Genomic DNA, 72,089 nt, shown 5'->3' with positions numbered 1-72,089 from the left:
GGCCCTTGACTCATTAATGTTGGTGAAGCCCCAGGCTTTGATTGTTTCCATTGTCATTTGGATTCTGCACTACAGTGACTTATTCAAGTTCTATCTCCTGTTACAAAATGCTTCTTAAATTTCTCCCACATTAACCTGAAATACTCCATGGAACATTAGATGCAGTGATGTTATGTTTCTGCGCACAAACCTTGCTCAGGTCCAGTTGTTCATGCATTTGGGATTCAGCTGACCTTTATCTAATCTCTACAGTCCCTGACATCTCTTTTATGATTTGCTCAAACATTTTCTGTCTGACCTTTGGTCATTTTCGAGAGACACACTGCCATGACAAGTCTCTACATCCCATCTCTTGACTGGTCCTGGTATATGTTGACTGGGTGTGTTATTCTCTAGTGTTAGATATTCAATACAATACTAAATGCAGCAATTTTTGGAAAACATGTTGGCTCTGGGGGCAGCACGGTGGCAGTGGGTAGCGCTGCTGCCTCGCAGTTAGGAGACCCACGTTCACTTCCCGGGTCCTCCCTCCGTTGAGTTTGCATGTTCTCCCCGTGTCTGCTTGGGTTTTTTCCGGGTACTCCGGTTTCCTCACACAGTCCAAAGACATGCAGGTTAGGTGGATTGGCGATTCTAAATTGTCCCTAGTGTGTGCTTAGTGTGTGTGTGTCCTGCGGTGGGTTGGCACCCTGCCCGGGGTTTGTTCCCTGCCTTGCACCCTGTGTTGGCTGGGATTGGCTCCAGCAGACCCCCATGATCCTGGAGTTAGGATATAGTGGGTTGGATAATGGATGGATGGATGTTGGCTCTGAAAGAAGAAAAACATGATACACCACAAATTCTAGAAAGTATAAATTCTCATATTTTAGTACACTTGAGCAGATCTTAGGCCTCTTACCAAATCATCACCAAAGGATACGCTTTTCATGTTCATTTTGTGATCACTCCCTTGCATGATCCATCTTGTTTTCTAATCTATCTATCCACTTTACGTGGCAGCAAGAGAGAGCAGCACTGGGTACAAGATAAGAAACTTATAATTTTGAACGACTCAAAAGTCCACACTCACTTTCAACCAATTTCCATTTGTCAATCCACCCAACAGACAGTGAGAAGACATGAGAAGAACATGCAGACCTCATACTGACATCAACCAGGCATGACATTTTAGCCCAGGATCCATACAGCAGTAGTACTGCACCAGTGTGCCATTCCCATTAGTAAAAACCTTAACATGTTCTTGCTATGTTATCTAAGTCCAAACCAGAATCAAGAAAACTGTTAATATAAAAATATTGACTTGTTAGACATTAAATCTTGATATGCTGGCCTGTTGTCTGGTTGACATTATGCCACAAAAAAAATGAAGAACCACTTAGGCAAACAATCTGCACACAAGCAGAGACCAGACCGGGTTCAAACTTGTGACTCAGCAGCTGAGGGGCAGCAGTGCCAACCGCTTCACCATCATTCAGTACATCACAGGACTGTGGACAAATTCATCTGATGAGGAATACAGGAGCAGATACATAGATAGATAGATAGAAACTTTATTGATCCTGAAGAAATTTTCAGGGTTATAGCAACAAGTAAATAAAAGGCCCTAAGATACAATCTCACACATGTGCACAGGGGACAGTTTACAGGTTCAAATACTGATATTCGTCAGTCAGACCAGTGATTGGCGCTCTCACTTACTCCTCTCTCCTCTTGTTCCTCTGCACTTCACCCAACGACACAGTCCTTTAATGACATCACCACCAGTCCACCCACTGTTGACGTCACTTCCGGCCAACACTGATGACGTTGTTTCCCATACCCAGAATCCATCATACCGCCATGTCACCTCCTCCTTCTCTCCTCCGTATTTAAGCTCAGGTATTAATCTGTTAGCCAGTTCCATTTTGAACTCTGCCTGTAAAGACGTGCTTTCTTTATTTTTGCATATTTTACAGTATACGGGGTGGCCATGCCCAAACCTTTTTCAGGGTCTTTTGTCTGCTTTTTACTACAATACATATAACAAGAATGGTCATAATTTTAAGTATTCTAATGAGGTACAAGTAATCACATACAGTAAAAAGAAATATCTATAAGTATATTAATAAAGTGCAGATATTTACTAAGTGTGAAGAGATTGCACGTATGACTTGTCAGTTACCTTTTCACAGTAGAGGATGTCAGTCTTTGGCACAGTTTATTGCGCATAGCATCAGTATTTGTTAAGATGTCTGCTAGACCACCTAAGTACCATGCAGCACTCAGGACACAAGACCACCTCAGCTGAAGGGTGACGCATTAAAGAGCCACACGGCTAATGGTAGAAAAGCCCCTCACCTGACACTCCTTAGAGCAACACAGCTGTCTACGTCTGATGCTGCAGATGTACATCTTTGTAACTTCATACAGGAGATGATCGTCATTTTCCTGGATAGTAAGGAGCTTCTTCTATTCTTTCAGGGTACCACTGAGTCCAGCCTGACTCCCCAGATTGATCAAGCTTATTAATCAGTTTATTTAGTCTGTTGACATCACCTGCACTAATGCCATTTCCCCAACACTTTACCACACAGAAAATTACTCTGACCACTTCAGATTGGTGGAAAACTTGCAATAGTGGCCTGTATATGCCAAACAGCCTCAACCTCCTGAGGAAATTGAGGCAACTCTGACAAATCTTGTAGATGGTCTCTGTGCGGGTACTCTACTCAAGCCTGTCGTTCAGACGCAACACAAGATATCTGTATGTCCTCAGCACTGCCAAATCTTCAACATCAATGAGAACAAGAGGTAGGGAGGGCTTAACCCTCCTGGAGTCTAGAATTATTTCATTTGTCTTACTGATTTTGAGGTGCAGGTGGTTCAATTTGCACAATTCCACAAAGTCCTTTACTAGTCTTATGTTTTCATTCCCCTGCCCACCGCTAATACACCCAACTACAGCCATGTCATCAGAAAATATCTGCGGATGACTTGATTCGGTATAATATCTAAAGTCCTGAGGTGTGCAGGGTAAACAGAAAGGGAGCCGGTACAGCTTCCTATGGACCCCTGTGTTACTTGTGACTGGCATCAGACAAAAACCACCTTCACAGAATGTTATTCATGGTTATGTCCCTCCCTAAAGATGTCATTTTCCTCCATCATCTTTACGTCTTTTGGCTAGGGTGGCACATTGGTACAGACATTGGCAAAATGAATGGACTTTCTGGAAGATGGCTGGATGGACCAATGCAGCAACACTTTCTGCCTCAGTGCTATAATACAAATTGTGCTGAGTCAGATTTAGGAGAAGTGATCCATCAAGGAGCTGACTGCAAGTGTGTGTGAAGTAGCTACACGCCATGGTCTCTGCTGCCACCTAGTGCTTTTATAAAGTAATGTGCTCTGCTAACTTTGTAGGCTTTTATTCTCCCTGCCATTTCTTCATTTAATCAATTCTATAAAGCCAAATAACCATGCATTTATTCGTTTGATAATAGTAATAATACATTTTATTTATACAAGGCGCCTTTCTGAGAACTCAAGGACACTGTACATAAATAAAAGACACAATTATAAACAACTTAAAACATCACAGAGTCTAAAAAAAATTAAAAACAAACAAAACCACTGTAATCATAAAGAAAAGACCATTTTAAACAGATGTGTTTTAAATTTACATTTGAAGGATGAATATGAATCCATATTTCTAAGCTCGGCAGGTAATGAATTCCAGAGCTTGTGAACAGAACAGCTGAATGCTTAACTCCTCATGGAGGTTAGACGGGTGAGAGGGACGGTCAGATGGATGGAGGAAGAGGATCTAAGGTTACAGGAGGGAATGGCAACATGAAGGAGGTCAGACAGATATGGAGGGGTGAGGCTATGAATGGCCTTAAATGTTAATAACAGAATCTTAAAATCAGTTCGAAACTTAATCAGGAGCCAATGGAGCTGCTGCAAGACCGGAGTAATATGGTGAATAGATGAAATTTGAGTAATGATGCGTGCTGCAGAATTCTGGACTAACTGAAGCTTATGAAGAGATTTATTAGGGAGACCAAAGAGGAGTGAATTGCAGTAGTCCAGCTGAGAAGTAACAAGACTGTGAACAAGAATGGCAGTGGTATGAGGAGTGAGGGAGAGGCGAATGCGATTAATATTACATAAGTTGGAAGTAAGCAGATCGGGTATGTTATTAATGTGAGATTGGAAGGATAGAGTAGCTGATAGCTGTGTATGTGCCGTCAGCACCTGCATTCAGAGAAAGAAAAAAAAAAAGAAAAAACATAATGACTTTTGAAATTTATGCTGTGAAAATTGTTCATTAATAAGAATAGTAAGAATTTTTTGTTTATTTTATTCATTTGCTGGGAGCTTATTTTTACCTTGTCTAATGAGTCTTGTGTGGCCAGATGGGATTCTTACATGTCTGGGAACAACCTGTTAAAAACTTTATACTGAATACAAGTGAAATTTTCCACTGCAAAGGTTACACCGACAGGGTTTCCTCCTAAAATACCACTCTTCAATTTCTCCAGTCCGAACACTTTAAACTGCTGGGGTTTCAGGGAGAAAGTAAAAGATATGGAACAAAAGAGATGACACTGAGAGAAAATAAAGAGCTAAAATGACTGTTATCAATTGAGGAGCTCAGTAGTGTAAGATAACTTAAGCTTAATAATTCATTTGTACAGTGTAATTTTACAGTGTCTTTCATTCTGACTATTGCATCACTATATGACATAACAACAGCATATAGAGTTCAGAAAAGCATTATGGTCTATGGTGTTAAAACGCTGACACCATATTCAGGTATGGCATGTTTGGCATTTCCAATTAGACAGTAATGTTAACTTCCTTTAGTTATTCCTTTAGACCAGGGGTCCTCAATCACAGTCCTGGAGGGCCGCAGTGGCTGCAGGTTTTTATTCCAACTCGTTTCCTAATTAGAAAGCAGTCCGTGCTGAATGAAACTTGGTATTGAACTATTTAGCTTGTTAATGCTTGCATTCATCCTAGATCAATTTGAATTGCACTGTAGAGTTTCCTTCTGTGAGAACATCAGCCATGTGTTTTGTCGACCAGAATAGATTTAAACTTAATGGTCCTTCCAATTCCCCTCTTATTCATTTCTAAACATTTTTTATCACAGATACTTCACGATAAGCATGTGAGCTGGAGAGCTGCTGGTTTATTGGTTATCTACATCTCATTATCAACTAATGTCTGATTAAGAAAACAGGTGACAAAACTTAAAACTTAAATGCAGCTGTTAAAATCTAAAATAGGCAGTTAAGGGTTTTGAAAGGTAACAGGCAAGAGAAATAAAATTAGGCCCAAAAGACGTATTGCTTTAGTAGTAAATAAAAGGATTCTAATTAAGAAATTGGTTAAAGTGAAAACCTGCAGCCATAGCAGACCTCCAGGAATGTAACTGAGGACATCTGATCTACAAAGTAACTAAAATTTGTCTTTAATGAATAAAGGCACTAACAAGGCATAGAGTTAAACACCAACTATCATCATCAGTAAGGACTGAGTTCTAATTACGACACTGGCTGGAATGAAAACCCGTAGCTGCTGCGGCCCTCCAGGACCTGATTGAGGACCCCTGCTTTAGATGTTCAGTTAGAAGATGGATGCTGTGCAGCCTCATACATGCCTTTAGTGCTGTTGTCAGGCAGATTTGTTGAACCACATGTTTTGAGTACTGAAATCTGCATCTCCTTTGGCTTTTCATAATCAGCTCTCTTAATGGCAGTCCTAGCAGAGTGTGACACATCGCTTACTTCAAATGCATATTTTGCAGTTCATATTTTCACAATCTTAGTTGGCAGTTCTTTCAAGCTTACATCAACTCCAACACTATCATTTTTGTAAATTTTGTTGATTTTGTTAAAATCAAATAATATCCATCCATCCATTATCCAACCTGGTATATCCTAACCACAGGGTCACGGGGGTCTGCTGGAGTCAGTCCCAGCCAACACAGAGCGCAAGGCAGGAAACAAATCCCTGGGCTTGGTGCCAGCCCACCGCAGATCAAACAATATTCCATACAAATAGCTCAAGTTTTACAAAAAATGATTTGAAACAAATCAACCCTGACCCCTGAGAAAGAGAGCTAGGCCTGCAGAGTAAAACTTTAAGATAGTAAAAAAAAGTGAATAGATAAATTAATAAAAGAATAAAGATAAATGGAGTAAAAGATGGGAGAGGACCTGCTTCCTCAATTTAAAAGCTTATTCTAAAATGTAATTGATTAGATCCTGCCAGGTTTTGAAAAAGTTTTGTACAGATCCTCTAAGTGAGAATTTGATTTTTTCCAGTTTCAAATAGTATATAGCATCAGTTGATTGACTGATTTAGAATAGGAGAGTTAGGATTCTTCCAGTTGAGCAAGATAAGTCTACATGCCAGCAGTGAAGTAAAGGCAATTCCAGTTTGTTTGTCCATTTCCAGTTTAAGCCCCTCTCGGAGCCCACCAAACACCGCTGTTAGTGGATTAGGAGGGATTGTGACACCAAGGCTGTCTGATAGGCATTTAAAGATTTTCATCCAAAATGATGTTCATTTGGTGCACGGCGCCCAAAACGTGTGGCCCAGTGAGGCCAGAACTCGATTGTAACGTTCGCAGGTTGGATCTTACCAACTCCCTAACTTCAACACTATCATTGTGAGTGAACAACAGAGAGCACACACAGCACCTGTGACTCTGTATTGTTCACGTTTACCACTTGTCTATTGATGTCTTTGAATGCCAGCATATAATCTGAAGGCTTTTCCCTTTTGATGGGTTATTTCTATTTTTAAAACATGTAATGCGACACACATTTATATGTTTAATTGGAGTCTTTTTAGGAGACTTTTCAGCTGTACACGGTTTATTGTCATCAGAAGCTTGCTGTCTTTTCAGACCAGCTTGACGACTGCACCTGTGATCTTCACAGTTCAACATCAACGTCCCTACTTTGAGGCATTGGATTGGTTTAGAAATGTGACACTCAGCAAACCGTCTAATTATTTCTACCCAGTTTCAAGCACAATTCACTCATATTTGTCACATGTCTGGCTATGGCGAGACTACTGTCCACCAAATGAGGCCTGGGTTTTTCCTACCTTTTATATAGTGTGATGAAATAACGTACACAAAATGATTATAAAGTGTTGGGGAATAGCCCCCTATATTGCTTGTAGCAAAATTGGTCGAAATGCAGAATTAAATTAGACATATAAGACAATTGTTGATGATGGTAGGTGGCTATTTATACAGAAAATGGCTGCCGGACATGATTAAAGTGGAAATGATGTCATTGGGGAAGGACCAGAAGTGACGTCATCATCGGAGGCTGGAAGTGACGTCATCAAAGTTGGACCGGAAGTGACATCATCATCAGAGGCCAGAAGTGACATTATCAAAGTTGGCCCGGAAAGTGATGTTATCATCGGAGGCCGGAAAGTGACGTCATCAAAGTTGGACCGGATGTGACGTCATCACCCGAAACCGGAACTGACGTCTGGAATGAGGAAGTGGATTTGCCATTTTCTGAGATGTGGGTTATTGTTGGTATGTTTGGTTTATTGATCTTCTTTGCTTCTATAAGATTAGAAAGAGAGGCATCAGTACCATAAAACAACTCCCCATCTGTTAATAAATCGCTCACCTCTGTGTTTGTTGGCTGCCTCCTAAGCGCATGTGAGTGACAATAGATAGATACATACTGATAAAGAACAATATTAAATTAAAGAGTGATAACAATGAAGGTATAACAGACAGACAATAACTTTGTATAATGTTAACGTTTACCCCCCCGGGTGGAATTGAAGAGTCGCATAGTGAGGGGGAGGAACGATCTCCTCAGTCTGTCAGTGGAGCAGGACGGTGATAGCAGTCTGTCACTGAAGCTGCTCCTCTGTCTGGAGATGATAATGTTCAGTGTATGCAGTGGACTCTCCATGATTGGTAGGAGCCTGCTCAGTGCCCGTCGCTCTGCCACGGATGTCAAACTGTCCAGCTCCGTGTCTACAATAGAGCCTGCCTTTCTCACTGTTTGTCCAGGCATGAGGTGTCCTTCTTCTTTATACTGCCTCCTCAGTACACTACCACATAGAAGTGGGCGCTCACCACAACCATCTGATAGAACATCTGCAGCATCTTATTGCAGATGTTGAAGGATGCCAGCCTTCTAAGGAAGTATAGTCGGCTCTGTCCTTTCTTACACTGAGCATCAGTATTGGCAGTCCAGTCCAATTTATCATCCAGCTGCACTCCCAGGTATTTATAGGTCTGCACCCTCTGCACACAGTCACCTCTGATGATCACGGGGTCCATGAGGGGCCTGGGCCTCCTAAATCCTACCACCAACTCCTTGGTTTTGCTGGTGTTTAGTTGTAGGTGGTTTGAGTCACACCATTTAACAAAGTCCTTGGTTAGTTTCCTGTACTCCTCCTCTTGCCCATTCCTGATGCAGCCCACAATAGCTCCGAGTGAGTTGTGTTGGAAGTCTGATGTATATAGGCTGAACAGGACCGGCGGCGCTCCTTTTTTCACTTTTCACTACACCCTACTAAGGCCTATGCTTTACAATTCAAAATTCATTTTGAAAAATATTATATAATCCCAAAAATCCCAAAAATCTGATAGGTGACAAGTATCGTGTCTATAGTTGTACAACCTAGATGAATAAAGATCTAAGCTAATGTCCGCCCATTATGATTTACAGGAAAAAGACCAGTGGGAAGAACAAAGATCTGATGTTCATCTGTACAGTCTGCAGCACTTCATACTTCAAACGATACAAAATGGAAAGAAACTTCATAGGAAAATGAGCCTTCCATACTGCAGTGTTCTGACAATTTTAACATTACCATCCACATCTTTAACCTAAAGGAAAGTTTTATTTTAAACTTATTTTCTATTCTTATAAACAAACAAAGGTGTGGTGTACTGGTAATTCCTCTTGATATGAAACATCAGATTTTTAGGTTGTATGTAAAATAAAAATCTTCAATTTAACCATCAGCCCTGCCCAGTTACATTCAAAACATTTACTGTATATCACGGAGATATGAATAGTTACAATTTTACATATCTGATCACACCACCAGTTTGCATTCTAGCATGACATTTTTGAGGAAGTGGGTTGAATGTAAAGCCACTGACATTGAGAATGGATGGCTGATCATATTTTAATTAAGTCAACCTTTGAATTTAGACACCAGGGGCCTCATGTAGAAACGTTGCGTAAGAACTTTTCCCACGTTCAAATCGTGTATAAAACCTACACTTGGCGTAAATCCACGCACTTTTCCACGGTATCTCATACCTTGCCGTACACAAGTTCTCCGCTTGGTTTTGCAGACTGGCGGCACCCAGCGTCAAAGCAGTGCTACTGTTCCTGTGTGGTTACACCTTATTTTCCTGACGCGGCTTTATTAATACTGTACACCGAAACTAACCGCATATTGTTTATTAGTGTAATGCATCTGATTGTAATTAACTTGTAACAATATAATGGTAGAGGGAACAGCCATAGTATTCCAAATACCATAACTGCTTTAGCGTTGTTACTCTCACTTCTTCTTCTTCTTCTTCTTTCAGCTCCTCTTGTTAGGAGTTGCCACAGTGGATCATCTTTTTCAATATTTCTCTCACTGCACCACTCAGAGTATTTATATCACTGTATCTGAGTGTGAATCACAGCAGCAGCTGATCGGAAAGGGAATTATCGGTATACAGTTTCATGGACACGCTGTCTGTGCCACTGCAAAATGTTTTAAAGCCTTTCCTGTACGGACCTCGCGGTTCAGAAACAGAAACGATATCATTTATAAGGTGAAATTCAGCAAAATATGTTCATTAAATTATACAGATAAAACTTTAACTTCATTTAAATAATCTATATTCTTCACTGGGAGTGTCGTTAAGGATAGAATAATTAAACATGTACTACGAAGATATTTCAATGTTCTTTAAACGTTTTGAAGAATCGGCGCTAAGCTTACAGATGGCTTAACGTCTATTACAGAGCTGATTGTATGGCGATCGGTTACTTGGGGAAAGAAAAGCACTGACTGCAGTAAGAGAAAATAACAACACAGCTAAAACCACAGCGACAAATTTCGGCAAAAGTTAAATGCTTGTGTCATGAGAACGAGGCGGCTATGCAGTGTCCGCAACGGACGTAGCCATCCACTGTGAATAAGCTACCTTACTGACGGGCGGGCGAAGGAGCCACCGATTCTTCCTCTGCCCAGTGCCACCACAAGCCTAGAGCCGCCCCTGATTGTACTGCTGCAATAAATTATTTCATCGAAGTGAAACACATGTTTAATCACGTGCTTTAACTCCTATCATCATGAAAATGATATCACGTATACATCTCAGTATTTTAGTTATTCAGAGAACTGTAATATTACGAATGTAATTGATTCTGTGTCCAGTTGGTGGAAGAGAGTCGGTTTAAAAAGCAAGTAGTAGTAAAAAGGCGAAATGTGTTTACGCACAGAAAAATCCAGATGTAGGAATCTGTGTGTACTCCAACTTCCAAGGTCCAAAAATTCCGGTCAGCGTGAAAAGTAACGCTCATGCACGCGCCTTCTGTCCCGCCCCCAACTCCTTCCAGAGTTACTCCTCTTTGAATATGCAAATCAATATAAATAGCCTTTAAGCTCAGCGTTCTGTGAAAAGACAATGGGGAAAAGCACGGGAGGAAATATAAGAATTTCAGCGAATACCAAGTGGAGGCAAAGAAAAATGTACTATTTGTTGATTTAAACAGTGGTATAAACAACAAAAGGAAGCCGATCGACTGACATAGCGTGTTGGAAAAACACAAAAGCTTAAGTTCACAAATTCGCACAGTGCCCAAAATAAAAAAGAAGTTGTCACATATCAAATTCGCTGTGAAAAGGCGAGTCGTAGCCCACCGTCTGAGTTTCATATGAAAGCTTATTAGGGTACAGAGTAAAAAAAGGCAAACAGTAGGAAAAAAGCATTAAGCATTCTACTTTAATTACATAGATTAAAGTAGAACATCATAAGCTTCATCTTAAAATCGTTTAATTAACCAGTTTCTCAAATCACATCGTAATTAAAGTAGCACGTTAAATGCTTTGTTTTGTATTTGATCTTTTGCTCTAGGTGTGTGAATCACTACGTGCTTCCGCTTTTTCCTTCTCCGGCAGGACACAGAATCCATTACATTTGTGATATTACAGCTGTCTGAATAATTAAAATACTGAGATGTATACTTGATATCATTTTCATGATGATAGGAGTTAAAGCATGTTATTAAACAGGGGAACACGGTGCGTGATTGTGTGCAACCTTCGATGAATTTATTGTAGCAGTACTGTCTCTTTCAAACGTACTAACCTCCAATTCCTGTGCTTACTTTTCTTTCTCCAAATACCCAATCGCCACACAAGCAGCTCTGTAATAGACGTTAAGCCATCTGTAAGCTTACAAAGACGATTCTTGAAAACTTTTAATCTGATCGGTTGTGCATTAGCGGCTACGCAAGAATCTCTTTCTTCTGAGGTTCTGTTATTCCAATGTGCTTACCTCCATTGTCTTTCAGTGGCTAAGCGAGTTTCTCTCTCCTTGGAGGTTGTGTTTTTCCAATGTGCTCGCCTCACTTGTGTCTTAAGCAAGTTTCTCTTTTCTCTGCAGGTTTCATTTTGGCAACATAGTCGATTTCTTTGAGCTTAATGCTATAGCCTTGCACTTTCAGGCCGGACAGACAGACACACACACACTTCCACGCATAGACGTTTATATATACTGTAAGATATTTTAAAGAATTAGTCCACCCAAAAATGATATTTTTCACTTTACTTACCCCATATAATTTGTGGTGGTAGCTGTGTTAAAACACATTTGAGGTTAATGACAGTTTTTAAAATAAAACTGGTGTGCTCTGGCTCTGAGGGGACGCTGGTCACAGAGTAGCATGGACAAGTGGCCCAGTGAGTGTTGATGGAGGAATGGGTGATTTCCTCATTCACATTGCAGACACGTGCAGTTCAGCCAATTTCCTCATTAGTTCTCTGAGGTGTGTATTTAGGCGCCTGCAACCACTAAGGTATAAAGGAGCTTGAGTAGGACAATGGGAGGAGATAACGACGGAACGAGAAAAAAGTAGAGGTTGAATGGGACAGAGAAAGAGAGAGAACAAAAAAGAAAATTAAATTAAAAAGAAGGAAAAGTGAATCAACAACAACAACATTTATTTATATCGTACATTTTCATACAAGTAATGTAGCTCAAAGTGCTTTACATGATGAAGAAAAAGAAAAAAAGACAACATAAGAATTAAAATAAGACAACACTAATTAACATAGAATAAGAGTAAAGTCCGATGGCCAGGGAGGACAGAAAAAACAAAAAAAAAACTCCAGATGGCTGGAGAGAAAAAAAATAAAATCTGCAGGGATTCCAGACCATAAGACCACCCAGCTCCTTCTGAGCATTCTACCTAACATAAATGAAACCAGTCCTCTTTGTATTTAGGGTTCTCATGGAAGGACTTGATGATGATGGTCATGTAGACTTCTGGCTTTTAATCCATCAATGTAGGAACATCACGGTGCTTTGATTAGATGGTGGTGGTGCAGGTCGCCACACAGACAGCAGCGAAAAGAAACAGAAGAGGGAGTAGGGGTTAGTATGGCTCATAGGGTTAAAAGAAAAGAAAGAAAGATAAGTGGATAGAAGCAGGAATGTGGTTGAGCAGCTGTAATAGTGTGGAGGCAAGTGGTTGGGAAGTGGAGCAAGCCGATGACACTTATGGGGCAGGGTTACTGCTTTGAAGCGTTCAAAGAGCAGGAGCAGCTAGCAGTTCTGACTGAAGGCCGAGGGATTGGCAGCAAGGAAAAGGAAAAGAGGTCATGGAGTTCACCATTGAAGGCCATGTGATGGAGGCAGGAAGACAAGCCAAATTTGAGGGATGAGAGCACTTGCCAATGGACAATCTCAACAACAACAAAGGCTGTGTAGAGGAGATGTTAGTTTGAGATGGAAGCAAATCTGCTTAATGATAGTTTTAATGGAAAGATAGTGCTTTTAACCCCATTTTATCTTTGCATTATTTAATGAATATTTTTGTGATTTTTTAACCTCCATCCTGTCACTAAAATGTTTTTATGGAATATTTATTTAACAAAGATCTCCACTGCATTTTATTTTATTTTGGGACACTATTTGCTCTCTTTTCACCTACCTTTCCTGTGATATGGGTCCTCATTGCCCAGTCCATCTCAGTTTCATGACTATCAATGTCCCTGGTTCAAGAGAATTATGCCAAGCTGTGGGTAACCTGGGCATCACAGTGGCCAAGAAAATTTTTTAATCTAATGTTTTTTTGGAGGAATTATATATTGGAGATTCAAAATTAATGGAACCCTATGGTGACCAGCTCTGCACAACGGCAAACAATATGAAAAGGTCCATGGAAAAAAGGAAAACAAATCTCATGTAACTCATGGCTGTTATCCATTCACGTGGTGAAGATGTGCAAGTTCAACAACTCAAACAGGCCCATAAAAATGGGGATGCCATATCTACAAGTAATAGGTCTTGTTTTAGTGTTTTGCAGCAGTACAAAAAAAATATTTATTTTCTCCACTTTTACTGTTTTCATATAAGCATCCATATTATTGTCACAAACTTGATCACGAGCCATAGCAAGGTTTAGGGCAGCCACCCGTATATTAATTTCCTGGCTGCAAAATTGCAAACAAAAAAGATAGCACTGTTGTGCGCAAAACAGAATTGAGGGAGTAGAGGAAAGGTGGAGGCTTTTAAAGGTCAGGATAGGAAGTGGCATCAAAGGGGCCGGGATCAGAAGGATCTTTTAACCATAGGCTTGGGCCCAGACATGACATCAAGGGGGCCAGAACCGAAAAGGTCTTCATCTATAGGTTCGCACCCAGAAGTGATGTCACCAGGGCCATGTAGAATTTCCCATGAATGGTCTGCAGGGAAGCGAGAAAAAGAATCGGTGCACTCTGCCACATCCTGGTCTGATTTGGAATTGCCCTCATTCAAGCCTTTAGCTGCCTCCCATGCACACGTGTGTGACAACATATACACTATTGTATCACTTTGAAGAGAAGATCTTACTCTGTGAGAACATATATACTGTAGTTGGTATAGAAATGACACTGTGTATCTAAATTACAACACCAATAGTTGCAAGTTTCAAAAAGCTCTTGACAAAAGCAACAACAAAAAAAAAATCTTAAATGTAAAAAGTGGAAACATACAAAGTGGAATATGGTGTCATTTTAAAGTTGAAGCACCTCTCTTATTTAATGGTCCTTCAAATTTCACACATTTAATTCAGAACATTCAAGAAAGCCAAGGAAGGAGATTGGGAGCAGGCGTTGAGTAATGAGGAAATTAATGATTTTAATATTTCATTATTCATCAGACGATTGGCAGATCCAAAACAATGGGTCTGTGTTTAAAGGATTAAAGCTGACGTCACATTACATGACTTCTGCTTGAGGGGTACTGTAGATCCCGGAATATAAACCGACTCGGTATAAAAGCCGACCCCCTTCTCTACCTACTAAATTACATGTATTTGCCAATGACCGTTATTTAAGCCAACCCCCTTCTCCAAGCAAAATTTCCTTAAAAGTGTCTCTTCAGGTATATTTATCATGTTTATCAGCGAGAATTTGAGACTGCTGGCATTTTTGATGGAAACCAGGAAGTAATTGCGGAAGAGTTTGGTAAAATGAAACCTTTGTGTTGAAACTATATACGCAAATACGGTACATCGGCGGGTGGATTTCCGGTGACTCGTTATAAATTTCATTAACTTAAATACACAATACAGTGGACCCTTGACTTGCGAACTTAATTTGTTCGCGAAGGCTAACCCATAATGCATTCCGAACCTCCCACTGCAACACTTACTTAACCTTTTCATAATAAAAAAGGGTTGTATAATGTGCATAATTTAACAAAACACCAATAATTTTTCTAATGTACTAACCAAAAAGTTATAAAAAGTGCCTAACCTACCAGAAGTAGGCTAGATTAAGCTAGGAGCATGGCGGCGCGCATGGTCGCAGAGGCTCAGGGCTCTCCTTTTCAGTGCACTTTTTTGTTGTTTTTGTACTTTTTTTTTTTTTGCTTGTTTATGCACGATCGGTTCGGCGAACATCCGCTACACCCATCAGAACCTTATAGACATCGGTGTCCAGAGCCGGACATCTGTTTCAAATGTTTTTTATCACACACACAACATCCCAGACAACATAGCGAGACCAGCGGGCTCTCCATGGATTGTTGTCGGGTCTAGGAGACGACGCAGACAGAGGAGGGAAAGAAAGCAGAAGCGGGGCTGCAGATCTGCATTATGCTAAGGCTAAAAAAACAACCATACAAGCCCTATACAGAACTTTTTATTTGCAACTTCTTTGCATCTTTTCGCACCATTTGTTTATTTGCTTATTGTGCTCTACAGATATGTCTGCACTGAAGGAGCTGATTTTAATCTCATTGTACATGTGTATAGTAACAATAAAAGGCATTCTATTCTATTCTATTCTATTCTAGAAACAACAATTTCATACTGTACTCACCATTTAATTTGACATCTTTGGGCTGCGGGAAGGGAGGAGGAGGAGAATGAAACGGAAGGTGGTTATTGTTTAGAAGGAGCCTACTTATGCAAATCTTTTCTTTGTAAAATTGTCAAGATGGTGGATTTCAACATGCTGTACATATTAGCGAGATCGGTCACACAAACATCACTCTCATATTTCCACACAATTTCCATCTTCGTTTCAATTGTGATTGCTTTCTTTACCTTCGTTACCTTCTCTTCCTTCCTTAGCAATTATGTGTCTTGCTTGCATGGTCTTAGTGAATTATATATATAGATAAATCACTGCAATGACCGAAATTACATCCACAAACACATGTATCAGGGCTCCGACTGACGCTTACTAACGCTCTCGGTTGTTTGTTTACAATCACGCAAGCAGATACACGTGACCGCATTTGTGTCGTAACGCAAGATGTTGGTCGTAAATCAAAACAAAAAATTTTATTTTAAACTTCCCGATAATTTATTATAAATTTTATTAATAAAATCAACAACTAAAACACTTTTTGAATAAATTCTTTATTTTAATTTAAAGTTCCGGCATGCAAAGTTACTTCTTCATCTGAAAGATGGTGCTGTGGTTTCATCATTAATTACTTCCGTATTCATCGGCAAAACCGGCATTGCGCTGGAAATCTTGAATTTGAAACGATACTCGTTGTATAAGCCGACCCCCAAACTCCAAGCCAAAAATCTAGGACGAAATTCTCAGCTTATATTCCGGAATCTACAGTATGCTAAATTTACTGACCACAATTGCTGATCTCGTCTCATTTTGTATGACTGAAAATCGCTGGACATGTCACAATTAGCCATCTTGTGCGGAGCTCACAGCACAGTCATGGATGCTCTTTTTCTGACAGCTAATGATGTGCAGTCTGACAGAAGTCCTCTTGGAATGGGATGAAAATCCACTGTGTAGAAGAAGTAGAGAGACAAGTTGAGAGAGCAGGCAAGGAAGTGCTAAGATGGCAGGAGGAAGACTGGCCTGAACTGAGAGAGAACAAGATCAAGTGAAAGACAGCGAGAGAAAGATAAAGAGAGAACGACAGAGTGCCTCAGGTAGTGAAAGAGATTAAACAAAAACATAGTGAGATAATTTAAAAGAAGGCAAGTGGGCAAACCACACTAGCATACACAGTGGGTAGGCCTCTTTTCTGTTTTGTTTGTTACTTTTGTGTATTTATCTTTGTTCATTCATTCTTTGTCCTTATTTATATAATCTTTATTTTTGTGTATTTTGGTCTCCTTGGTTTAATTGTGGGAGTTGGAATGTTATGAGAAATAATGAAATATATGATAACTAGTAATGGCGCACTGCACGATAACATGCAGTGAATACACTTGACTTGAGCATTCCTAGTTTTCATCCTCTCTCTGTCTCTGTTTAGCATTCATTTGTTTAGCGACTGATGGCTTGCTGCTTCATGAGCAGCTCTTCTTTACTCCATTCTACCGGCCCGCTTCTTCTCGTCTTCCATCTGCATCTTTTCGTGTTAAAACTGATTAAGTCAGTGTTTGTGTTGCAATTACTTAGTATGTTTTCTTAGTTTTTCACTTAAGTTTCCACTTAAGTCTTCAACCTGCCTCAAGAATGATTAAATAAAAAAGAGGTAGGGGAAGTAACAGCAAACGAATAAGAATGGCGCCCATAAGCATGCGCCACACAGCCGCCCTGCTGGCTGCTGCCAAGAGTTGATTCTACAATAAAATAAAATAAAAAGAGGAATAACCTTGGAGGCCAATCATCACCCTGAAAGCGGATAGTAGATGTCACATAGTATATGTGTGCACCAAATTTCAGGTCAATAGGTCAAACCGTTTGCAAGCTACAGGCAATTTGAAATCCTGGACAGACAAATGGGCAGCCATGGTAGGGTATTATATATAAAGATATATGATAAAACAACCATCAATTCAATACAATTTCCATGGAATTGAGAATGAAAAAATGTTTACACTTAGATAATATTGGCTTTAATTATTGCAACAATAAGCAGACATTGTGGTCAGCAACACAGGAGCACACCAAGGGACTGTACTTTCTCCAGTCCTATTCAGCCGATATACATCAGACTTCCAATATGATTCGGAAGTCCTGCCACGTGCAAAAGTTCGCTGATGACACTGCTATTGTGGGCTGCATCAAGAGTGGGCAGGAGGAGGAGTGTAGGAAGCTAATCAAAGACTTTGTTAAATGGTGTCACTCAAACCCCTTACACCTGAACACCAGCAAGACCAAGGAACTGGTAGTGGGTTTTAGGAGGCCCAGGCCCCACATGGACCCTGTGATCATCAGAGGAGACTGTGTGCAGAGGGTACAGACAAATAAATACTTGGGAGTGCAGCTGGATGATAAATTGGACTGGACTGCCAATACTGATGCTCTGTGTAAGAAAGGTCAAAGCCGACTATACTTTCTTAGAAGGTTGGCGTCCTTCAACATCTGCAATAAGATGCTGCAGATGTTCTATCAGACGGTTGTGGCGAGTGCCCTCTTCTACGCGGTGGTGTGCTGGGGAGGAAGCATAAAGATGAAGGACGCCTCAGGCCTGGACAAACTTGTTAGGAAGGCAGGCTCTATTGTAGGAATAAAGCTGGACAGTTTAACATCTGTAGCAGAGCGACGGGCGCTAAGCAAACTCCTGTCAATCATGAAGAATCCACTGACAGACTGAGGAGATCGTTCCTCCCCCACACTATGCGACTCTTCAGTTCCACCCGGGAGGGTAAACGCTAAAATTATTCAGTTATTGTCTGTTATTTACATGCATTTTTAGTACTCTTTAACTTAATATGTTTTTTTTTTGTATCAGTATACTGCTGCTGGATTATGTGAATTTCCCCTTGGGATTAATAAATTATCTATCTATCTATCTATCTATAAGTAAACAGTCATAAATAAATATAGATTATTAACAGACGCAACACCCTTCATTTATATGGCAGCTTTTAATAGTTTTGTAACAAAATTAATATTCTTGGTCATGCACTGGTTCTGGTTCTTTAATGGCTTTTATGGTTGTTTACTGGCTTGTGTGGTTCCTCACAGAGCCTTTGCTACTTTGCATGTGAAGTTGTTTCCTTATGCTTTGAAAAATGTCTTGTAGAAAAAACCTGAAATCTTTAATTTATTGTTGGCTACCTAGAATGACACTAATATATTAAGAAAACCAGAATTTACTATAGCTATTGTATGCAGCAAGAGTCCTAAGCCATTTGTATTTCACAAATCTGTTATCTCTTTATGGTTACTTATGAAGCATGCTACAGATCTAAATAAATGAGGGTGCTTTCTAGATCCTTTATGTAAATGAAGACCCTCTGAAGAACCACTCTGACACCTTTATTTGTAAGAGTTTGTGGTCAGGTTTATGAAGTTAAAAATTTTGTCCCTGTGTCCACTTGGGTTTCAATCTGGGTACTCCAGTTTTCATCCTGCTTCTCTAAGATGTTTAGGTGTCTAGATTAATTATCAATTTGAAAATGTCTCACTATCTTGGGTTGGGGGGGGGGGAGTTGTGTATGTACTTGAATAAACTCTGAGATGCCACTGGCACTCTACCCAGGACTGGCTCCTTACTTTCAATGGATACCATTGGGACAGACTCTGGCCTGAACTGGATTAAGCTGGTTTGAGAATGGTATCTTTTTAGGTGTATTTGTATATACTGCACAAAGAAGAACCAACTCAGCTTCACTTTATTCTTCTTTGAAATTTGTCATGACAGTTCGGTTTTCATAGAGATATTTTGAACCAATCACATTGTATACAGTATAAAATTTGAAAATCTGCATTTGAAAAGGAGGTCGAATTTGTGAACTTGATTATCTTAAAATGAAGAAACATTCTGTGGGACTTCAACCACAAATTAGAATACTGTTTCAGTTTTAACCTGACAGTGGTTACATGTACTTATATATCTACAAATATGACAATAAAGTCAGAACTTTTATTTCTTTTTAATTTTCTTCCTTTACAGTCATTCGGGTGTGTTATGAGACAAAATGATCTATCTATCTATCTATCTATCTATCTATCTATCTATTCTGTAATTTCCTCTTTCTCACCTCTGAGAGCTGCTACTGACAGCAAACAGATCCACAGTACAAGTTAATGAAACAGTTTGTGAGCACGAGTAGGAAGTTGCATTCACTGGATGCTGGCATCACCAAATGGTCTGTGCTTATTGAAATCTTTCTAGTGGCTTAAATGCAAGCAGAAAAGAAGCAGTGTATCAACATTTTACACCTTCTGATGATTTTAAGTTGTATCAAGTAAGTGAAATGATCTTGCTAACTGTGAAAGTATGAAATGAAAGCAATGAAAGTGAAAGGTTTTCAAGATATTAAATGATTTATACTGTGATGTTATGCAGAAGAGTAAATAAACATTTACACAGTATTAACCCTACACTAGACAAACTCACATCTCCATTATCTGCAGATTACAATATCAAATGTCCCGATTTTAACAGGCTTCCTCCTAAGAAAACATTGCTCTACAGAAAACAAATATTGTTACAATATATTTAGAACATCATGTATGAAACTTCATGAGGGACTCCTCATATCCTTCCTTCCATGTAATATACTGTATGAATAACAGAACAATTAAAAATCACAGGGGGATCTTTTGTTAAATTTGAACAGCAATGCAAGAACAACCTAGAATCAAACAAAACAAAGAGTGCTGCTTAAAACAGAAATGTGATCTGCTAAATTTGTAGGCTTTTATTCTCCCTGCCATTTCTTCATTAAAACAAATCAATAAAGCCAATAACCATAAATTAATTCATTTGATAAACCACATTTTTCTGCATGCTAACGTAAATGTGATTTAACCTGAGAAGAATTCAGGATTTCTGAAGTCTAAAGCAGGTTCTAGCAAGTGACTTCATAACCAAAGTGTAAATGACCAGTGGTAGATTTAGCCATGTATATACACAGGACATAATTAAAGAGGAACCCAAAAGGAACACAGTATGAAGATGAATGTGTGTAATTCTTGTAAACTTTATTAAAAAAAGTAAATAAAGTCCTCTACATATAGCCATGCATGTCAGACGATACCACCAAATCAAAATCGTAGTACATTTTGAATTTCTACAATAAAAAAAAGATACCAGGAGCTACTACTAATGCTCACAGCATATTTTTTAATGAAGGTGCACAAATTCCAATTATACAAACCTGCCTGCAGGTGTGTTGTATGATAGAATCAAGACTGATTGCACCCATTTTTTTGTTTTTTTACGATGTGCCATTTGTCACAGGAATAAAAGTTCAGCAATTTTTCCTTTGATCAACAGTCTGTCAGTTCTTTAACATTCACATTGCAGATATCATTGGCCACATTAACAGACTCTCTGCTAATGGTGCTGATAGGAGATGCGCTCGATTGCAGCGACGGCTGATGCTGCTGACTAGCTGGGTGTGTTTCCGTGTTTGACTCATTATGATTTTGAAGCAATAGTTTTTCTTCTGCCTCAGCTATTTCTCTCCTGTTGCTTTTTTGTAATCAGGCTAACAACATCATAGATGTTTGTGCCCTCCTTAAATTTAAAAACATAACATTATGGAAATGTGTCTTTCCTGTTTATTTTGTATACTCAGATTTGGCAAAAACTGCATGCATTTAGCATACTTTGATCATTCAAATGAATAACAGATGTGGATTAATCAACATACGTTTAAGGTAAATTTTTTGTCTTTCATCCTTACAACATTTTTGATATTGCTTGCCATTATACAGCATTGTTCACTATTGAGTCCTGTTCAATTAGAATCTCTGTCAGGTACTTTCTCCACTAAGATGATTCATTTTCCTGAATACTCATAACAATTTCTTGTACTGCTTACATATCTGAACTTATTGTTAATTACAAACCAGAGTACACATTGAAATCTTTAGATGTCGCCCTACTTAAAATTTCCAAGGATTAATAAAATAACAGTGGGTTTTTAGTTACAGGGCCTTAAAAGTGCACAGTGATCTGCCTGCTATTATAAGAGGTGCCCATTCAGTCTCAGCTTTTAAACCCTCACTACTTCAGTTTAGCATACCCTGACTAGAGCTGCTGATTAGCTGTACAGACTGCATCTGTGTTTGCTAGTCATTTGTACAAAAATATAAGAGATACAGTATTTATAAACCGGTACTAACCCACCTCTATTCTGTTTCTTTTCCTCTTTTTGGGATGTGGCACTTGGTGCCACTGCTCTACTGCCAGACTGCTGTCCAGTGTATGAAAAAGTCATCTCAGATAAAGAAGCATTGGAATTATTGGACAGAAAGATTCTGTCATCAGGTTGGACGAACAGCACAGACTCTACTATAGAAAACCGAAGATCGGGTAGATGGCCATTTGGTCAAGGTCTCCAGGACTGGGACTTTGTTATTGACTTTATCTTTCATTGTTTTAATCTCTCTTATCAACTAGCCATAATTCATCAATGCATTTATTATTAGACAGATATTGCTGGTTTACATTTATGTTTAATCAGTTTCTTCCTTGTTCTCTGTGTGCTTTAACAAATCTGCATTCAAATGTGAGCCTGCTCTGTATTCTGTATTTAGTATAATCTGTACTTGTATTTTAACTCAGAATAATTGACACAGTGCCCTGAGCCTGCACTCAGTAAAGAGCATTATACAAAAATAAAAACAACAAAACATAATGACTTTTGAAATTCACGCTGGGAAAAGTGTTCCCCAAAAAGAATTATTTTTTTTTATTTAATTCATTTGTTACAGCTTTTGTGCAGTTGTACAGTACTTCAGTAAGAGCTTTCAACATTTTTTTACTTTACATTAACGTGATGCAGGCATTTAAATTACACCATAGCTTTGTGCTCACATTGTATAAAAAGTAAAACTCTGTTGTGGTATGAGGTATTGTGCGGACCCTTCAGAAACTACGACTGTACAACACATGACCTCATATTTGACTTTATGTGTGTTGTTGGTTATTGCTTTTTTTACACTATACTTCTGCAGATGTATTTCATTGTTTCATCCTAATATTAATCCTGTGGTGCTGTTAAATATTGAGGATGAATTTATTGTACAAGATTTGTGTTTATAACGAGAACATAAAAAAACAATACTGTTCACCTGCAAAGAACGACTGTGTTTTTAATTTGCAGCTGCAATTTGTATCTTTTACTCAATTTTTGGGTGTCATTGCAGCTGTGATTTTAATCTTTACTAATTCAGAAAACCTATTTTGTTGAATTGTTAATATTTTTAACATATTTAATGATTTGACTTAATTGCATGTGATACCAAGATAGGTGGATTAGCAGGTCATTTGGAATCCGTTATATCATTACAGAAGGAATTAGATAGCATACAGGCTTGGGCAGATTTGTGGCAGATGAAATTTAATGTCAGTAAATGTAAAGTATTACATATAGAAAGTAAAAATATTAATACACAATGGACGGTGGGAAAATCGAGCGTACACCTTATGAGAAGGATTTAGGAGTCGTAGTGGACTCTAAGCTATCACCTTATCAACAGTGTTCAGAAGCCATTAAGAAGGCTAACAGAATGTCAGGTTATATAGCGCCTTGATGTGTGGAGTACGAGTCACAGGAGGTTCTGCTCAACTTTTATAATGCACTGGTGAGGCCTCATCTGGAGTCTTGTGTGCAGGTTTGGTCTCCAGGCTACAAAAATGACATAGCAGCACTAGAAAAGGTCCAGAGAAGAGCGACTAGGCTGATTCCAGGTCTACAGGGGATGAGTTATGAAGAAAGATTAAAAGAGCTGAGCCTTTACAGTTTAAGCAAAAGAAGATTAAGAGGTGACCAGATTGAAGTGTTTAAAATTACGATGGGAATTAGTACAGTTGATCGAGACAGTTATTTTAAAATGAGTTTATCAAGAACACAGGGACACAGTTGGAAACTTAAGAGTAAATTTCGAACAAACATTAGGAAGGTTTTCTTCATACAAAGAACGATAGACACTTGGAATAAGCGACCAAGTAGTGTGGTAGTTAGTAAGACTTCAAAACTCAACTTGATGTTCTTTTGGAAGAAATCAGTGGATAGGACTGGTGAGCTTTCTTGGGCTGAATGGCACGTTCTCATCTAGAGTGCTCGAATGTTCTAATGTTGTTTATCACTAAAGTTATTAATAAATAAGTAGTAAAGCTGCATTTTCTGTATTGTTTTTCTAATTACCCAGATTAGTACTATCCAGTTTATTAATAATCACCATAGCCATTAAGCGATTGGTTGAAAAAGCAGGATAAATTAGCCACAAAAAAGAACTGAACAAAAGAGAATTGAAATTTGACATTTTCAGGGGGTTCCCCCACTGCCTTTTAATAACAAACACTGTTATCTGCCTTCGCCATATTTAGAAAATGTCTTTATGTTTCTATTTTTCTAAGGTGGAATAAAGATTTTAAGGTAATAAAAATATCTTGGGATCAAGAGAACACCAAATATAACCTCCTGAATTAGTAAGGCTGAAGTTCAAACCTAATGAGGTAAAAAGTTGACAGGACCTTATTAAACCTGTTTGATTCTATCAGGGCCATTCTGGGAGTATTCTGGCTGAGACTGTCAAACTTCATGAATGGCGGTCACAGGAATGCACTGTGACTGGTCCTGACTGACTAAGATTAAGTGCATGAAGTCTGTGGCTGAAATCACTGGAAAAGTCATGTAGTGTGACGGGGCTTTTGTTGAGTTCAGTTCACAGGGGGAGTGTAACAACAAATGTACATATGAACTGAAGATTGTGATCTTGTCCACTAACTCCCTCGGGGTCAGATGTGATTCTCAAACGAGAATACATGTCTGGGGACAACCTGATAAAAGGCTTGTAGTGTACAGCAATAAAATCTGTCACTTCAATGGTTACACTAACAGGACTTCCTCGTAAAACACCCATCTCCAGTTTCTCCAGTAAGTATACTTTAAACTGCTGGGATTTAATGGAGAAAGTAAAAGAAACTGAACAAAAGACTTGCTGCTGAGAGAAAATAAAGAGCTAAAATTGCTCTCATCAGTTCAGGAGCTCAAGTAGTACAAGGTAACTGAAGTCAGGCAGTCATTCGCTAGCCCGCTTATTCCTGAACAGGGACGTGTGGGGAGTTGGAGCCTATCCCAGCAAGAATAGAGCACAAGACTGTGAACAACAAGTTCAGTAACTCATTTATAAATTGTAATGAATGTGATGACAGAAGAGACAGACACACACACAGCTGCTTGGCTCCACATGTTTGGGAAATGCTTCTGTTAGCTATGGTATCTGTCGTTTTGACCATTGCATCACAAATTATTATAACTACAACATATTGAAGTTTAGATAAGCATTGTGGTTTATGGATGTACTGTGTGCTAAGATGCTTATCCTTGAAAAAATTAATTTTGAAAAATACAAAATAATCCCAAAAGTGGGCTCTGCCAGAATTGTGTCTATATTTATACAACCTAGTTAAAGTAAATATCCAGGCACATGTCACCCATTGAGATTCATAAGTAAAAGACATTTGTGAAGAACAAAAATCTGACGCTCATCTGTACAGTCTGAATACTTCATAAGATGTAAGCAATTCATAAAGGAAAGAAACTTCACAGGAAAATGTGCCTTCCACACAGCAGTGTTCTGACAGTTTTAACATTAATATCAACATAATAAATGTAAACATCTAAAATTAAATTTTTATTCTGAACGTATTTTCTACTCATGTAAACAAACAAAAGTGTGGTGTACTGGTAACACTTCATGATATGAGACCTCAGAGTTTTTGATTTTTCTTAAAAATACTCTTGAATTTAACCACCGGCCCTGTCCAACCATATTCAAAACATTTACTGTTTGTCACAGAGGTGCAAATAAACAGACTTTTTTACATTTTATCTTTGTTCATATCTTTTGCTTAAATCCACAATTTGCATTTTAGCATTACATTTTTGAGGAAGTTTGTTGAATGTAAAAACCTCTGACATGGAGAATGAACAAGACTTGCATTGGCAAACAATCTTAGCGATTTAGAACAAGACTTTCATATGGTGAAATATTTGATGGGAATGCTAAAAATGGTAGCAGAATCCAACCGTAAGTCTTACCAGAAGTAGTGGATGGCAGTGACTGCCAAGTTCTCTATGGCCTCCATCAACAAGCTGTGAGTCCAAACTCAAGACAGACCTGAGAGAGGCAGAGGTACAGGAGGTGAGAGCGAGTTGTGGAGTCGCCTTAAAATCTTACTGCACAGAACCCCCTTCAGTGCAGGACATATATGAACCTTGGTGCCTTAGAAATGCTAACAGCATCAGCAGAGACCCCTGTCACCTGGCAGATCCTCTGACCAGGACCCTTAGCACTCGCCCACCTACTGTAGACTCAGGGACAATTTTTACTGTCATTTCATTTGATGCCTTGTTGTAACAACTGACAACTGTGTAAGACAAACCTAATTTGTGTGTTTCTCATATCTGTTATCTGATGTATTTTTTGTGTGTGTATGGTTTGTTTTTCACTCTGGTCAAGCAATGAAACTTTATTAACATCTTTAATGTTTTATGTTTTATTTCCAGTTTAACATCTGTGGCAGAGCGACGGGCGCTAAGCAAACTCCTGTCAATCATGAAGAATCCACTGCATCCACTGAACAGTGTCATTTCCAGGCAGAGGAGTAGCTTCAGTGACAGACTTTTGTCACCATGCTGCTCCACTGACAGACTGAGGAGATCGTTCCTCCCCCACACTTTGCGACTCTTCAATTCCATCCGGGGAGTAAATGCTAACATTACTCAAAGTTATTGTCTGTTTTTACATGCATTTTTATTACTATTTAATTTAATATTGTTTTTTGTATCAGTATACTGCTGCTGGATTATGTGAATTTCCCCTTGGGATTAATAACGTATCTATCTATCTATCTATCTATTAAATATATTTTTAGAAATTTCTCCACCCAAAAGAGATTTTATTTTATGTTACTTACTGAATGTAGTTTGTAGTGGTGACTGTGGTAAAACATATCTGAGGTCCATGACAGTACACAGTTTCAAAATAAAACTGGTACGCTCTGGCTCTGAGGGGACATTGATCACGCAAAGTTTTGGACAAGTGGCCCTGTGGGTGTTGATGGAGGAACTGGTGAAGTCCACATTCATGTGCAGACACGTGTGGTTCAGATAGTGGTAGTTCTCTGAGGTGTGTATTTAGGCACCTGCACCCGCTAAGGTATAAAAGGGCTTAAGTAGGACAAAGAGAGGACATAAAGACAAGAATGAGAAAGAACAGAGGTCTGGTTCTGGTCATGAAGACATCACTTCTGGTTCCGGTATCCACAAAGATATCACTTCTGGTTCTGGCACCCATGACATCATTCCCACTGAACTGCCATAAAACCCAGATCAATTCCTGCATTAACTCAGTTCTGTTTTATGCATTGCCATAGTCGGTGGGATGTTTGTCTCCTTGTGAGACCAGTAGCAGAACAAGAAGAAGACCTTGACACACAACCAACACCTTTAACCTTTAAAGGACCAGGAGAGTACCGTACCTGAGTTGACGGGTTGCAGACAGTTGCTGTGGGTAAGGAGAACCCGGAGTGAACTTCAACCCGGGGGTCTAGTATAAACCATTGGGAATGTGGACAAGGGATGTACGGACTAGAGCCGGGCTCAGAGGGGAACACATTGGGGGCTAATTATGGGCTCCCGAGAAAAGGGACTGCTAGCAAGGTGGTCAGCAAGGACGGAACGAACTGGGATCAGCTCCTCCCCCTTATCCTTTTTGCATATCGGGAAGTCCCACAAGCATCTACAGGGTTCTCATTCTAAAAGAAGGGTGAGAAGAAGATGTCCTCCCCTTGACAAACATGTTAGAATATGTCACACAGTTACATGATAAATTTGCTAAAGTCCAACCTATACTAAAAGCACACTTGGAAAAGGTGCAAGTAGCTAAGGTTTGCTGTTATGACTGTGGCACGTCTCAACTGGAGTTCCGCCCAGGACATCAGGTTATGGTACTTGTCCCTACCTCACATTCTAAATTACTGGCCTGTTGGCAAGGCCCTTACAAGGTTAAGGAGTGGAAGGTTAAACCATCAAATTGTCGGCCAAGTGAGTGGGTATACCACATAAATCTGCTGAAGCCGTGGAAGGATAGGGATCCCGATGCATCCTCCAGACATTCCTGTTCACTCTTCCCTCATAAATTAGGCCTTAACTTAGGCCCTAATTTGACTCCCCATCAATAATGAGAGCTAGAAACAGTTATTTCGTCTGTCTTACAGGAAGTGAGTGAACAACCTGGACGGACCTCCCTGGTTGTACATGACATAGTGAAGGAACCCGGGGTAACAGTCAGAGAACATCCATTTCGGCTTCCCAAGATGAAAAGTGCAGAAGTGGAGCTCAAGGTCAAACGAATGCTAGAACTAGGTGTGATAGAAAGTCATAGTCTCTGGTCCAGTCCTATCGTATTGGTCAGAAACCCTGACGGGAGTTGGAGGTTTTCCAATGACTTACATCGGCTTAACCAGGTCTCCCAAATTGATGCATATCCGATGTCATGAATGATGACCTCCTCAAGTAGCAAGGACAAGCCAAATTCCTGACAACCCTGGGGGTACTGGTATATTCCCTTAACTGATTCTGCAAAGGAGAAGACTGCATTTAGCACCCATAGTGGACACAGTATCGTGTTCTTCCATTTCGGTTACATGGGGCATCCTCAACTTTTCAGTATCTGATGGTGAATAAAGAGCTCTGTCCCCATAACTCATATAGTTCTGCCTACCTAGATGATGTCATTATCTATTCTAGCACGTGAAAGGGACACCTACAGCAGGTACAAGCGGTATTGCAGGCATTAGGAGAAGCCGGGCTGCAAATTAACCCAATGAAATGCTTCTTTAGATTAATCGAGGCCAAATATTTTGGCTACCTGGTGGGCCAGGGTATCATACAACCACAGTGTGCTAAAATTGATGCCATACTTAAATGGCACTGTCCGAAGACAAGTGGCAGGTCCAAGCCTTTCTCGGATTAGTGGGCTACTATTGTCAATTTGTGCCCCGTTTCTCAGAGACAGAAAGTCGCCCTTGACAAACCTCTCAAGGAAGAGGAGTCCGAATTATGTGGTATGGGATGCGACATCAGAAGCTGCATTTAGTGACCTAAAGCATGCCCTGACATCAGCTCCAGTGTTGAAAGCTCCTAACTTTTCTTTGCCTTTCATCCTTCAGATGGAAGTTTTTGACACAGGTCTTGGATCTGTGCTGAGCCAAAATGTTGATGGAGTCAACACCCCGTCATGTACCTGAGTCTGAAAATGTTGAAAGAGTGGCATAATCACCATGGGAAACTGGCCACATGCCCAACAGTCCTTCAGAGTGAGGATGTTATTGGTGATGATTTGACTGAGGCCCAAAAGGCTGAGTTGCTGTCATTGATTGGTCTGATGTCTTTTTGGCTGTGCCTGGACTGAAATTGCTGAACACAAGCACTGAACGTCACTGAATCTCCCGTTAAAGTACAAGTGCACCTGTATCATCTTCCAGAAACAATGAAGAAGGTGATATGCAAAGAGGTGAAGCAGATGCTTGAGCTGTGTGTAATTCACGAAAATAAAAGTGAGTGGCTGAGCCCAGTTGTTCAGGTCCCAAAACCTGATTGCTCATTTCAGTTCTATATAAAATTGGTCTATTGGTCTCCATAACTTTTCAGTGCCTGACGGTGTGAACAACGCTGCATGATGTGCCAAAAGCTCTTTAAGCTTGTCCATCGCCGAGGCAACTGTAGTTTTGCAATTTCGCCGTGTAATGCACCAGGGGCCTCATACATAAATGGTGCGTATGCACAGAAATGTTGCGTAAGAACTTTTCCACGTTCAAATAGCGATGTATAAAACCTACACTTGGCGTTAAGCCACGCACTTTTCCAAGGTACCTCATACCTTGTCGTACGCAAAGTTCTCCGCTTGGATTTGCAGACTGGCGTCACCCAGTGTCAAAGCAGTGCTACTGTTCTTGTGTGGTTACTCTTTATTTTCCTGACGCGGCTTTATAAATACATTGAAACTAACCGCATATTGTTTATTATTGTAATGCATCTGATTGTAATTAACTTGTAACACTATAATGGTCCAGAGAATAGCTATAGTATTCCAAATACCATTACTGCTTTAGCGTTGTTACTCTCACTGCACCTTCTTCTTCTTCTTTTTCTTCTTTCAGCTGCTTCCGTTAGGGGTTGCCACAGCGGATCATCTTTTTCCATATTCCTCTCACTGCACCACTCGGAGTATTTATATCTGTAAACTTGCACTACAGTTATAATATTACACAACTTGCGCCACTTTATAAAGTGCGTATTTACATATGATGACTTTATTATTTGTAAGATGAAATGCGGCAATATATGTTGATTATATTATACAGATAAAACTTTAACTTCTTTTAAATAATCTGTATTGTTAATAATTAAACATGTGAGGACACGGTATCGCAGCGCTTGCATGTTCACGTATTGTTCCTGCCTCGCGCTGTATATTTACTGAAGCTGGTGCGACACTGGAAGGATAGACGGATAGAATAATTAAACATGTTTTATGAAGATATTTCAATGTTCTTTAAAAGTTTTGAAGAATCGTCGTTGTAAGCTTACAGATGGCTTAACGTCTATTACAGAGCTGATTGTGTGGCGATTGGGTATTTGGGGAAAGAAAAGCAAGGACAGGAATTGGAGGTTAGTATGTTTGAAAGAGACAGGACTGCTACAATAAATTATTTCATCGAAGGTCGCGCATGGTGCAGCAGCATCTTGTATGAGACATGAACAATCACTGCGCTATCGTGTTCTTAATAACATGCTTTCATTACAATCATCATGAAAATATCACATATACATCTCAGTATTTTAATTATTCAGAGAACTGTAATATCATGAATGTAATGGATTCTGTGTCCAGTCAGAGAAAGAGAAAGAACAGAAGTACGTAGTGATTCACATACATACAGCACATTGAAGATCAAATACAAAACAAAGCATTTAACATGCTACTTTAGATACAATGGGATTTGAGAAACTATTAATTTAAATGATTTTAAGATGAAGTTTATGTTCTACTTTAATGGCAAAATAAAATATGTGATTAAAGTGGATATTTTGAGATTGAAGTTAACATTTAATGCTTTTTTCCTACTCTGTGCCTTTTTTTCTCACTGCACCCTAATAACAACAACAACATTTATTTATATAGCACATTTTCATACAAAAAATGTAGCTCAAAGTGCTTTACAAAATGAAGAATAGAAAAATAAAAGACACTGTAAGAAAACAAAATAAGTCAGCATTAATTAACATAGAATAAGTAAGGTCCGATGGCCAGGGTGGACAGAAAAAAAAAAAAACTCCAGGCGGCTGGAGAACAAAAAAATAATAAATAATAAATAAGCTTCCATATGACACTGAGACAGTGGGCTACGTCTCGCCTTTTCACGATATGTGACAGCTTCTTTTTTATGTCGGCACTGTGCAACTTTGTGAACTTGAGCTTGTTTCTCCAACACGCTATGTCACTCGATCAACTTCCTTTTGTTGTTTATACCACTGTATAAACCAACAAATAGTACGTTTTTCTTTGCCTCCACTTGGTATTTGCTGAAATTCTTATATTTTCCCTCTGCTTTGCCATTGCCTTTTCACAGAATGCTGAGCTTAAGGTCTATTTATATTGATTTGCATATTCAAAGAGGCGTAATTATGGGAAGAGATGGGGCAGGACAGAAGGCGCGTGCACGTGCGTTAGTTTACACGCTGATTGGGACTTATGGAGCGGAAGAATGCGGAAGTTGAAGTACGCACAGATTCCAGCATCTGGAAATTTCGGCTTTTGTGCTTACATCATGTTATAGTGATAATTCTACACACGGCGTTATGCATGAGGCCCCAGGTGGCTGATGGTTTATGCAGGGAACAGTCTAACCCGGCCACTGACCTGGTTCAATCACTGCTAGTTTGCTGTGTCTGTGTGTATTAAAGCAGTAACTCCTGTTTGAATAAAGACCCTGACTGTTCCTGTTTTTATTGGAATAAAGATGTCTTCTTGAAGCCTTTGGACTCAACATCTTCTCTTGGGTGCAAGACAGTGACTCACGCATCACTATATAATCTTAAATAAGGACAAAATGCAAAATGTTGTTTTGGTCCAAAAACTGTGACATCAATTTTTAAACAGAAAGTATGTCTAAGTCTGGCTTTCCATATCTCACAAGGTGTGACATTTATGTCAGTCTTCCTCACATAGGTTTCTTTTTCTAGGGCCCTTACAAGAAGAGCATCAATTTGCTGTGCCCAAAATGTGTTTCCATTCAGAGGCATGACTATTCATGTCCATGAGAGACACTTTATTCATAAAGAAAATAAAGCTTTGGGGGCCCGACGTCAGTTATAACAGACAAAGTTACAGTTCTAATGATCTCCCTTTCTTGGCCATTCTGCATAAGTTCATGTAGTAAGAGTAGAATAAAAACTGGACTGAATGCTGTTATCACTGAATTCCAAGGCTCCCGCATTTCTCTCTATTACTTCTCATGAACTGAAGTGGTACCTTGGCAACCTGGCATTGGCACCAAGTGCTATTGCTGAATACTGAGCAAAGAGACTGATTGGTAGAGGGTCAGAAAAAGTTCATGACGATTGTCAGGCTTTGTGGAAATGAATCAGAGAGCTGAAATATGAGGAGCAGTAAGAATGAAACATTTCCTTAAGTGTCATTAGATGTAGCTTGTATTGTTGTAAATATGGTTATGGTTTTGTGTAAGGCAAATAGGGTCACTATTGTAGCATTTACTGAGTACAGTGAAAATCATACATGCATGTGAATTACAAGATCAGGCTACTTTATTATTGTTCACATTTTATTTAATTTTAAATTGTAGCAGAGACAAGTTATGTGATTAGCATTTCACAATAAAGTTTAGTGCCCCTGCCACTGTGGCACACTGCCAGCTAAAGAAACACACAAAACTCAAAGAAAAAAATAACATGCAAAAATATACAGAACAATAAAATATATTGGTGTAAAACAAATATACGGTATACAGAAAATAAAATATATTATCAAGAGTGTGGTTATGAATCGATATGTAGACAAAAAATGAAGTACATAATGATATACAGTATAAAACACCCAAAAAATCTTCTAAATTGCAACAATAAGCAAACAGTCACAAATAGGTATAGATAATTATCAAACCCAACAACCTTTATTCTATGTAGCATTTTTAATAGATTTGTTGCAAAACAGATATGCTTGGTCTTAGGTTCAGATTATTGCAATGGCTTTTGCCTCTGTGTCCACCTGGGTTTTACTCAAGATTGCAGTTTTCATTCTACTTCTCCAAGATATGTAGGTTAATTATCAACTTTAAACTGCCCCCATATGGGTGTTTACTCGACTAAACCCTGAAATGTCACTGGCAGTCTACCCAGGATTCCCTCCTTTCTTTCAATGGATACTGTTGGGATAGACCAGCCTGAATTGTATTAAACTTGCTTGAGAATGTTAGGTTACCTGTTTAGGTGTGTTCGTATGTGCTGCATGTAGATCCTTTTGCGATAGCCATGTTTATATATCTGTCTGTCTGCATGAAGCAACTTGGCCCCTAGAATTATGTTGAAATGCAGCACATTTATTCTTCAAGGACAGTTTGATTTTCATTGAGATATCGTGAACAGATCTCACTGTACACAGTTTTAAAATTTTAAAATCTCCCATTTGAATTTGTGAACTTGTGTATCTTAAAACAGAGCAACATTCTGTGTGACTTCAACCATAAACTAGTGTATTGCTTCAATTTTACTTGTATATTTTGTATATTTTCCTCTTTTTCACCTCTGATAGACACTATTAATGGCAAACAGATCCCCAATACAAGTTAATGAAACACTGGCAGACTGTGAAGTCACTGTCACTGGCTGCTGGCATCACCAAGTTGTTTACACCTAATGAAGTCTTTTCAACAGCTTGACCATAAACAGAAGAGAAGTAGTGCATCAGCATTTCACATCTTCTGATGCTTTAAGCTGTAACAAGTAAGTGAAATGATCCTCCTAACTGTAAAAGTGTAAAATGTAAGTAATGAAAACCAAAGGTTATCCAGATATGAAGGAAGTATCGTGTGGGGTTAAATAAAGAGTAAATGAACATTATACTCAGTACAGTATTAATCTTACACTACACCAACCTCACAGCACCATTATCTGCAGATTACAATACCACATGGCCCTGGTTTTAACAGGCTGTCCATCTAATAAAATATTGCTCTGTTAAAACAAACATCATCACAATGTACAACATTAAGAACAGCACATGCAAAACTCCAAGAGGGATCCTCCATGCCATCCCTTGCATGTATTATATGTATAATAGTGCAGTCAAAAATCATGGAGGAAAAGTCTGATTAAGAACTTGTGTTAAATTTGAACAACAACATGAGAAGAACCAACGACCTGATAAAAAGAGAAAGAGATCTGCTAGTTATTTGTTTCCACCTCCAGCACTGTGTACAATCCTTTGGGTTTATTTGTAAAAGTGTTTTTTTTTTCTTTTGTTTTTTTATTTTTATGCTCTGATTCCCCAGTGTAGATGAGGAGGATAAGCAGGCATTAACCAAATTATGATGGGCTTTATGTGTGGGAAACATGCTACAGAAATGTTCCAGATTGGGTCTTTGAAAATCTGGTCACCCTATAATTTACCATCAGACTTCCATTTTCAAATGATATTCATAATGGTCACTCGCTGTCATAATGTTTGCCTTTCACTTCTGCTATTCCTTAACATTTGTCATAACTGAATAGTCTTGCTAATCCCATTTTATGAAAATTACCACAGCCAGACATGCTCAAGCCAAGAAAGATTTCTTTTTTTTATTTGGCAATTGCAAATCGTCACTTATTGTGAATATGGGGTATGTGTGTGTGTTTATGTGAATGTAAGTGACAGTGGTCCTTGTGACAGACTAAAGTCTTGCCCAGGCCTGTTTTCAGTCTTCTGTCCAGTCTTGGTGAGATAACCTTTGGCCCCTGAAGCCCTAAGATGGATTGAGAAGGTTCTAGAACCTATCTACTGAACTCAGTCTGTTTAGGGCTACAGTGCCTGCACAGCCCTCAAACGCCCCAGAATGTTATGCCATGTGTACATTTTCCAAGTTGGTGTAGCAAGGCCATGTGAATGACGTTTACAGCTGTAATGCTAATGACTGATAACTTTGCATGGTGGGCAATGGATGAGTAAAAATAACAAATTGATGTGCTGGCTGGGATTCAAAGCCCCGATATGACTAGGGTAGAGTCACTAATCCAGATCAGTGTGGTAACGATCACCCCTGCATTTTCTTGGCAAAACACTATAACTACGAGAGCGGTCAGTTCGACAGGCAACACAGAGAAGAAGCAACAAAACCAAAACCAACAATCCAAAGAGGAAAAACCACCACAAGAGAAAGGAATTGGATGTGTATTATTATACGAGACCAAAAGGGACAATCAGTATATCAAATAAAAAACATGAAGACAGTGTTGATTATTTAGATTTCAACCCTTCTTACATAGGTAGCACAGTAATTCTATAAAATCAAAAGAAAAGGAAAGTTGCAGTCAAGATAAATATAAATTTCAGGAAGTCAAAAATGCAAACCCTGACCTGTAAAATGTTGAGTCTACTACAGTAGCACTGAAATGAAGTTCTGTTAAGAACTGGCCTGTTGGTCCTAAGTGTTACCGATCACACCTCATAACTTGTCATATTTTATTCGCCAGTGGACGTTATACTATCTGGCAAAGAGGTGGATGCTTGCTGGATTTCAAATTTCAGGTCAGCTTTGAAAGCGACATGACGACAGTATTCGAAAGTGATGTAGGTTATCCAATTCTGGTTGTTTTTCTGTGGTCTGCACAGAATAATGAAGATTTTGGGCAAAGTGAAATGAATCAGGATACCCCAGGAAGACAGAGCAATAAACACCCCAAGTATCACTGCCTGCATTGCTTGGTAATTAGCCACAACTATGAACAGCATAATGCACAAGATAATGAAAAAGATCATCATACTGAAGAAGGTGGAGCGGGACTCTCTAAAAGTGGGAGGAAGAGACTGACTTTTAATGTCGAGGCCCCATGAGGCCAAATACAGTACGATAAGGTAGCCCAGACAAAGGTAGTACCAGTGCTTGTTGTCGCAGTCACACACCATGTTGGTAAGTGTCTGTCCTTCTGGCAGGTAAATTAATTTGAGGGGATCCAGAAACATCCACAGGAAGCAAATGACAGCTTCTCCCAGAGTACCCAGCACAATTACAAGGATATAGAAGTGCTGCTGGAATTTGGTTGGCCTTTCCACAGTGTTGGAGAAGGCAAACATTATTTTACAAGTCCTGGCTAACATACTGGAGAGGCAGAGGGAAAACCCCAGAGCGGACAGAGGCAGGCCCACCCGACATGTGCCATCTGATGGCTGACCAACGAATAAGAAAGAGCTAAAGAAAGTGATGATGTGGCCTGCCAGGTAACAGTAGAAGATCTTCCCTCCAGAACTTTTCACAATGGGGGTGTCAGCATTTTTTAGAAAGACACACAAGGCCCCAACACACAGGAGAATGCCGGCTGGAGACAGGATGGAGATCAACACTTCAGGAACTACAGAGAGAGGGAGGCAGTCTGTAAAGACAAAAGGAGAAATAAAGAAGGTCAGCCCTATGGCAGTACATGAAGAGGCCACTTCATCACTCTGGACTGGCAACTGAGCAAGATGTCTAAAAAAATCTGACAAAGATTTATTATTGAAATAATTACATGAAAAGAAGAATAAAACAATGCAGTGTTTACAAGAATGGATAGAAACAAAGGTACAACAAAGTCAGCAGCACAGCCTCTCATTAGGTTCAAATTAAGACAAAAAAAGAGTAAATGGGTGTAAGTAAATGGCCGCTCAAACTGTGTGGACAAATGTATAGGACCAAAACACAAAGTTTGAGAACAAGACTGTGCCACTGGTGCATAATCAATCTTGAACCATTTCGATTTCAGGTCTTCATATGGAATCAGTAAGCTGCAGCTTATCCACTTGAGCTAAAGGAGAATTTGCTTAATTCTATGTAATGAAGGCTCTAAGGTTCCAAGTTTAAGTTCTGCTGCTTCTTCAGTCTCAGAGAGGATGAGCAGCAGGGAGGATTGAGTGAAATTAGGGAGTAAGCACAGCAGAGACTGAGAAAGCCTACACTACATAAAAAACAATCAATTCATGAACAGATATCGTTGAGCTTCTTTTATGTTAATCAGTTTTCAAACAACATTGTTTCTTGTCTGTTTAGATAAATCTGTGTCTTTATGTTTACTTATTACCTACTGTAATTAGTACCTGGTAAAGTTTGTTTTTGCATTTCACTTGAGAGCTTCACAGAGGACTCTGAGACTACACTTAGTGAAGAGCACTATACAAAAATAAACTGAAAATGAGAAAAGACAACCCGACATGTTAGAAACCTGATTGGCCACTGGGTTACCAGAGCTCTCTTTAGGTATGGCTCGGTAAACATGTGTGTCTGACATGGAGACTACAGGTTTGCACCCAGCCTCTCCATGTGAGAACATAAAATGGATATGGGCAGAGGCGAGATTGAGGTGAGAGAGAGTTATTCCTCACCTCTGACAGTGAAAGATCATCCTGAAAACAGAACAAAAATAAAAGCATCTAATGTAATCTTGGTATAGGTGATGGTACAGTGAATAGCTCTGCTGTCTCAAACATTTCTGTTTCCTGGGTTAGAATTCTGCATGTGCTTCTAAAGGGTATACATGAGTGTTTCTTCTGGTGCTCCACTTTTCCTCCTGCATCTAAAAAACATGAATCTTGGTTTAATTAGTAACTCTTCTACCATGTTGAAACACAATTGTTCTTTTATTTCCTGAATCTCTTTTGGGAATAGTAGAGTCCTGGGGCCTCACGTATAAATGGTACGTACGCACAAAAATGTTGTGTACGCCTGTTTCCACGCTCACATTGCAATGTATAAAAACTAAACTTGGCTAAAGCCATGCACATTCTCACGGTAGCTTCCCCCCTTGCATATGTATGTTTCTGCTTGGTTTTGAAAACTGGTGGCACCCAGCGTCAAAGCAGTGCTACTGTTCCTGTGTGGTTTCCTTTTTTTTTAGATTCACATCCATGATGTGGGCTTTTTTAAATACACTGAAATTAACCGCATGTTGTTTATAAATTTAAGGCACCTAATTGTAATCAACCTGTAACAATATAATGGTGCATGGAATGGCCAAGCTATTCCAAATATCACAGCTGCTTTAGCATTTTCTACTCTCAGTGCACCACTCAGAGTATTTGAACCCACTGTATCTGTTTGTGGTATCACAGCTATACAGCAGCTGATAGGAAAGAACTACAGCCTGTTGAGTTGAGAGTGCAGAGGATTAGCAGGATAAAGCTTTCAGTTCTGGAAGACATCTTTAGCACATGCTGCCTCAGGGGATCCTGCACGGACCTTGAGGTTCAGAAACAGTTTCATCCCAAGAGCTATAAATGCACTAAATCAGTCCATCAAGTTCTCCCGGTAGAATTGTTTGTACTTAGAATTACAATTACCTCACTGTAAACTTGCACTTTAACTGTAATATTGCACAGCCTGAGCCAATTTATGAACCATTTGAACTGTATCCCTATGTGTTTTCTTTTCTCTGTACCCTAATATGCTTCTGTATGACGTTGGGCTATGACTCGACTTTTTGCAGTGACTTTGATATCTGACCACTTCTTTTTTATTTCGGGTACTGTGTGACTTTCTGAACTTGAACTTTTGAGTGTCTCCACCACTCAGCTTTCTTTTTTTGTTTATACCACTGCTTTAGCCAATAAATAATACATTTTTCGTTGTATCCACTGTGCGTTTGCTGAAATTCTTTTTTTCATGTGCTTTTGCCATTTGTCTTTTATCCAAACACTGAGCGGAAGGTGATATCTATATTGAATTGCATATTAAAATATGCAAAATTATGGGTAAGGTCGGAGTGGGGAGGCAGGCCGTGCATGTGCGTCACATTTCACACTGACTGGGATTTATGTAGCGGAAGTGCGTAGAAATTGGTTTAGGCACAGTTTTGTGCATGTGAATTTTTTGTGCATAAGCACATTTCCAGTTTGTCCATACGCCATATTTTAGTGTGAATTCTACACATGGCATTATACATGAGGCTATGCAAGGGTGGTAAGACAGGCAGGAGATTTCATAATTCACTCTCAGACCTGCACACCCTCACATGGTGTTATCAGTCCAGCAAACCCAACAATCGTACCGAACAAAAAATAAAATAAGAAATTAAACTTAAAGAAAAAGGAAATTCAAAACAGAAATTCTCCTATGCGAAATAAGAATGGGGTCCATGTGGCAATGTTATAAGCAGTGGTTCTTGGGGACCCTCCTGTGGCTGCAGATTTGTGTTCCCCCAGTTTCACAATTAGAAAAGCACACCTGTGTGAGTTTTACATTTATAAGACAATTAGATATATTTGCATTTTTGCTATAGCTTTATTTGCCTAACTCTCTGTTGTTGTTTTCCTACTAATTTCCATTTTTCTGTAGTTTGCTCTTTTAATTCTGTCCTAAAAATGACAATTTACAACAAGCAGTGCAGACATGGGGTCAAATGACACTGAATGCTGAAAGGATGCAACCCCTTCAGTGGCAGACCCACTAACATACTGTTTTCTTTCTTTGTTTAGTGAACGCATTCACTAGTTACTTGTCTTATTTAAAATTAGAGTTGATCTGGCTTCTGGCTTTCACTAATACTGTAGTAGCCACTAGAAATCCAATAACTGTATTTTAAATGAATTATAAATCTATGAAAGAACTTCAATGCATGCAAAACCAGGGGCCGGCGTGTGAATACAGCAATTCAAACCAACTGCGAACTTGGATGGAGTCACAAAGAGGAACCGAAGGCTGCCTTATGTCTGCAATACCTGAAACAGTAAGAGATGCTGACAAAATCAAAGTGGGGTGCATTAAATACTTCCACAATCAGCTACTTGCCCTGTGATTGCAAGCACCTAAGCAGCTCAACTACACCTTACTGCAGAAGCTGTTTGTCCACAGACAGAGAGGGCAGTGTGCTGGCACAAGTGTAAAAGCAAGGTGAAAAGGTTTTAGAACTGGTCTACCATCTATTGCAATGGGAAATGTTTGATAGTTTTCAAATAAGATGGATGAACTGTCTGTGTTTGTAGGTGGCCATGGAGCATAAAAATATAGTGGCATTTTTGCTTTATGGAGAGCTTAAACTTGATATACTGTACCCGACACTGTGTTAATGCTGGACAGATTTCACCTTATTCGAGCAGACAGAGACTCTTTGCCGTGTGGAAAAAAGACAGGAGGGGGACTGGTCATTTATATAAATAAAGAATCATGTTAAAACGGACCATATTACAGTTAAAACTGCAGCTTGTTATTCAGACATTGAAATTCCGGCTGCCGTAATTCATCCACATTATTTGCCCAAGGAGATAAATGAAATCATTCTTATGAATGTTTATATTCCTCCCTCCACAAATGGGGACCTGGCAATGGAAATTATTAATTCTGTCACCAACACTTTGATGGCGTCTCACTCCAACCCTAAAGTTATAACAAGCCATGACTTCAGCCATGTGACTTTCAAACAAATGGTGACAAATTTCTATTAGATTGTGACCAATTCCACTTGAGGAAATAACAAAGTGGACCTGCTGTATTGAAATGTTAAGGAAGCCTTTAAGTATAATGTACTTGTTCCCAGTTAAAAGACTTTTAATGTCAACCTGTTACCACCAGAACAGTGAGGAAGAGGAGACTGGTGGCTGAAATGGCTGTGAATGACTGCTTCCAAAAAACAGACTGGGAAATGATGGAAAGAATGGGAAAATGGGAGAAAAGTGGACATCTGGACCAATGTGGGGAATGAGGCAGTGGCAGGGCACACCCTTTGTGTACATTTCTTGTTAAAAGTGCAGAAGGTCACCATTATTTGTGAATATTTCTGTGTATGCAACCTTATGCTGTTTCTAGTGAGGCATCTCCTTATTAGTATTGGAACAACTGGCCTCACCAAGAGTTGTGAATATACGTCAGTGTGGGCTAGAGTTGAAACAAGACTCAAATTTTGACTTCAGTACCAATGCCATCTTTCAAACCTCAGTGCTGGTACCAAAACAATACCAAAGCAATGAAAATCTTTTATAGGCCCAATTCAAAACTGATATTTCTTTTATCACCAGACTAAAGTGTTCAGCTCAGGTTCATTGGTGGTGTCTTAAAGATGACAGGTGGGGAGTGTTATGGCACAGCCAGTTATGTTCTAACATGATTGAATAGGAGATTCAGTGAGGCCAGTACAATGTCGGCTCTTTGCATTGTCCACTAGCACACTTGACAATCCTCTTGCTTTATAATTATAAAATTGCAAAAGTGTAACTACAAGTCCTAAATGAGACATAGCTGAATTGTATAAGAGAGTTTACATGTTTGTTTTAATGAAGGTGAGAAAATCAGAGTTCTGTGGTTATTTAAAATGAAAATAAAACATTCAGCAGGATGATTTTTTTTCAATTGGGTACTCCTCTGTGACTTAGAAAGGAATGGATGGATAATCATTTAAGTGGAATGACTGCTTCTTGTGCTGCCATTAATGCACACAGTGATACAGAGCTAAATTTAAGTCTCAGATCAATGTAACATGTGCAAGTGTTTGGAAGGAAAACCCATGTGAGCAAAGAGAGAACAAAGCAGGCCCAATGAGGCTGAAGATACTTTAGTTTACCCCGTTTATGATCAATCCCTTACTTTTTGCATATTTAATAAATTTTTGCTTCCTTGGCATCACTCTGCGTGTGAGGGATATTACAACAGTGGCACAGCCTTGTACTGTAACTATGATATATGTAAATACACACACCTTAGTACTCACCTGTTCCATTGCTGAAAGTTCCTTTCTCACATTCATAACAATTAACACAACAGGATCCCAATCTCACTTTCTTATGTGAAGGCAGGCAAGTGGTTTGGCATTTAGATGGGTGCTGCTAATGAAACAAAGGAAAAGTAGTTGGCATTTAGTGCTTCAGAAGCAAAGGCTATGGTAGTATACACTGGAAAGAAAAATGCGTATACCGTAAGTACATACTTTCAAAATGAGAAACGGTACATGGTACAAACTATAAATGAGTTTATTACACATGCAACAAGTCTAGAACATTATAAATAATTTATAACTTACAATTTTAATTGCTCAAATGCTATAATTTGAATTTTCGTGTATTATATACATCAAAATATGATGCAAATTTTCTACCAAATCCTAGATGTACATTTTTCAATAATATACTGTATGTTCTCTACTCACGGTTAGATTGAATTCATCAGAACAGATCAGTGTATTATTTGGTCCGTATCCTTCTACATAATAAGCTTTGTAGAAACTCCCAGCCGATATCACATCTTGAAAGTTTACAATATTGTTGCAGAAGTTTTTTCTGATATCCTAGTCACACAATTTAAATATACCTTTCTGAGAACATTCATTCATTCAAAAAAACAAACAAAAATACACAAACAGTAAAAGCTAGGTGTTCCTAAATGAAAAGAACTGTTAATTCAGAAAATTAATACATGACCAGAAGAAATTATTAAGAACAAGAATAAGGAGTGCAAGACAATAAATAAGGAGCAAGAACTGTCTTTAATATCAATAAAAGGAAAACCTGAGGAGAACTACAAACACTCGCAGTGCCAATGGATTAACTTCTTTACAAATATTTCAAACTGTTTCTAATGTGTGTTTCATGCTAATTCTTTTACAGTTGTCAATTCTTGTCCAGATCTAATCGGCTCCTATTAGCCTGCATTCAATTATTTTCAATGGGAAAATTGCCGTGTGTTCCCAACACATCTGACTTTGGTGGTACTGACGAAAAAACAGGAGGCATAGCTGGAAGTGTTGGAGCTGAAGATGCTACAGCTTTCACTTGGAGTAATGAGGGTAGCCGTGATTAGAAATGAGTATATTAGAGGGACAACACAGGCACGACAGGTTTGTGACCAAATGAGAGAGACTACAATTCAGATGGTTTGGGCACATGCAGATTAGAGATGAGGGGTACATCAGGAAAAGTATGTTGAGAATGGAACTGCCTGGCAAGAGGAAAAGAGGGAGGCCAAAGAGAAGGTTTCTGGATGTGGTGAGGGAGGACATGAAGGCAGTCGATGTGGCAGAAAATGATGTAAAAGACAGGTTCAGATGGAGACAGACGATCCACTGAGGCAAACCCCTAAATGGGAGCAGTCAAAACACCAAGAAAAAGTTTGAGTAAACGTGCCTGCCAAATAAACTATTGGTGAACCACTCACTGATCATTAGAATGTAACATTTACTACCCTCAGTTGTTCCAGCTGTGAACTCACTGAGCTCCAGTTTATTTCAAAAAGACACTTGTGGTAGCTCTACCTGTCCTTACCACCCTGAAAAAGCAGGACAGTGGAATCACATTGACAGTGTGTAATATTGAACACTTATGAGTAATTTCACTAGGCCATGCAAAATTAACAGACCCATTTTGTACGCAAGTAGAGAGAAGAGATTAACGGTACAAAGTTCAAGGTGCTCCATTTTCCCCTTTATTATGCCAGGTTGTGTGTGTGGTGTATCCACATCCTGCCTCTGCACAAAGTATAAATTGAAATTCCTGTTCCTTGCATTCCAGAGATTAGCAATGTCAAGTTTAAAAGAAGAGTCAGCCTGAACCATCATGGCAGTCCACTGAGCAGTTTGCATTTTCTTTCCCAATTAACAGAAGTGCACATTAATCACTGATAAGAGCAGCAGATCTCCAACCAAATACACACATAGGCCCTGACAGAAGTAAAAAGTGAGCTTAAATGTCCCTCATTCTAAATATTCTTTATAATATAAAAATTGTGGTTTGATTTGTACTTGAAGTTTTCAGTCTGATTTGCTGTTTAGCGTACAGCAGGAGTCCAGTACATGGCTGACACATGATGCCCTGAGTATAAACTGCACTTTTGAAGGAACTCAACCAAACTTTGTTTAATTGAAGGTTACAATTCAGGCTGAAATATATTATTGTGTTCAAATCAATGAAAAAATATAGGAAATTGATTTGATTTTTATGGCAGTTTTGTATTTAGTTTAGCTCATATTCAATGAAATGACTATTTATAGTTCATAGCCGAATTGAGACACTTAAACAAACTGATAATCATAATTTCTCCAAAATGTCTGCAGTGGACTGACAACCTACTTCTGAAAAGTAAAATCAAAGAGATGAATAAGAAACCATGGTCAAGGATAACTTTCAAGAAAATCAGCTGTAGATATACCTAGACATCACCACCCCTCTAACTCTGAAAAGAAGGACATTTAAACAGAGAAATGGGAAATGTATTTGATGCAGTATTTCATTTGATCTATGTGCTGAAATTGTAACAAGACCCTTTTAAATAAAGTCAAAAGCCTAATTATTCAATAGACCAATGAAAGTGGGCAACAGATACCTAAATTGGCCCTGGTCATTCTGTTGTCCTTTGCCAATACTGATGCAGAAGTTAAATGTACCTAAAGATATTTGATCCTCTGTAAGGCAGCACGATTCCAACTTCAGCATCTAGGTCAGTGTTAAAGCCTTCATTCAAATAATCTCTGAAATTTCACAATGAGTTTTAGATCGTCACACTATGCATATATGACAGTCAATTGTATGCTGTGATAACCCCAGTCATAGTGTTCTAAACAGCCCCTTAAACTATGAGACTCACTGTGATAAAATTAAGCTGTTTTGATTTGTTTCAAAGCGAGTAGCTACTTCTAGGTTTGGGGTCTTGTGTCTGTACTCAGCTGGAAGTACAATCAAGGCATACAACAAATGCAAACAGACTTGGTGATGCTCTGATCAATTGGTCGCCAAATCTAAATCAGACGATTTTCATTACAAAAGACTCAAATCGGTCAATGGTAAATTGACCAATGAAAAAAAAACATCTTTTCATCCACACTATTCTAAGCTGTATGGTAGTTTTGTTTCAGTGCTCCTATATGAGAGGTATTATGGTAGTTGAGTTTTTTTCTTTTTCGTTTTGTTTTTTTCTGCTGCAAACTTTCTGTAGTGCAAAGAAAGAGCATCAAGTCGAGGCGGACTTTATCAGTGAGAGAAGATTAGAATGTTAGCCTGTTAATGAAAGTGGAGTAATAAATGAAAATAAGTAACTGCAGGAGTCATCCTGCGTAATTAGACAAACAGCAGAAAAAGCTGCTTTAATGATTTCAGACCTTATTATTTTGTCATTTAATTAAAATGAACATTGCTTCTCTGAGTTTTGACAGCACGCTTACAATTTCAACTGGGAAAAGAAAGGATAAAAAAGAATTTGAAATTGCTGCTTAGTAAACAATAAGCTTTTTAGTGTAACAGCAAAAAATGTCAATTTTACTTTTAAGCTTCTTCAGCCTTTTGTCTTCCTGATAAACATCTTATGAATATTTGAAATTTGCAGACTTTTTAAAGCTTTGTATTGTGTTTATTATTTGTTTCTGCATGTCATACAGTAGAAGTGTTGGTAAAAAATGAGTACTTCATAATAGACCACTTTTACACTTCCAAGTGAATAATTTCTTTGCTTGGGTCTGGCATATCCAGTTATATAGCAACAATGTCGGAAACCAAGCCAAAGAGTTTCTGTAGTCTTCATTTTTGTTCAATTTCGAAACAATCAACCCTAGCTGAGTTTCCAGGACTTCCTAGTTGATAAAGGCGAAAAGATGGAAAAATAAGATGTGAAGAAGTTTCAGCGTTTTGCATTAGTCAAAGTAGCTCTTTTGTATGTAGTCTGCATTTTACTGAGAATGACTACCTTCCATCTGGAAATCATTAAGCATCTCCAAACTGGGGCTGTCCCAATCCCACTTTAACTGAAGCAACTGGGGATATGGGAAACTAGGATGACTTTCCATGTATGACTGAGCAGAGAGCTGTCTGCGAGTTGATTTTTTGCATGTTGCTTCTGATGTGCTACACGAAGTGCTTACACTGATATGTTAACAGACTACGATTATGCACATCTTCCTTCAGGTATGCGTATGTGTTTTAATATAAAGATTTTAATGTAACTCCACTATCAATTATGTGAATTAACAAAGAATCAACAATCAAGAGCTAATCTAAATGTAATATTGATATTCAATACTTGTACTCAGTAACAGAAATTATTTTTTGATTGTGTGAAACTGTACAGTTTAATATTTGAAGAACTTGGGAAGTTTCGTCCCAGTTTTATAAAGATAGGTAATATACCTTTACAACATTAATAATAATGAATTTACTGATTCTGACTTTAGTAGTACAGTGTTGTACTGTGTTAGCCATTATGGATGCAATGAGAAGTCAAGCAAAATAATAGCGTTTATCGGCTAACTGAACACATTACAATAGGCAAGCTTTCAAGGCAGCTAAGGCACCTTTTTCAGGCAGGTTGTAATCAATGATTAAAATAAAAAAGCAAAGAGGTCCAAAATTCACAATCCACAAAAGCACAATGATCATAAGATATCCAACAAAATTCACGAACACCAGTGTATTCAATAAACCGCAGGGGACTGTGGATTTTTCTCCACCTTTATAGGACTGATGATAATCTCTGCAGTAATGGGTAGGTGGAAACCATCCACAAGACAAAAAAAAATTAGAATTTCTGCAAGTGAGATGACCTGGTGTTATATTTATTGTCTGAGGTGGACAGAGTGAAGAGAAAAAGAGACACAACTGTTCCTTGTTGTGCTCCAGTGTTTCCCACACAGTCCTTGTGTCTCACAAATTGTGGTCTTCCAACAGATAGTCCATTATCCAGGACACCAGAGGCTTATCAACCTACATATCTCTGAGTTTACCCCATAACAGGGATGGCTGGATGGTATTTAAGGTACTGGTGAAATCAAAAACATATGTAATCGTCACAGTGCTGCTAGTTTTGTGAATTAGCCTTGCGGAGCAGATATTTTCATCCTGCACTGTAGTCTTTGTCTGATAGACACACTGCAGTGGGTCTAGTTGGTCCGCCACAAGAGGACTGGTCCAGGACCAGTCTCTCAAAGGTCTTCATGATATGAGACATAAGTGCCACTGGTCTGTAGTCATTAGGATAAGAGGTGCCTGTCAACACCTTAAACCAGCAACAGGCCTTAAAACTTGAGGATGGACTTATTTGGTCCCACAGCTTTTCCCGTGTGCAGCTTCCTCAGTTGCCTCCTGACAGCTAGTCATGTCATATTATGATACTGCATGTATCATATCCAGCATATACAAACCTCAATGAAACACAAATCTTTTAAAGTAGACTAGGATTAGAATATTGCATTAGTATTAGAAGCAAAGAAATCTGACTAAGACGCACATTCTTTCCTTTATAAGAGCAGTTATACCCAACATCACAAAACCCAAATGTAACATTGTCAGAGTTTTGTTTTTATAATCTATTAAGTATTGAGTTTAGCAAATAAGTAATAATTGAGCATTAAAATGTACAGAAATTAACAGTTTAACTTGTCACATGCAGACAATAAATAAAACATAATTTGACTAAACAGAAACTGCACTCGTTAAAGTAGTAAATGATTTGCGAGTGAATGCAGACAGAGGCCATTTATCTGTTCTCATCCTCTTAGATCTTAGTGCCGCATATGACACCATTGATCATAATATTCTTTGGAATCGCCTTAGTCAATGGGTGGGCCTCTCTGGCAGTGTCTTAAATTGGTTTGAATCCTACCTGGCAGGTAGAAAATTCTTTGTGAGTTGTGGTAATTACAACTCAAAGACACATGATATCCGATATGGTGTTCCACAAGGCTCTATCCTGGGTCCGCTGTTATTCTCAATCTACATGCTTCCGTTAGGTCAGATTATCTCAGGGCACAACGTGAGCTACCACAGCTATGCTGATGACACACAGCTGTACTTATCAATAGCACCTGATGACTCCGACTCTTTCGATACACTAACACAATGTCTTACTGGTATTTCTGAATGGATGAATAGTAATTTTCTCAAACAAAGAAAACTGAAATCTTAGTAATTGGCAATAATGCAGCTGCTAGAATCCTAACTAGGAAAAGAAAATCCAAACACATTTCTCCAGTTTTGATGTCGCTACACTGGTTACCTGTGTCATTCAGGATTGACTTTAAAATACTGCTTATGGTTTATAAAGCCTTAAATAATCTCGCTCCATCTTATATAACGGAATGCCTGACACATTATGTTCCAAATCGTAACCTTAGATCTTCAAATGAGTGTCCCCTTATAATTCCAAAAGCTAAACTTAAAAGAAGTGGTGAGGCGGGCGGCCTTCTGCTATTATGCACCTAAAATCTGGAATAGCCTGCCGATAGGAAATTGCCAGGCTAATACAGTAGAGCACTTTAAAACACTGCTGAAAACACATTACTTTAACATGGCCTTCTCATAACTTCACTTTAACTTAATCCTGATACTCTGTATGTTCAATTCATCATAATAACTATTCATAGTGGCTCTAAAATCCGTACTGACCCCTACTCTCTCTTCTGTTGCTTTTTCCGGTTTCTTTGTGGTGGAGGCCTGCACCACCACCACCTACTCAGAGCATCATGATGCACCAACATTGATGGACTGAAAGCCAGAAGTCTACGTGACCATCATCATCAGGGGCCTCATGTATAAACGGTGCGTACGTACAGAAATGTTGCGTAAGAACTTTTCCACGTTCAAATCGCGATGTATAAAACCTACACTTGGCGTAAAGCCACGCACTTTTCCACGGTACCTCATGCCTTGTATGCGCAGTTCTCCGCTCGGTTTTGCAAACTGGCGGCACCCAGCGTCAAAGCAATGGTACTGTTCTTGTGTGATTACTCATTATTTTCATGACGCTGCTTTATAAATACACAGAAACTAACCGCATATTGTTTATTAGTGTAATGCATCTGATTGTAATTCGTAACAATATAATGATCCAGGGAACAGCCATAGTATTCCAAATACCATAACTGCTTTAGCGTTGTTACTCTCACTTCTTCTTCTTCTTCTTCTTCTTCTTCTTCTTTCAGCTCCTCCCGTTAGGAGTTGCCACAGCGGATCATCTTTTTCCATATTACTCTCACTGCACGACTCGGAGTATTTATATCACTGTATCTGAGTGTGAATCACAGCAGCAGCTGATCGGAAAGAGAATTATCGGTATAAAGCATTAAGTACACGCTACCTCAGCCACGGCAAAACGTTTCAAAGCCTTTCCTGTACGGACCTCGCGGTTCAGAAACAGTTTAATCCCAAGAACTTTAAATGCACTCAATCAATTGCTCCTTGTAGAACTGTTTGTACTTATAAGTACAATCACCCCACTGTAAACCTGCACTACAGTTATAATATCTCACAACCTGGGCCACTTTATAAAGCGTATTTACATATGATGACGATATCATTTTAAGGTGAAATGCAGCAAAATATGTTTGTTAAATTATACACATAAAACTTTAACTTCATTTAAATAATCTATATTCTTCACTGGGAGTGTCGTGAAGGATAGAATAATTAAACATGTACTACGAAGATATTTCAATGTTCTTTAAACGTTTTGAAGAATCGGCGCTATGCTTACAGATGGCTTAACGTCTATTACAGAGCTGATTGTGTGGCGATCGGTTACTTGGGAAAGAAAAGCACTGCTGCAGCGGCTACGCCAATATATATTGAATATAAAACAGAAAGAGAAAATAACAACACAGCTAAAAACGCAGCGACAAATTTCGACAAAAGATAAATGCTTGTCATGAGCACGAGGCTCATGAAATACATGTTTAATAACGTGCTTTAACTCCTATCATCATGAAAATGACATCAAGTATACATCTCAGTATTTGTTATTCAGAGAGCTGTAATATCACAAATGTAATGGATTCTGTGTCCAGTTGGAGGAAGAGAGCCAGTTTAAGAAGCAAGTAGTGATTCACACACATAGATCACATACGAGTAGAAGATCAAATACAAAACAAAGCATTTAACGTGCTACTTTAATTACGATGTAATTTTGAGAAACTGGTTAATTAAACGATTTTAAGATGAAGTTTATAATGTTTTACTAAATGACAAAATAAACTACGTGATTAAAGTGGAAAATTCGAGATTAAAGTTGACATTTCGTGCTTTTTCCCCACCGTGTGCCTTTTTTCTCTGTACCCTAATAAGCTTTCATATGACACTCAGACAGTGGGCTTACAACTCGGCTTTCACGGCGACTTTGATATGTGACTTCTTTTTTATTTCCGGCACTGTGCGATTTTGTGGATGTGAGCTTTCATGTTTCTCCAACACGCTATGCCACTCGATCAACTTCCTTTTGTTGATTATACCACGGCTTATTTGAACAAATAGTATGTTTTTCCTTTGCCTCCACTTGGTATTCGCTGAAATTCTTATATTTTCCCCGTGCTTTTCCCATTGTCTTTTCACAGAAGGCTGCGCTTAAGGCGATTTATATTGATTTGCATATTCAAATAGGCGTAATTCTGGGAGGATTTGGGGCGTTACAAAATGCGCGTGCACGAGCGTTAGTTTTCACGCTGATCGGGATTTATGTAACGGAAGAACGTGGAAGTTGGAGTACGCACAGATTCCTGCATCTGGATTTTTCTGTGCGTAAGCACATTTCGGCTTTTGTGCTTACGCCATGTTATAGTGCGAGTTCTACGCAAGGCGTTATACATGAGGCCCCAGGTCCTTCCATGAAAACCCTAAATACAAAGAGGACTGTTTGATTTTTGTTAGGTAGATTGCCAGAGGGGACTGGGCGGTCTCGTGGTCTGGAACCCCTACAGATTTTATTTTTTTTTCTCCAGCTTTTGGAGGTTTTTTTTGTTTTTTCTGTCCACCCTGGCCATCAGACCTTACTTATTCTATGTTAATTAATGTTGACTTATGTTTATTTTGTATTGTGTTTTCTATTTTTCTATTCATTTTGTAAAGCACTTTGAGCTACATTTTTTTGTATGAATATGTGCTATATAAATAAATGTTGATTGATTGATTGATAGGTGTACCCTTACTTTGTATGTAAGTGAAGTTTGTTTGATTCAGAGCAGCAAGGCATTACAATAATAAATACACTGAATAAAGATGAAGACATTCCCTATCAGTAAAACATTCACTTTTACAGTTACATCGAGTCAGCTATGCCATGATGAAGTTTCACAAAAGTGTCTGTCTGCATGCTCAGTGCTTCTTGCTTGATTGATTCTTTTAATTTACCACACAACATTTTTTATCATTTCAGTTTCCTGTATGTGGTATACTGTATATACCTTTCAGGCATCCTGGAGAATTGTTTAAATTCATAGCTTTTAATATTATTAATTGAAAATAAAATGAATTTCCATAAAAGTACAGCTTCATAATAATATTATTAGTCCTTTAATACATTAGGAATTTTGATTTACCAAGAAATCTTTTACTGCTTGACTAAAACTAAATATTAGGTTTACAATTAGAATCTATAATAAACGGAAGTCTGAGTGAAACAAGGGAACTTACATCTGATGTATTCACGAAGAGGGAATTCTGATACTTCTTCAAGTCCTTCACACATGTGCTGTTAAACGTTTCATAAATGTGCCTGGCAAAATAGAATATCTGAAGAGACCACATCAAGTCTAATTGATTAAACTCATTGTAGCGTTGCCAAGCATTCTGACAGTGAGGAATTTCGGTCTTGTAATTGCCAATTACAGAAGAGCTTGCAGAGTATAGATCAGTCTTCTGAGGAGACAGCAGGAACATTTATAGAAGTAGAATTATTACAAGACTTAGGGTTTTTGTGAATTTTTATAAATAGCAGCACATGTACTTAGCATTACGTATTTCACAGCTAGATATTAAAATCGGGCTAACAAATACAAAAGAAACACAGTCCACAAATGGCAGTTATAAGCCGGAGCTCCACTCTTGGCTCTTCCTTTAATATACCTCTAGTTCTGCCAATCTTGTTGTGTTGTTAGACAATGCTTACAATACACAGTCATGTGATCATGGAGTTGGAGAATAAAAGAGAAAGAAGCCCTTCAGAGGTTATGCTTGCAGTGTGTCTAAATGTCTTTGTAAAAAGCAATTTACCATTTAAATGTTTACAGTTTTTATTTTTTTTAGATTACTTACCTTTGCATACATGTATTTTAACTTTGTACTCAATACTTTACCATTCATTTTAGTAAAGACAATAACATTCTAATCTTGTTTTAACTGATCCTGGTATTTACTCCAAGTGTCCAAATGAATCCTCTTGAAATCAACTTTCGAACTTGGACAAATGCACAAAACATATAGCAAAGGCGAGCTTCATAGCACTATAACACGTGAAAGGAACCACTGGCCAATGCAATCATACCAAAAAAGAAAACAGGTTATATTTTGGATAAGTGGCCTACCTTAAAGAAATCGTCAAAACCATCTGGAAATTGATAGCCACGGTACATCAGAATTGTGCCACTTAAGTTTATATTGTTCTGTAAATTATTATACACCATCAGATCAGTTTTGTCTGTTAAACAACAGAATATAAATATTTTGTTTGTGTTTTTAAATTCACTGATTAGCGACATAAAGTCTTCAATCCTTCCAACATACAATGTAGCATTAGCATTAGACATCATGATTTTATCTTTTGCTTTGACTTTTTCAAAGTCAAACAAAATGATTGTAAGCGAACTGTCACTGCAGTAAACTGAGCTATTTTCATTCTGCAATTCTATGTGAATGCTGGGTACTTCATAAGTAGTCGCAATGACATTCCAGTTTTGTTTTAATGAAAGATCCTCAAGTGCTTTCCTGATTAATGTGGCATCAGCTTTAAATAAGAAATCACTGCTGTCTATCCAAATCTAGAGAAACAAAAAACAAATGAAAACAACAGACAGATTATTATCTCAGTTGTGTATGCGTCACTCTGTAAGTCTTGGGTTATAAAATATTACCCAAGTGAACTCTAAACATAGTATGATTTTATATTTTGCCATTTTAAGTCTGAGGATGTGGCAGATGTGAGTTAATACTAGAATCCCTGAATCCTACGAAAAAAAATCATAATCCCAGGCCACTTTAAATTCCTTCATACTTCTCCATCTCTTTTTGTTTTGTAAATGTGTCGATCAGCACAAGCGGCAAGCAGCCTGCTATCCCATTCCCCCATGACTGGAGCTCGGCTCAGGGAAAAAGTTCTCCCAGCTCAAGGCTCTTTATCTGTGTGAGAGATCCGGAGTTGTATAGGGTAAATGATATATTGTTATTTGACATACATACATTTCATGTGTGTTCCATGTCTACAACGATCGTGTAAGTGTAGGATGAAAAGAAATGCAAGAAATGCTCAACACATACCTGTTGTGATGTAAGATTTTGCATATAACTTGATAAATATTTTGTATATCTTTATTTGTATATTAGGCAAAGCAATGTAATTTAGTGTTACATTAGTGAGAAGCATTCATGTTTGACCCCTTTACCACTGAGTCTCTTTGAATTTTATGACAGAGTTGGGGGGAAGTGCCTGAAACAAGTTTGGCTAATGTTTCTCTGAAGTCTCTCCCTTCAACCCCCGCAAGAAAGCCAGGCTGCCTAACTGCCAAGCTTTACCTCAACAAATGGTTTTGGGGGGATGGCAGGTGTTAAGATGTTCTATTTCCCCATTGGTCTGAAGTATGGCTGTTTGGAATTGGCTTGTGTCAGAAGCCTTAAAGTACCACAACGCCCTTTTGGCTGTAGGGGTTGGACAGAACATCTATAAATTTACTTGCTTAACCTCCTACTCTCTCTTACTAACATCTGATGAAGAAGCATCTCTTACCAAACTGATGAACTGAAAGGACAAAACAATGGAGAGCACAGCTCGGCAGCCATATTGAACAGACATGTGGCTGAAAGCTGACCACAAATGAACTAGAGACATTTTTAAGTAACTAACAAGTCTGTGTGCCACCTGAACTACACATCACCATTTAATCAGGTTGTATGGTTACCAATATTCAAATGTACTTTGCATATTGTTATTATTTATGAATAATACCAGTAATACATTGTTTAAATTTTAATTTAACTACTCCTGCTTGTCTTTTACTAAACCTAATTGCCTGAGGTTATAGATAAAGAAGGGAAGGTGGGGAGAAGTTATATACTATAATACCTTATAAACAGTTGTAAGTCTGTGGGATTTGAGGCATTCTGACAGAGGCTACATCCTAATAATACATAGGGGAAAGTTGAGCAATATATTAATCTACCAAAACAAAACAATACCTAAAGCAGAGACATTTTCCATGTTATACTAATAATGACATGAAGTGTATAATGTGTGAAGACCTTTTTCCAAATATCAAATAAATATGTGTGCTTTTATTCAAGAATATAACCAAAGTAAAAAAAAAAATTGTTCAATTTATGTGTTGCTGTCAATGAGTTAAAAACCTAAGCTCAAATGTTGACTGCCAAGTTGTTTGCCTACCTATGTAAAAGTCATCTCTAATAAAGGAGCACTGGAATCATCTAGTAGAAGCACTGATTCAGCTATGGAATGGCCATTAGGGTGGAGACGGCTTGTTGGCTGTCCAGGACTCTGAAAAAATGTAAATCCTCATATGTGATATAATCAGTTCTTGCATTTTGCTTTTATTTATTTATTTGTTTGTTTTTTTGTTTGTTGTATTGTATTCCTGAGGTGGTCAATAGATTGGTCATCTACATCTGTGAAGATGATTACTTGTTTATTCTTTTGTGTTTCTCCAGCTGTCTGACAATTTGTTTGTTTGTTCTGCCCTCCCTAGCCATCGGACCTTACTCTTATTCGATGTTAATTAATGTTGACTTAGTTTAATTTCTTACTTTGTCTTTTATTTTTCTATTCATAATTATGTAAAGCACTTTGAGCTACATTTTTTGTATGAAAATGTGCTATATAAATACATTTTGTTGCTGTTGTGTATTTTGCCATGTTTACTAAATTTCTTAACACCCACTGTATGTCCCAACCTACTTGGAAAGGGATCTCTCTCTGAATTGCCTTTCCCAAAATTTCTTCCATTTTTTCCCCTACATATTTTTTTTTTGGTGAGTTTGTACTTATCCTCTTTGGGAGTCAAGGCTGGGGGTCTGTCAAAAAACAGGGCCTGTTAAGGCCCATTGCTGCACTCCTTGTGTGATATTTGGATATACTATAGGTACAAAAAATAAATTGTTGTTGTTATGCCTAACAGTTCATGTTATTTCATCTGTCACTTTTGTTATATACCTTTTTGGCCATCAGGTTTACTTCCAAGGTCCTCCTGGTGTCTACCAATGATTCAATTCATTTTGAGTGGGTTTACTTCAAATAATGTATCATGACATATGAAGGCTCTGTTTAGGCATCATAAAACAAGTAATCAAATATTGCACTAAATTATTACAATCCAATCCAGAGTTACAGGGGCCTTAAGCCAAACCTGAATCTGGTGCCAGTCCATTTCAGGGCCCACTCATGCACACAGTCACATTTAAACATGACTGATTTTGACACTCAAGGTAACATACAGTGTATGTGTTTGGCAAATGAGTGGAAAACCAGAGTGACTGGAAGAAAACACATGTTGATATCTTGTAAACTCCACACAGACTTGGCACAGGACAAAATCCTCATACTGTACTTTACATACTTTAAATTTTAAATTGTATTGTGTTGTATTATTATCCCTTTAATGTGCCTTATGATAGTTCATGTTGTTGTGTAAAAAAAATGTTATTGCATGTACATTTTGAAGATGGCATGCTATATAAGAGACCTGTTACTCTTCACAAAAGTGAAACAAAGACGTCCCTAATAAACTTACCTTATTTGCTTGCCAATGTATTATGGTGGCACCAACCCTCTCAGTCAAGTGCATAAAACCCCTACATCTCTGAAACTAAACTTCCCCTTATGTCACTATCATCAGACATGTCAAAATGTTTCAAGATATTTTGATTTCTCTGACTAATTTGGCCTTCCACACACATGAAATTTTTATCTGAAGTTCTCAGTTTTTTTCTATAAAATCCCATCACTTTGTAGTAGTAAAGACTTAGTAACTACTTATACAGAAGCTGGATAGTAGAAGAATGTCTCAGGTTTGAGTTTAATATCATTACCTTATTGGGTGTATAGAAATTGTCAAACGTAGAGTTCAATGAGTCTGCAAAGATATGGACAAGCACACTTAAATTTTTCAGAGTTCCATTCACAGACAAATCATTGAAGCAACTTCCGCAGGATGTGAAGAGTTTATATCCAATCTTAAATTCAGAATATTTGACCATGTGAGCATCCAGTGCAAGATGAAATGTTTTCAAGATATACATCCATAAGCTGTTAATAAAAATGCATAAGCAGAGGGTGATGTGTTTGTGCTGCATCCTATGAGTCAGGTAGATAGATAGATAGATAGATAGATAGATAGATAGACAGATAGATAGATAGATATTATAAGAAAACACATGTATTGCTAAAAAGAAAGAAAATTTCTGACTAGGCGTAAGACAAAAATCGGGAGTGGTCTCTCATAGACTTTCTCGTATACTCAGGTATGGGGAGAGATATTTTCAAGAGTCAAGAGAGGCCCGCAAAATTATTAGGAAGGCAGGCTCAGTTATGGGATGACTCTGAATCCTGTAGAGGTAGTAGCAGATGATAGAATTAAATCAAAAATGACTGCCGTTATAAACCATGTTGCACATGCTCTACGTGAAGCACTAACAGTGAGGACTTTCAGCAAATGAAATTACTCAGGTGAAGAGTGTCAAGAAATACTACTGGGGCTTCTTTATACCAACCATAATGTCTCCCTGTGACTGTGAATGCTCTTTTTACTTTCTCGTATACGTAGTATAGGGAAGTATTGTAATCATCCAAAAGTTCAATGTTGAGATTTTGACAAATCTCGACATTTTACACCTCCTTGACTTTCTCGGATATGAAGTACAGTGGAACCTCAGGTCACGAACATCTCGGACCACGTACAAATTGGGTTACGACCAAAAAGTTTGCCAAACTTTTGCATCTGTTCACGACCACACACTCGGGTGACGAACAAGTCAGTTTCCCTTCTAGTTTGTATGTGCCAATGATTTCCGCACATGTTCAGTCTCTCCCTGTGCAGCGAGCGAGCAAGAGAGAGAGAGTGAGCAAGCAAGCAAGAGACAGAGAGAGAAAGAGAGCGAGTGAGCGAGCTAGAGAGAGAGGGCTGGCCTCGTAAAGCCGAGAAGGCAGTTAAAGAGACTGATTCGAGCATTCTCTGTTCAAGGTTTTCTCAGTGTTATTCAATGTTTTTACATTTAGTTTACTATTACACTGTGCATTCTATGGTATAACTAACTATTTTTGTGCTTAAAACTCTTTAAAAAATATATTTATATACAGCTCGTACAGTCCGGAACAGATTAATTGTATTTACATACATTCCTATGTGAGAAATTACTTCAGGTCATGACCAAATCGGGTTGCGACCAGAGTTTTGGAACGAATTACGGTCGTGACCCGAGGTTCCACTATATAGTAAAAGTATTAGAATCCTCCAAAAGTTCCATTTCGAGATTTTGACGAATCTCCACGCTTTAGACCTCCTTGATTCCGAAAATACCATTTTTGGAATTGACATGTCTGTGTGTCAGTGTGTGTGTGTGCAAATGAATAAAATTCAGTACACCTTCACTTAGGTCAACCAAATTTTGCATACAAGTATTAGGTAGAAAACGTAGATTTTCCTTTTTGGCTATTTCTGTTAACCAGAAGTGGTACTTTACCTTTTATTCATGTAGCTGCAGAGTCAACTTTACTTTTATTATAAGTGTTCAGTATATTATTAATTTGATTTGATATCTTGTTGATGGTTCTTTAATGTACGTAATATAAAAATATAATCATTGTCTTGTGGTATCTGAGTATACGGGAAAGAGTAGGGGAGACACTCCCGATTTTCTTTGATGAGCTGCTACATAGCAACAGGATGCAAATGACAAAGGAACCAGCAGCTCACCTTCTAACATAATTGTGTTTACACCTGTGCCTTTTCATCATGAATTATCTGTTTTATAAAATATTTGGAAAGAAAAATGAAGAAAAAAAGTAATAGACTTCAAATTACTGCTATGATTAAGTCTAAAAGTTATTGGATGTTATCCTTGGAACAGAAAGCTCACCAGTAGTGTTGATTGGTCAAATTCTCCAAATATGCTGTGTGTGCTGGTGACTTTGTTCACCCAATATTCCTGGAAATTTCCGTGGCCATCTTAGACAAACATTTTCCCAGCCCCCTCAATGATGGCAGCTTGACATTACAGAACTGAAGCAACTGCACTCCAGAACTTTAATGCATACGTACTATAATATTGCTGCCAATGTGCTTCACGCAGACGTAAGGTTATGAAACAATTTGTGTTTTTGCTTGATTACCATTCTGCATGTATTAAAAAAAGCAAAAGGATTACATTAGCTGACCATAATGAGATTATTATATGAGTACTGCTGCTGGAGATACAACTCTGATCCCTGTGTGCTAGCAGCTGTTATGTTATAGCGGGGTCTAATTTGTATGCACTAGGAGTTGGTGAGTGTTACTTGTGTGTTCCTGTACCTTTTCATATTATTGGATATTTTGACCTTTTGGTCTGTTTTCTGACTGTGTTTCTGGATTATTCTTTGTTTTGGATTGCCTTATGGTCGTAGTCAAGGCTTTCATGCCTTTCTGTGCTCTTCGTAGCTGCACAGTAGAACAGAACATTTCTGTTAAGAATAAATCTTTCATTTTACAAAGATCTTACATTTCACCTATTAATACTTGGAGGTTTTTGGTTTTTAATCCCCTCTAGCCGTCAGTTTTGGAAGTGCTTTTGGGATTTATGTACTTTGGGACTCCTAGTTCACAACAAAAGGAACTGCTGTAAAAGTAAAAAATGTAATCAACTTTGTAGCCATTACACGCAGAAGGATCTGTAATTTTTAAAGGATTCTTTAACAGTGGTGGATGGCTGCTTTAAGGAATATTGTTATGCCCTGAAAATGTATCTGTCTCCAGTTGTATGGCTCGCACCTTTAATCATTTGAAATAGATGGATGTATCTGAGGTCTCAGCTTTCCTCATAAGAGTTACAGATCTAGAGGATGACGGTGAGTTTTATAATTTGAACAATGAGGTGCCCATTTGTGAACCAAATAAAAGATATCTTTCAGATTGTTGAATAATTAAGAAATAACACCTCCGCACCTTCCACCAGAGTAGAGTAAGAATAGACTAGGACATTAGGTCTAGGAAAGTTTATACTGTAAACAATTAATTTCCTAAATCTTCTGGACATTTCAGATAAGTGAGGAATGTCTCTGCTGCTGACGAGTATAGAGAATCCTTGTATATGGAGACTGGTGCACTGCACAGTTGACTGCTCTCACTGTAGCAATAGGCAAAAGTATTGGTGGGCTAATCATAGAAATGGCATGCTATGGCTTTTGAGATTTTAAAAGGTCAGTTAAATAAACAAGAATAGGAATGGAACCTCAATGAAGCCCCTGAAGGGAAACAGTCTAAATTTTGTTTGGGAAACTATCTTGTGCTCACTACCTAACTATCTCATGCTCATTAATTACTATCTAATGTGCACCACTTACTATCTTGTGTCACCACTTAGTATCTTGTGCATATCGCTTACTATCTTGTGCACACCACTTAGTAAATATAATGCTCACAACTTACCATAGCCTGTGCACCAGGTATTTTAAGGTTGCACCAGCTATTATTGTGTGTCGCCGCATACAACCAGATGAGCACCAAATACCATCACATGTGACCGTACATCATTTTCTGTGAACAGGACATATCACTTAACAGTTTCACAGTTAAATTCCACAGAAATGGATATTGGCAAGTTTGTAAATGTAGGCTATACATTCAAGCCCAGGTCGTTGGATCCATGAAGCAGCAGCACTAAATGCTGCATTAATGTGTAGTAAAAGGAAATGACATTAGTTAGCTAACTACTACTAACCAGCTCACAGCCTGCTTCTTTTTCACTCAAGTTACACAAGCAATTCTTATTTCACATTTTGATTGCATGTGGAGTTTGTTTAGTCCATTGTGATTGCTCTAATTTAATTCTCTGGTAAACTTGGCACACTAACTTATCTACACCAATGGACAGTGTGATTTAACACACCCACTAAAATCAAATTGGGTCACATTAATTGTCAGTTTTCTAACAAATAGATATGCCCTGGTTAAAATGAGAAGATTTTTGCCTGGCTAAACTTGAATATCCAAGACAAATCCACTGGCAAACCTGGCACACTGGATCATCCGTTGCACTATGCAAAACAAATGGCATGATTTAAAGGGCACAGCAAAGAGCTAAATCGTATAGCTGCCATTTTTCTTACCAAGGTTTTGACTAGATGGATTCCCTGAGTTAAATTGCAGGTGATAATTTCTTAGATCAAACATAGGTACATGAGGGCAATTAGCTGGCTAGCATGCCATGTTACCATATTTATGGTGATGGAGAAAAGGAAAATTCACCTTCTATCAGTTAACTGAATAGTTATAAAAGCTTAACAGGTAGTCCACCATGATGGTGACAGCAAAACAAAACTCTTACCCAAGCAGCCCCATAAACATATCTTTTTAATTTAGGTCCCTGGAATAAACTGATTAATCCAATATAATCACAAAATTCAACGAAATTGAAACTGAAATATAATATCTTCCTTTAAGTATTTATCCATGAATCGTATTTACTGTGTTCATGCTGTCTATGCAGAGGAAACACACCTCACATCCACTCAATGCAAAATGCCAGGGAGGTTTTGAACAAGAAACCACCAACTGAGGATTTTAGTGAGCCACAAGCGAGCAGGAGGAGTGTCGTCTGTCGATTCATAGATGACAGTGAACAATGGAGAATCATATTTGTCAAGTTTTAAGGCAAGTTTTAATAAAATCCATTTTGGAAGATGTTTATACTGTGGATTAAATCTCTCCTTAGCAAGGCATTCAAAACCTAGTGTTGTAGTCATGTTGTTGTGTAGATCATTTCATTATACTGTATTTTGCCATGGTTAGAAGATTATTATTATTATTGTTGTTGCTGTTGTTATTGTTGTTTCATGAAAAATAAAAAACCTCAAACACAAGACTCAAACATAGAACTGACATCAGCCATGTCGTTATTCAGAATCTATGGAAAAACTTGCAGAGCAGAGGACTTCTGGAGAATGACTTTTTTGGCCAGGTGAGCTATTATTCTATACGGCCACCATATTCAGAGATGGAGGACAAGTCCAGAATTGCACAAGAGTCCATTTCCATCAGTCTTGGATTTTAAACAATTATCTGTGCCACCTGTCATGTTTATTATTTTGGAACTGACTGTAATATCTTTACTATTCTTTAACTTAGACATATTTCTTACAATTACTGACATTTTTTTTTTGCATTTAGAAAGATTTGAAAAGATTTATACTTAAAAATGCGATCATTCATTATTTTTATGTGTTTACTTACTTTTTATTGTAACCGGTGCAAACAGGAAACGTCCCAATTATATATATGTCTCCTTCTTGATCTAACACACACGGTGGACTTTCTTGCTCCAGACTCATGGAAACAAATCTCAGTATGAAGACAATAAAAATGGGTGATATGGATTGCATTTTGAAAGCCTCCTGTAAAACAGTATAATAAAAATGTGAAAAGAACATGAAAGCCCCCAGACACACATTGATACTCTTACTGCACTTACAGCGGGTGCTAACGCACTGTCAACGTCGTGATGGTCTCTCTTGTTGTTGTGTTTTCTGACCCTCCTCAAATCACTTCCAGAGATTGGCCATGCAGTTAGTATCTCACAAATTGTATTCCTCCCTTAATGTTCGGTTAACCTTCCCTTTATAGGAACCCCATACAACTGTAACACATTCACAAGACAACAGATTAAAAAATGGATAAATGGGAGATTAATGTAATAAAATTATTTGGTAATGAAACATTTTTTTTAGTGTTCTGCCCATGAATAAACTCCTTATGTGATTATAGCAGGCTGGAGCCTTTCCTAGAAGTAAACATTACAAGGCAGTAACTCATCTTGGAGAGTCCACCTCAGGGTAGACTGCCATAAAGCTGAATTTCAAGTTTTTCTGCCTTACTGATGTGGGGGAAACAGCAGTGCATCATGGGAGAAACCCATACGGATGTATTGTCAACATCCACCTGCTGCATAGAGGGTGACAGGGCTAGAAATCAAACACTGAATCCTGGAAGTGTAGTTTAAGCACGTGCCTTAAAATGTTGAGTGCCATCTAGTCAGACAACATGCCTGTTGAAAAGTCATCTTTACAGACAATATACAGATTTAATTATCAAAAACTCACCCTTATACAGTAAAGTATAAATAATTACAGCAAAGAACAAAACAAAGAACAACAAATGACAAAATCATAAAGACCTAAGCCCTCAGGGCCTGTCTACACAAGGAGAAACCCCTGATTACCATGGGAGGTGGTTTGTCCACAACCCACATGAACAGAACAGTTTGCCTTGTCCATCTTCCTCAACCTCCTTATCCTGCTCAGGATTTCACTTCCTTGCACCTTTTGAGCTCTTGACCAGCACTCACTCCATTACGCAAAGCTCACTTGCCTTGTGAACAGAAGTGGCTTTATAGCCCTGGCCCATTTTTACTTCTGGGTATACTCCATCAATCACTTCTGAGGTCCCAGATGAAGTCACAAAGACCTGAGGCTATCTGGGTGGAACTCACTCTAGTGACCCCAATGTGCCCCTGTAGTCCTACAGCACCTTAGATATTTTCTTGGGGGAAACTAAATAGATTACCCTTCCAATTAACTTTGAAAAGCTACTTTATAATATATAGGGCTGGGGCAACATACTGCCCTCTAGTGGCTTGGGGAAATCCAAGTTAACTAAAGTAAACCTTTCTATCTTTTAACTCATAACCTCTTAAGATTTAATTCCTTCATTTTAGCGCCCTCTGCTGGTCACATATGGTGCTCCTATACTTGACACTTGTGATGTGAAACTCATTTTCAAGGATGGGCAACAGTGTCTGCTGTGGCCTTCTCTTACTCCTTTATTAACCAATTACTGATACTAATGGAAAAGACTGTTCTGCCTTGATTTTAACTGACTTGCATTTTAATTGTTTTATTTCTTCTTTAACCAACAGCCAGACAATATTGAGGTGTAAAGTGAACCAACAGAAGGACATGCTAGCTAAGATTCCACTTTTTACTGGTTTCTTTTATTTAAAAGGTATCTCAATAAAATAACTGAAAGGAAAAAAAAATTAAGGTCTGAGGAATACTAAACTGCTGTGGGTAAGAAAACATTTGGATTGTGATATCAGAAAAAATGGAAATGTGGCAGAAGGACAACTCTAACAAATGGGTGAAAATGCTGGCCTTCTGGAACTGTTTAAGACCCCTGATTTAGCCGGTCATCTGTTAGCTTGCTTTAATAATTCTTTGCATTTACATAGCGCTTTTCTCACTACTTAATGAGCTCAGCAATGGAACATTAAGGGCCTTGCTCAAGGGCCCAAGAAAGCAGAGTATCTTTTGGCATTTACGGGATTCGAACTGGCAACCTTCAGATTGCCAGTGCAGATCCCTAGCCTCAGAGCCACCACTTCACCTAGTGCTTTGTATCTCTTTATTGTTTTGATTAAAAAAAGAATTTAGTAAGTTAAATGTAATTAATGGAATATACATATGTTACTTTAAAAAGCAGCAGTAAATGGTAAAAAAAAGGTAAGCAGCTGGAACAAAAACCTACAGCCACTGCGGCCCTCCAGTATCTGCGTGCTTTACATGGTCTATACTGCACCTTCTCATTGTCATTCTTATTTTAAGCCTCCCTCAGGTGTCTTTTTTCATTAGTTGGTTTTTTGTTGTTTTGGGAATGATCATTGCTGATTTACTTAAACAGTATATTTGAAATGGTGTTTTATTTGTAAAAGTTTCACCAAATTAAATCTCATGCAGCTGACATCATTGTAGCAGTGAAATATTTACTCACTTATGCTTTGCTCTATAAATTGAAATACCTGGCGACTCCTCTGCCTCATAGTGTCTGCTGCCAGCTTTGTCTAACAAGACTGGATTTACTCTAATAGGTGTGACTTATTTTATTCCTTCTGTAGCCCAAAAATCTGTTCAGTGTGTTTCAAATTTCAACTAAGTATATCCTTGTCTAGCATTGTTGACTGAATACACCAACAGAGTTTTTGCATGCTTTACAGCTACTGTACAGTATGATAAAGGTAAAGTAGAAAACTTAAAAAACATTTGCATCTATCAATACACTAACAATGAAAATAAAATCAATGTCAGTGATTAAATACAAGCAAATTCAGGCTAATAAAATATCTCAAGAGCCACAGCTGGATATCAAGAAGACAAACAGAATATAAGAGGGCGACTGCCCATCAGAACCACATGTGTACTGTACATGCAGAGCTATATGTTTCTAAATAAAAATCCACATTTCATTCAAATTAGAAGAAATCAGGTAAGTCTTGTGTTCCTTTAAAAATAGTTTGAAAAAGTGCGTTTCATGTGCATTTCATTTCAATTACAGGGAGACAGAGAGCTGAAACCTGTTCCAACAGTTTAGGGCTCGACATAGAAAGCAACCGTGAACAGGATAGACATTACATTTCTGACTGTTAAAGTGAATTTACATTTAAGGAAAAATGGAGGAGAAGTGCAATCTCTCATTAAAAGATAATCAGAGGAAACTAAATGAAAAAGGGCAAATTAAATGCATTCACAGAGATGAGGATTGATTTCACAAGTTATTTTCATGGCGAAACATACTAAAAGTTCTAATTAAATAAATAATAATTTTAAACAAACAAATACTTGGGTAAACAATTACAGAAGCTTAAAGTCATTAATGATGCAGATAGATAGATAGATAGATAGATAGATAGATAGATAGATAGATAGATAGATAGATAGATAGATAGATAGATAGATAGATAGATATGAAAGGCACTATATAACAGATAGATAGATAGATAGATAGATAGATAGATAGATATGAAAGGCACTATATAATAGATAGATAGATAGATAGATCGATCGATAGATAGATAGATCCTGGAGAGGTTATTCATTATTCCACTACTAATTCATGAATGACACATAAAAAGTCATAATTAAATATTAAACAGACCATGAAGCGTCTTCTGTGTACTCAAGTCCAGCTGTGTTGAAAGTAGAAGTAGAAGCTGTGATGGTCGCTGTTTGCAGTAGTTGTGTATGCTGGTGATATTTAAGCTCCATGTTATTTGCATAAATTATCATTTTGAAGGAAAATCAAAAATGATCAGAGGGTCACTTTGCATAACAAGGAAACACACCTTAGTCATTTTGAATTGAACAAGCTGCTTTTTTTATATAAACACAAATTCCTTTTGTTGCACAACATTTTTTGATGAATATCACACCTCATCCTTCCTCTTCATTTGGTAGTCCACTTTTGTATTTGGCTTACTTACTTGGACTATTTGACAAATCCTGAAATTTATCTTCCTTAATGTTTCACTTTGGTTTAACAAAGACTGCCATAGTGCCCTTTCTGCAAAAGTCAATAATACGCTGACTGCATGTTTGTAGATTCCCTTTACTTGTGATGGCTTGTTGGAATTTCTGCAGATCTAAACCCTCAGATGATTTTAAATCTCCAGCTTGAACAGCTTCTGGGATATCAGTACCGTACAGACTTATTTCTATTCCACTTTCATTCATAATAATGCAGTTGGAGAGAATCCCTGGAGAGGCTCAGTCCTGAGAAGTTGGACTGATAAAAAGATGGTGGTCTCCTGTGTCTGTTTTACGTGGATGTGCTTTTAAGACTGGGTGTTGGTCACTTTTAAGAACATATTTAAACTCAAAACTTCCAGGTTGATTTCATCTGCACAGGTTCAAAACCTTTTTCTCTTGTATGGAGATTGACTGGTCATCACATTTTCAGGACAGTTTTGAACCTGTAGCAGTGGTGGTCTTTGAGAAATTGATGTGTATAATTCAAAGAAATGAGGGGCACACATCAGGTGCACATGGAGGTTTAGGGTTGTGTAAAAGTTAATGGACAAGTTTAAAAGGTGATTTGTGCCATACAGTTGCTAGGCTAGACTTTCTGGATGTTTAGATTTATGAAAGCATCCTGACTAACACTGGCATCTAGTACATTGTTTACTTTTATTATATCTCTTATGCAGTTGACACACAAAAAGATTTAATGTCCAGTTCAGGGACTTCCAGGCAGTCAGTAGTGGGTCTGAACTGCTGTTCTTGTAGTCTGAAGTCAGGCTCTCTTTTTAAGAAAACAATCATAAAGAAATTGGTGAAAAGAAGAACTGTGCCAGGGTCTTTGCTTGCACTATTTGTTTTTTGTTTTTTTTTCTTTGCACTATTTAGTCTTTTTCATCATTTGTTTGCCGGTGAACTCCACTTAATAATCTAAGGTGGACACTAACGCACATGCACACACCTACAGCCAAACCCCGATTCCTCACAGAATTTTGCATATTTGAAAATGCAAATCAATATAAATAGCCCCTTCCATTCACTGTTTTGTTAAAAGACAATGGTGAAAACATGTATAAAAAAAGAATTTCACCAAATGCGGAGTAGAGATTCTACTCAGTGAAGTGGCTGCAAGGAAAAACGTACAATTTGGTGGCTTAGGCAATGGTATGAGCAACAAAAGAAAATTGATGGAGTGGAACTGAAAAGTTCAAGTTCAATGTTGCACAGTGTCCGATAAAAAAGAAGTAATCAGATGTCAAAGTCAAAGTGAAAAGGCAGGTGTCTGAGTGCCATACAGAAGCACATTAGGGCCTGTAAATGCCACAGGGGGTGGACTGGTATTCCGACTATAAAAGGGGATGGTTCCTCACCTGGATAGGAGGCTCCAAATGGGTCAAAAGGCATCCCAGCCAGGAGAGAGAAAGGAGCCAGACCCTGAAGAGATGGCCAGAAGGAAGGAGAGCCCTTCAGATTTAAAAGGTCCTGCAGGGGACATGTTATTCCCCCAGGACACAAGATGGCAGCAGCCCTCCATATCGACCCCCATTTGGGAACCACCAGGGAATGCTGGGAGATACAGTACGGCAACACAGCCCTGCTGTGGACTATGAGTGCTGCAAGGGGGTGCTGTAGAGAGATGTGCTCCCCAATTAATGGGACTTACGTATGACCCGGAAGTACTTCCATCTGGAAGAGGCTCTTGCACTGGAAGCACTTCCAGGTCCTCAGTAAAAGGGACCACACTCCCTTATCCAGGCAAATCAGAGCTGGGAGGACTTGGAGCAACACTCGATTGGAGGAGGGTAGTGAATTGGTGAGAGGAACTAAGAGGAGAGAGTTTTGAAAGAGAGAGAAGGAAAACTTGTGCTTGTGTTACTTTTGGGAGAATTTTGGGAAATAAACCTTCCATTATTTGAACTCAGGACTGTGCTGGTGTGTTCATGTTGGGGTTTGGGGCTCACTGATGCTCCAGTTCCATTACAGGCAACAGAGAAGAAAAAAATATAGGGATACAGTGATGAAAAAAAGTCTATGTTGAAATTAAAGCTGAAATGTGGACTTCAATCTTGAAATTTCCTCTTTAGTCTCATATTTTATTTTTCATTAAAGTAGAACTTTGTAAACTTCGTCTTAAAATCGATGTTTAATTTACTAGAGCTTCTAAAACCTCATTGTAACTAAAGCAGCACGTTAAATACTTTGTATTCTATGTGTTCCTGCCCAAGTCGTTAATCGCTACATGCTTCTTAAATGGGCTTTCTCTTACAACGACAGGATCGAATACATATGAATACATTACATTCATGATATTACAGCTCTCACCATTTTAAAATACTAAGATGTATACATGATATCATTTTCATGATGAAATATGCATTAAAGCATGTATTAAACATGTAGGGGCACGGTGGCATAGTGGTAGCGATGAGCTGGCACCCTGTACAGAGATTGTTCTTGTCTTCCCCAAGATGCTTGCTGTGACACGTGCGACCCCGGATAGAATCATTTATCTCAGTAGTACTGTGTCTTGCTCAAACATACCAACTCCCTATTCCTGTCCTTCTGTTTTCTTTCTTCATGTAACCAATCACCACACAATAAGCGTCTGTAATAAATGTAAAACCAGCTGTAAGCTAAGAATGTCAGTTCTTCAAAACTTTAAGGAGCATTGAAAAATCTTTGTTATACATGTTTAATTATTCCTTCCATTCCTCCTGGGTCATGCCAGTCCCAGCAAGCATAGAGTTCAAGGTAGGAACAATCCCTGGACGGGGCGCCACTTTGCCCCCACGTTTAATTACAAACAGTATACATTATTTAAATGAAGCTAACAATTTATTTGTAAAATGTAAAAAACATAATTAAATACATTTCAGCATAAAAATGATATGACATATACATCCTAATATTCTAACAGCACACAGCTCCAAGAAGATAGCTCTTGGAAATCTAAGTCAACTTTAAAGCCAGTCGTCATCATCTGTACAATACAATACAATATTACAATACAATATTTATTTCTATAGCAGCTCAAAGTGCTTTGTAATATAAAGAAAGAAAAAAGAACGAGATATAAAAATAAAATTAGGCAATACTATTTAACATAGAATAAAAGTAAAATCCAATGGCCAGGGAGGACAGAAAAAAAAAAAACTCCAGATGGCTGTAGAAAAAAAAAAATCTGAAGCTCCCCCTAGGCATTCTACCTAACATAAATGATCTCAATCAGTCCTCGTGGTTTTCAGGCTTCACATGGAAGAACTTGATGATGATGGCCATGTGGACTTCTGGCCTTTAATCCATCAATGTAAGGACATCACAGTGCTTTGATCAGGCGGTGGTGTCGCAGATGGCCACCACAGAAAACCGGAAAAAGAACACCAGAGAGAGTAGGGGTTGGTACGGATTTTGGAGCCACCAAGAATAATGATAATTAAATGCATATACAAAATATCAGGATTAAACTAAAATGAAGCTATGAGAAAGCCATGTTAAAATAATGTGTTTTTAGCAGTTTAAAAGTGCTCCATTGTATTAGCCTGGCACATTTCTATCGGTAAGCTATTCCAGATTTTAGGTGCATAACAGCAGAAGGCCGCCTCACCACTTCTTTTAAGTTTAGCTCTTGGAATTATAAGCAGAAGCTCATTTGATGATCTAAGGTTACAATTTGGATTGTAAGGTGAAAGACATTCTGAAATATAGGATGGAGTGAGATTATGTAAGGCTATTTATAGCTTTGTAAACCAAAATTATCTGTAAATACGCACTCGCTTCTATTGAATTGAATTGAATTCCTTTATTGTCATTGTATGGTACAATGAGATTGAATTTGTAACTCTTCCATAAACTTATTTTCCTATAAAGTAACAATAGTAATAATAATATGATGAAAAAACAATGAAAAATATACATTATGAGAGTACAAGTACAATATACATGTAAATATTGTGTAGTTATTACAAATTGTTCATATTGGCTCAGGCTGTGCAATATTACAGTTGAAGTGCAAGTTTACAGTGAGGTAATTGTAATTCTAAGTACAAACAATTCTACGGGGAGCACTTGATGGACTTATTGAGGGCATTTATAGCTCTTGGGATGAAACTGTTTTTGAGCCTCGAGGTCCACGCAGGAAAGGCTTTGAAACATTTGCCAGATGGGAGAAGTTCAAATAGACTGTGACATGGCTGAATGGAACCAATGCAGATGCTGGTGGCTTTCCTGCTATAAATGTTCTCCAGGGCTGGAAGCTTTATACCGATAATCCTCTGCACTCTCGACACAACCTGCTATAGAGCTTTCTGATCAGCTGCTGTGCAGCTGTGATACCACAATCAGACACAATAAGTTAAAATACTTTCAGTGGTGTACGAAGAGTAACAATGCTAAAGCTGCTATAGTATTTGGAATAGTTTGACCATTCTGCCTACCATTATACTGTTGCAGAATGATTGCAATCATCCATCCATCCATCCATTATCCAACCCACTATATCCTAACTACATAGTCACAGGGGTCTGCTGGAGCCAATTCCAGCCAACACAGTGCCCAAGGCAGGAAACAAACCCTGGGCAGGGCGCCAGCCCACCGCAGGGAACACACACACACACACACACACACCAAGCACACACTAGGAACAATTTAGAATCGCCAGTGCACTTAACCTGCATGTCTTTGGACTGTGGGAGGAAACCGGAGTACCCGGAGGTGATTACAATTATGTGCCTTAAATTTGTAAATGATATGCAATTATTTTCAGTGTATTTGATACAGCCTGCGTCATGGATGTGAATGTAAAAAAGAGAGGGAAATTACACAGAAACAGCAGCACCGCTTTGACGCTGAGTATGTAGAAGCAGGTGGGCACGGGCACCCTCAGCCCCAAAAAAGGCACTCGGAGTCTCAGGACAGACAGCAGAATCAAAATGTATTGTACAGCGCACATATAGACTCACTTCTTATGGAAATGAGTGAGCAGTCATGGGCAGCTCTTACATTTATTACAGTTTGACTCCTAACATTCCCCTGCTTTAGTCCTGCCACTAATTGATTCCACCATTATTTCTCAGCTGAGTGGGTGTCAAACCCCGCTCTGTCCATCATGTCTGTCTGACAAGGCTTATCCTTACTCCCTACAAGCTCAGCAGTCACCACCAATATTTATATTTAGAAAGTTCACATTCCCTCTCTAAAAGATGGGGCCCATTCTTTCCAGTTCTCCTGTATGTCTAATCTTTGGCTAATGAAGTACTGATGGTTTTAGCTTATACTGGATAATAAAAATATGTAGGCATGAGCCTTTTTAATCCTAACTCTTACATTTATAATGCTTAGTGAAAATATAATACTTACTTTTCTCATGTGCTTATAATACTTGTGTAGTATGTGTAGGTTACCAATTTTAAGAATACACTTGCAACCAGTTTGCAAAACTGAAACTTGTGTATACACAGTGTGAGGCTGCTGTGAAAATGTGTATGGCTTTACACCAAATTTAGTTTTTATACATCTCAAAGTGAGCATAGAAATGGGCTTACACAACATTTCTGTGCATATGCACCGTTTATACATGAAGCCCCTGGAGAAGATAAAAGCTGGAACATCAGAGCACCTCTGCTCACAGAGAGGGAAGATGGAGTGCTGCAGCTGGATTCATGGTGTTTTCTCAGAAGAGCCTGATGTAGATTGCATGCTGATTTATTATTTAATGAATGTTCAGAATCAAATTATCATTTATGTCGTGATCATTTTTTGTTGTTGTCCTGGTAATTTTGTGGACACTGTGCCTTTGCAATGGTAATATAGTGGAACTACCTTACCTTTCCACAGTGCATTTCCCAATGGTGATCCCATTCCATTTGTACAGCTAATGCTGCCAGGTGAAAATGATTTTAAATGCCTTTAAATACATACAATATGCTGCCTTTCTGTTGCACATTTCCCAAATTTGTATGATTAATCATTATTTATGATACAATAATACTCTGAGAATTTCTACTTTGTTATTTATATGTATTCTATGCAGCCTTTTCAATGAGTGCAAACTTGCATGCAAATTTATTCTTGTCATGTTTGCAATCTTAGATGTATTTCATCCTTCATTTTTTGTTTCCCAAGCAGGCTGAAATAAATGGAAGTGCTACTGATGGTACTCAAGGTAAAGTAAGTCAGTATCAATAGCATGTTGAAGAACACCTTGAGCACGAGCACACTAGTACATCTTTTATATAGCATGATTAAAAGTGGTGCAGGTGCAGTGCATTGAAGGTTGCAATCATTTTCTACAGTCCATTAATAATATACAGTATATTAAAAACATATATTTATATATTAATATTATTACTATATATTAAAAACATATTTAGGACAACTGAAACTAGAATGGGGCAGCGTTACTTTATGGATCCAACTTATGGGTCTGTTTTATATTCACATCCCTAAACAGAACTATAATGAATGACCAAGGGAGAGGAAGGTGAGCTCACTGGCCACTTCTCATGGAGCACAATCTCTCCTTGGAAGGCCTGGAGTAGCCTTTTTAGAAGGTGAGCAGAACAGCAAGACACAAACATTTTAATAGAACACAACATACCTTTAATAAACAAGATATCTATTATTATTAGTAGTAGTAATTAATATTAATATTAACATTATTAATATTAATAATAATAATAATAATAATAATAATAATAATATACTGTAGGAAGGTTTGAGCCACAGTATATGGAGTCCTGTTAAATTGATT

At 38.3% G+C, this 72,089-nt stretch overlaps 1 protein-coding gene across 3 annotated transcripts; it reads right to left on the bottom strand.

The window, feature by feature from the left end:
• Positions 1-32,652: 32,652 nt before the first annotated feature.
• LOC120542915 (G-protein coupled receptor family C group 6 member A-like) lies at positions 32,653-65,046 on the bottom strand. Of its 3 annotated transcripts, none has more exons than XM_039775644.1 (7): positions 64,983-65,046; positions 61,528-61,692; positions 61,290-61,450; positions 51,277-52,619; positions 42,048-42,185; positions 41,613-41,727; positions 32,653-36,314 (listed from the first exon to the last, which is right to left on the bottom strand). In XM_039775644.1, exons 4-7 carry the CDS (start codon positions 51,520-51,522, stop codon positions 35,407-35,409), a joined length of 1,407 nt encoding a protein of 468 aa, XP_039631578.1. In that variant the 5' UTR covers positions 51,523-52,619; positions 61,290-61,450; positions 61,528-61,692; positions 64,983-65,046; the 3' UTR covers positions 32,653-35,406. The 3 variants fall into 3 exon arrangements, with proteins under 3 accessions (XP_039631578.1, XP_039631580.1, XP_039631579.1); XM_039775646.1 differs by having other exon boundaries at positions 41,613-41,724; XM_039775645.1 differs by lacking the exon at positions 61,528-61,692 and having other exon boundaries at positions 64,983-65,044.
• Between the last annotated feature and the right edge of the window lie 7,043 nt (positions 65,047-72,089).

Source organism: Polypterus senegalus, chromosome 13, assembly GCF_016835505.1.
Source record: "Polypterus senegalus isolate Bchr_013 chromosome 13, ASM1683550v1, whole genome shotgun sequence".
In the NCBI taxonomy this organism is placed as follows: domain Eukaryota; kingdom Metazoa; phylum Chordata; class Cladistia; order Polypteriformes; family Polypteridae; genus Polypterus; species Polypterus senegalus.
This window is presented reverse-complemented; position numbering and strand designations above follow the sequence as displayed.

Excerpts from the sequence above, each read along its gene's own strand:
- LOC120542915 (XM_039775644.1), bottom strand. The coding sequence starts at position 51,522 with ATGTTCCTGCTGTCTCCTCAGAAGACTGATCTATACTCTGCAAGCTCT. Across the intron at positions 42,186-51,276 it reads TCTTCGTGAATACATCAGAT|GATATCAGAAAAAACTTCTG; the intron begins GTAAGTTCCCTT and ends TTGTGTGACTAG. Across the intron at positions 41,728-42,047 it reads CTGATGAATTCAATCTAACC|CAGCACCCATCTAAATGCCA; the intron begins GTGAGTAGAGAA and ends TTGTTTCATTAG.